Genomic DNA, 66,119 nt, shown 5'->3' with positions numbered 1-66,119 from the left:
AGGTGCGTGCAGTAGCGACAACATAATCACCCTTTTGCAAAACAACTTTGACGAACTCCTCGCCAAAGCCAGTGGAGCAGCCGGTGATGAGGAAAACGCGGGGCGCCATAGTGATATGATAAGGTGAGAAATTAAGAAGGGAGACTGTGAATGATATGAAAACGTTGCAACAAGCCTCCCAACTGTTGCAGTGGCCCTTCATATACTTTGAGGATAGACGACGTCAAGTGCGGCCAGCATCATTACGTCAGAATCCATCAAAGGTAAGCGTACGGTGTTAGCGGAGTTGAACCGACAGCGACTAAGGATGGGCGAGTCGCTTTAGATCTGCCCTACACCATGTTGGCAACATCTGCAGACCCGCGACGGTAGCTTGTTCGGGAACATAGTGGGTGACGTCGGCCTACATGGCAACGGTATCTCCGGCTAGGACCGTCGTGCATCTGATCCACATGCCGTATTCATGATGCTTCGAGATAGCGTTGCCGGGAGAAGATATTCAGAGCCTTGAAGAGCGCTGAAGAGAGTTCACGGAGGTGAAGCGGCGAAGTCGATGTGAAGCTGTTGTTGGCACGACCGTACCTTCTCACTGCGGGGCGTCCTGCATGAGGTGGCAAAACGCGCTCAACTCAAACAGACAGATAAGTGAGATGAGTCGCCAACATACAGTACAATTGAAATATCGAGCGCTCGCGCGTGGAGGTTGGAGATGACTGACTGGTGCCAGGCTGAAAGAGGATGTTTAATGGGAAGGAACGCGTGACGGAAGGAGACTAGCGCGACGCGAATTGGTGTCGCGAAACTGGTGCCCCTCGAAGCCCTCACGGCAGCAACAGCCCAAACAATACACCCTCCATATACCCACTTCGAATACCCCCTCTTACGCTGCATTGAAGTTCTTTTTGCAACGATTGGTCACTCTCTGCCCCGAGAGTCACATAATACAACATGGCCGAGGTCATCAGAGACGAGGAGGTGCGCAGGCGCGTGCGTCTTGCGCAAGAGTTTCTCGACCCAGGTAGGTCAAGCCCACTGTTGGTTAGATACGAATACTAATCATGGTGCAGATGATGTCTCCAGACGAAGGTATGCAGCAGCCATCCATCCCATAGAGCGCGCACTGACCGCTCCAGCTACCGCGCAGACATTCTGGTGATGCTCAACCGAGGACTACGAAGACTCACAGTAGGTGTTGTATGCTATAAGCATCGACGCATACTTACTATATTCAGGTCAGCATAGACGAGATCCGCTCACATAACCGCGAACTCGCCGACGGCCTCCTCAACTCGCCCTTCGAATTCACCGAAGCCTTCGACCGCGCCCTCAAAGACGTTGTCCGCACATTCACCGACCGACCCAAGTCCGAGACAAGCGACGATGTGGTATACTATTGCGCATACATCGGCAGCTTCGGCGAGTACTCGTGCAACCCGCGTACTCTGGGCTCAAACCAGCTGAACCACATGGTGTCGCTCGAGGGAATCGTCACCAAGACGTCTCTTGTGCGGCCCAAGGTGGTCAAGAGCGTACACTACAACGAGAACAAGCAAAAGTTCCATTCGCGAGAGTACAGAGATCAGACCATGACTACCGGCGCTGCGAGTACGAGCGTCTACCCGACGGACGATGGCGAGGGCAACCCACTCGTCACTGAGTACGGCTACTGCATCTACCGCGACCACCAGACCATTTCCATCCAAGAAATGCCTGAGCGTGCCCCTGCTGGTCAGCTACCGCGCTCCGTCGATGTCATCTTGGACGATGACTTGGTAGACCGTGTGAAACCGGGAGACCGCATACAGATGGTCGGCATATACCGCTCACTCGGTAATCGCAACGCTGGTGCCGGGAGCTCGACGTTCCGCACCCTGATTCTAGCGAACAACGTTATCCTCCTCTCTTCCAAGTCCGGCGGTGGCATTGCCCAGGTTTCTATCACCGATACCGATATTCGCAACATCAACAAAATATCCAAGAACAGACGCGTCTTCGAACTGCTATCGCAATCATTGGCTCCATCTATCTACGGACATGACTATATCAAGAAGGCGATTCTGCTGCTCCTCCTGGGAGGACAAGAGAAGAACCTCGAGAACGGCACTCATTTGAGGGGAGACATCAATATTCTCATGGTCGGTGATCCCTCAACTGCCAAGTCGCAACTGTTGCGTTTCGTTCTGAATACCGCCCCACTTGCCATTGCTACAACGGGTCGCGGTTCGTCTGGTGTCGGTCTCACGGCAGCTGTCACATCGGACAAGGAGACGGGCGAGCGACGTCTCGAGGCTGGTGCCATGGTTCTCGCTGACCGGGGTGTCGTCTGTATCGATGAATTTGACAAGATGTCCGATGTCGACCGTGTGGCTATCCACGAAGTCATGGAGCAACAGACCGTTACCATCGCCAAAGCCGGCATCCACACATCGCTCAATGCTCGTTGCAGTGTCATCGCAGCTGCCAACCCCATCTTTGGTCAGTACGATATCCACAAGGATCCGCATCGCAACATTGCTCTTCCGGATTCTCTGCTATCGCGTTTCGATTTGCTGTTCGTTGTAACAGACGACATCGAAGATGCACGCGACCGTCAAATCTCTGAGCATGTCCTACGCATGCACCGTTACCGCCAGCCTGGTACTGAGGAGGGTGCACCGGTCCGCGAGGAGGGATCTCAGCTGCTTGGTGTTGGTCTTGAGACCGACGCTGATGCAAATCGTCCGACGGAAGTCTACGAGAAATTCAACCCCATGTTACATTCCGGCGTTACAATCACCGTCGGACGTGGCGCAAACCGAAGGACCGAAGTCCTCAGCATACCCTTCATCAAGAAATACATTCAATATGCTAAGCGCGAGAAGCCAATCCTTACGAAAGGCGCTGCGGATCATATTGTGGCAACATACTCTGCACTACGAAACGACGAGCTAGACGCCGGTACCCGCCGTACTTCCCCCATCACCGCACGTACTCTCGAAACACTCATCCGTCTTTCCACCGCCCATGCAAAGGCACGTTTGTCGAAGCGGGTAGAGCAGAAAGATGCAGACGTCGCAGAGCAGATCCTCCGTTTTGCTTTGTTCAAAGAGGTCGTCGAGGACGACCGCCGCAAGCGAAGACGGACAGTCCGCGATCCAGACGCTATGTCTACAGACGGAGAATCGTCCGGCGGCGACGACGAAGACGGCGATGAGCAAGAAGCCACACAATCTCGCCGCACCGGTGGGCCATCGACCCGCAGCCAGCGTACAGAGACCACGCGCACTCCTGCAGCCGAGGAGGAAGGCGGCGAGGAAGAAGACAACGAGGACCTTTACAATGTCACGCCGAGGACCCAACGCACGACTGACCGTACACAGTCCTCTCGCGCCGGTCAATCGTCGCAGGTCAGCGCTGCTTCTTCACAACCCGAGTCGCAACTACCGGCTACACAAACCGAGTCGCAGGAATCACAAGGCATTACACCAGCACGTCTGCAGGTGTTCCAAACAGCACTTGGTCAGCTCATCGACGGTCCGCTATTTGCAAACGATGCTGCAGATGTCGAGCCGCTTGTCGCCGCTGTGAACGCAAGACTTGGTGGTGGTAATGGACGTGAAGCGTTTGACGAAGACGAGGCTGAGAAGGCACTTGAAGCTCTTAGCGAGAGGAACAAGATTATGTACTCTGGAGGTATTGTGTATAAGATTTAGAGAGCCTGGCTTGCGATTGGATACATGATCAAATGTGGACATGATGCGATGATCATTGGTTTCGTTGTCAGTCCGGAGTCTCCTGGCGTTTTTGATCGGAATTCGGATTCATTGGCGCGATTCAACGATTCGTTACTTCAAATTCGAAGAGTTCCTCGATATAAGCATGATCAAGTGTTGAGATTTGAAACTTGACCAACATGCCTAATCCCGTTTTCTCACGATGTTTACCGCTGGCCAGGCAAGACACATCTGGGAACTAGAACGCTCGGTTGCTGACCCCCAATAACCTTGGAAGGGTTCTAGCAAATAGGACCGGACTGATGGGGGGCCAAAATGGAATTAGACACCCCAGCCTTGTACACCCCGAATATAAAGGGATAATGATTTGTCAGTCCTTTAATATCTGGCTTGACCTCCGTCCTTGTGGGCTGACATATTTTCGTAAACAACTTCGCGGATCGGCGGATGTACCAACCATGCGCCTCACAAACCCCCTCTTGATCTTGTTCACATCCGCTACTATACGCGCCTCACCCGACACACGCGCATGCTACGACGTCTCCAACTCAATCGCACCAAACCACCACCCCTGCATCTCACCAACAACCCAATCCATCTCCCACTGCTGCTCAGCCACCGACACCTGCCTCGGCGACACCCTCTGCCTGAGCCAATTCGGCACCCTCTACGTCGGCAGCTGCACGATCAAAGACTGGAAGGACGGCGCGAACGGAAAAGGGTCGTGTCCCAAATACTGCGCCAATGAAGGAAACGATATCGGACTTTGCAGTTGGAACAATGGCTGAGAGTTTTGCTGCGGTTTGCTAGGGAAAGGGAGTGAGGAGTGTTGTAAGGGGGAGAGATTCAAGTTGGATGGGAATACGACGAGTGAGTTTGTGGTTCAGAGACCTTGGAGCGTGGATGCTGTGTCCGAGGGAAGCGCTTCTTCATCTTCGAATCCGAATTCGACCGCATCATCGGTCTCGTCGCAATGTCCTACTCTCCCCGCCAACGCAACCGATGACGGTACTAGCGAAGATGACAAGATCCCCGTCTCCCAGATTGGTCTGGGTGTTGGCCTCGGCATACCTCTGCTCATCGCGCTTGGTCTGCTTTCTTGGGAGAACAGGAAACGCCGGCTTGTGGAGGCGAGGTTAGTGATGTCTCGAGGTGAGTTGCTGGTCGGACATGCGGGTTTTGCAGCTTCGAATGAAGGCAAGCCTGGCGCGTATGTGGGCGTCGAGAGCCACGAGGTTGATGGTCTGGAACAAAGGAATGAGCTGTCGTCTGAAAGACCACTGCATGAGTTAGCGTATGGTGGCAGATAGCTTTCATGACACATAGTATATGATGCCTGCAAGCAAGGGTGGATATGTAACGAAAAGAGGTCGTCAATGTTTATTTCATTCATTGGTCGTATCATCGTCTCTTTGTATATCCCAACATGCCCTATTCCTTTATACAGGGGAGTCCTGCTTAGCGAACTGCCTCGCGAGCGCCTCAATGCTATCCACAATCCTTTTGAACTCATCCTTCTGCTCTCCAGCAAGCTCTCCGCCATCCATGGCAGCATCGTCGTCCTGGTTGCCCCACTGGATCTCCATTGTGTTGAAGTCGACCTTGGTGTCTAGGCCGTAGACGTCCTTGCTGGGGTGCGAAGGGAAGCCGCGGAGTGTGGAGATGAGAGACATGAGCTCCTTGACGTCGTCTCTGTAATGGGATTAGTAAAGGGACTTTGGGATGAAGGGGATTATGAGGGGCTTACTGTGGTACATCGCCCTTCTTCTCTGATGACTTGGAGTTGCCGTTGTAGTTGGACATGCGGATGCTGGCTGGGCGGTTGGGCTCGCCGATGACCTCGATCATGTGTGTGGGTGCGCCTACGTATCATATCAGTACGAAAGTTTTATTCATTGCAAGTCAATAAACTTACCGGAGAAGGGCTTGCTAAGCACAACCTGGAACTCTCCAGAAGGCGGGGGTGCGACCATGCGAGGCATCTTGGTATGTAGTTTGTGTGGTTTGGTCTAAAAAGTATCGAGAAGTTTGAAGCTTTCGAGTTACAAAGTGCGTAACTGGATGATTGTTTCAATTGCAGGTGGTAGATGAAGTTTCAAGCGGGGTACGAAAGCGTGGTGAGGGGAGGTTTTGTAGCAAATGCCATATGCCATCATCGCATGCAGGTACCCACACTAGTTTTGTTCTTGATGTCATGATGAATCGCGGCTGCCGATGTGGACCGCGAAAGTTTCCCTTTCTTTTCTCCACCTTTTGCGATGAGCCGTCTGCATCGCGATGCGATGGGAATGTTGGTGCTCAGATTCTGCAAGTGGTTTTGCTCGAGATCGTGTGTTGTCGCGTCGTCGCTTGACGCGTTACGCGTGAACACGGGGTATGACATCACCAGCGCTTCGCATGTCTATACCCAACTTCGACACGCACTTGCTCGTGTCAATGCCTATTTCTCGGTGGCGCCGTCTTGAAATCATGCAATAGCACCTTTTCAGGCCTGTTCTATCTGCATCAAAGCAGCTCGGTCCGACGCACCTCTACAGTCTCTCCGCATTGAATGACTGCTTTACCATCTCGATCAAATATCCCAGGCTCGTTTGGCTGACCTTGACTGGACAGCACAAACTCCAAGATTATATCAGCCAGCTCTTTCGGAAGTTTCTTACCCACAACTCGATACACGTTGAGCTTCGTCTCAGTGTACGCGTGTCTCTGTAGAAGATCAAGTACCATCGCAGTATTAACACGTACACATCCTCTGCCTCTTCCTATTCGAGCGCTTTCTCTAAATGTGGAATCATGACCGCAGAGGTGATAGTGATTGTAGAAGCGGCGAATAGACTGGCAAAGATAGGCTGCATCGGGCTGTCGTGCTTGCGCGTCACCATTGTCTCTGCCAGGAGCTTTGCGCTGTCGTTTTGTCGACTGCAGAATGTTTCTCACCATTCTATCGATTTGACGATTCGCGTTCTGATGAGCCTCGTTGGTGAAGAATGGAGCAGATCCATGCAGGCAGTCCAGTTTGGCATAGACGCAAAGGTCCAGTGCTGGTAGCTCGCCGTCCTCAGCGACAGCAATGCGTTCAATTATGGCCAGCATTCGCGGAAAGAAGACGGTTTTGAATGTATGCTGATGTTTCGTCAAGCGTTCAGGCTGGGGCCACATTGTACAGCGCTTCAACGCCCTGCGCATCCTGTCTTTAAGATAGCCAGCGCATGCTTTGGCGTTCTGTGGCGGATGTGCCTGAAGTAGCGCTAAGAAATCTTCATGTATGATGTCTGTGGTTGCGCGCAAAGAGTAAGCAGAGAATCGTGTGCGCAGGGAAGCATCACACCCACCGACGGAGAATGGAACTGCATTAGACCGGCCATCGCGAGGAGACAGCAGCAGTTGTTCGAGAGTTGGAGCATCGAGGGAGGCAGTCCCACGTAACTGTCTGAAAGGCTGCCATATCCTGAGATGGGAAGCACGATGGGCAACAGACTTTTGAGGGGTGTGAGGGATTCGCTGTTCGCTGACGTCTAGCTCTTTTTGCGCCGGGTGCAAGGTTCGCGTCATCGTCTCGACTAGCTGTTCTGGCTTATGGGTATGTATACATCCGTTGTTTTTGGGCGCGTGTTACATCGAGACCTCGACCAAAGTGTATGTAGCCAAGTATGAGTGGTGGTGAGATTTTAGCACGACCCTTGGTCGTTGGCGCTGACCGTGCCGCAATGCGGCACAGGGCAACTAAGCTGACTTGGGACTCCTTGATATTTCACCCCGCAAAGCCTTACATTTGTTGCAACGTCTTGTTGCTGGCCTGTCAAGGCTATGTTGAGAGCAGTGCTGCGTTGTCGATACAAACAGCGGGGTATGGGCTGTCGTGAAGCGCGCTAGCTTAAATGGCAGGCAGTAAAGTTAACATTACCAGACCATGAATACACGCGCAACTCGGGGTACCTAGTCCAAACGATAAACTTTGTGACCGCTGCAAGCCACCCAATGTTATCAGCAAATTACGGAACTGGTAGTCGATGACTATTGGGTATATTGAATTTGAACTGGACCTGTCTCACATTCGCTGCTTCCACCTTACCACCAACCTACAGCCAATCATAGTGAGCTCATCTCAAATGATTTTCGCCTTGCCAGTTGACGGTTCATCTTCCTGTGCTATCGCACCTTCATTCCCATCGCCCTCAACCTTCCCTGGCTTCGCAAAGGCAGCACCAAGCAGATGAATCGGGTTGTTCATCCTTGTCATCATAAGATAGAGCAGAGTAAGTCCTGTGACAACAACTTCGTCTCTCAGAGTCTCTGTAACCTTGTCTTCTGCATTCTCAAAGTAGAAGTTGCCGACTTGCTTCATCGCCCATAAATTGACGCTGAACTTGGCGATAGATTCCTGGGTCGCGGAGTTTATGCATACGAAATCCCAGACTTTCATGGTAGAGTTGGCTGTCCAGGTGATAGGAACGCCATCAAGCGCCTGTGAGAGATAGTTGTATTTGGTCTTCCAGCGTTTCAGTGGCTTCAGAATGACTTCTTGGCCATGAATGATGCAATCGCCACTGATGGAGAAGCTGTCTAAAGTCGGAGTACTGCGTTAGAGTGAGTCTTAGATGTACTATAGGCAGACTTACGGATGGTGCCTTTCGCGATGATGGTCTGATCTGACGCGCGCTCGAAGCGCAACTGCGGCTTTGCAGGGCGGAAATGCTGAACGTAGAGCGGTGTGAGCTGTTGGCCAGCGCCTTTTGAAGCTACTATGTTGCGGAACTTTGACCAGGCAAAATCGACTTGGAGAGTGAGACCGCTTGGGGAAAGAGGGCTCATGGAATCAACAGGCTCAACAGGCTTAGCAGGCTCAGCGGGCTCAGCGAGCTCTTGCGATGCCCTTTTTGGCGGTCGGGAAGTGTTGGGAGGGAGTTCAGTATGGGTTAACATGATGTGCTAGTAGATGCCTGCTTTTTCGATGTTGGAATATGGAAGACCAGCCGTAACCGCAACGGCTGTTATAAATTCGAAAACTGTCAGAGCGCGGTCACTCGGAGGTGGCCAAACGGTGAGGTGAAGGTGAAGACGCGCACTTTTGAGAAGGGAAATGCAAACGCGCACTAGAGGTGATTTCGATGTGCGTGATATATGTATTGGAGTTTTTGTAGTGTAAATGTCGTGCGTTTGTGTGCCTTGCTTAGCCACTCTTCTGGCTTTGGACGCCTTACCATGCCTCAATATTTCCTAGAACGGAATAGTGCTTAGCAGCACACGGCGATGTAGTACAGCGCAGCACATCTTCAATACCGATAAAAGTTATGGGTTGTCTTATGAAGACACAGCTAAGGTGGCACGGAATTTCGAAGGCTGATCTGAGTGTCGCCATAAACTATCTGTATGGACAGGTCGTGGGAAGAGGAAAGAGGCTGGGAGTGCAGCTGCAGTGCTGCACAGACCCTGCACAGTGGCAGGTGGGCCCACTTAAGTGAGATGTCGTCATAGCTCACGGCCACCACTCCGTCGACACCCACACCCCACTCAGCATGTCAGCATCTCCACGCTCGCAACGAGAAAAACGATTCTGAGTGTGCTGTAAGGCAGGTTGTGAAAGAGTTATGAAGATCGTGGGGCGCCTATCAGCCGTAACGTACACCGCTGGTCAAAGCAGCCCAAGCGCGGGGGATGCACTGCGGACAGGAATTACACTCCCCAGCACTTTCATCCGGCTACCAACCAGTATGGCACACTGACCTGCTTGCAGGTATCGCATCGGTTTCAATACACCTCGGGATCCTTCATACCAAGAAAGGAGCTTGTCCACTATGCTGCATGACACCGCCTCTTCCAGACTTCGACCGGCGTCATTACTCCACGCGAGGAAGATCTTCAGTAGGTATCGTGAGTAACTGAGTGGGATATCTTCCGCGGACGGCTCAGACAGCAGTTTCGAGGCGGCTTCGAAGCGGCTCGCTTCTAACGCTGCGCTGTTTGAGTGATTCGGCAATACGGCAACAGATGCCCTCTCGCAGTGCGAACCACAATTCTCGATCACTAAAACACACCAAACGATCGTGGTCTCACAGATTAATCAATGATGTTAGAGTACTTGGCTGTATCGCCGGGCGCACTGAGCCTCCATCCCGCGGATAGTTACCCGCATGATGTGCAGCGCGGCAACAGAGACCCAAGTATCGCCCAGTTCTGCCAACAAAGTTGAGTGCTTCTTTGAGCTGGGCCTATCGCGCGTCCAGAGAAAATCAAAATGCTGGGCGATACTCATAATCTCCCACGCCTGCAATGGGTGACGATTACTGATGATGCTCGTGCGGACGCGTCCCCAAGCCAAGTGTCGATCGGGATGCCACAGCTGCAGGACAAAGATCTGCAAAGGAGGCTCTGCTGTTGCGTTGTCGCAATGCACAACATCACTACTGGGTGTCGCGGTCCATTGCCTAGCAGGGTTTGTTCTGTATTTGGCACAGCGGACTTGGCGGGCTTGGCAGGGAAACTCTGTGCAGAGCCACTAATCTCCGCCAAATCGAGACGCCCATCGGCATTGTCATGTTGAGACGCTTGCCGAGCCGCAATGCTCACAGCCGGACAAAAGAACCTGCGCCGTTGTGTGTTCCTCATTTGCGCCAATCACCGCTTACAAGGTCAACCTGTCTCAACAGCTCCTGTGTCTCAACCTTGAATGTTTCCCCGACGTCCACAGGTGTAACATGACAGGGTCAAAGGGAGCCTTAAGGCGGAAAGTCCCACACGTCGCGTTCGAAGCTAGCGCTACAGGTGAGCTTGGCACCATCCGCCATAGCCCATTCACCGCTTGGCTCCGGTCGTAAGCCTCCTAATGGCGGGAGTGGCTGCTAAGCCAAGAATGTCCTGGCGGCTGCTGTTTCAAGTCAACGAAGTGCATTGTGTCCGTGACGCGTGTAAAGATATGAAGTAACAAGGCTCAGCACCCAAGAAATTGGAAATCGAGGCTGGCATTCCCTATCACTGCGCTCGCAATTCTCTCCGAACCAGTCCGGGAAATCCCTCGTTCTCCATCTTTTTGCACTTGCTTATATTGGTTTTAATCGACTTGTAAATACGGCTGGTCTGCTATTTACAGTTACTCGCTCCCGCTGGTCGTCTTCATTCCACACCCTTTCTTCTCAACCCTTACTGTTGTTCCTTCCGCGCATGAATCCTTGAACACACTCCTTCCGTCTTTTCCGCTTTTCGCCTACAGGGCTCTTCACCATGCCTTCCCTCGATGTTAGCGAGCTTAACATCGTCATCGCCGTTCTAGGTACGTCTGACAGACGAAAGTCGACAGGCAAACACTGACGTTCGACTGCAGGCGCTTTCATCATTCTATACGGCTTCATTTCAGTCAAGATCAAGCAAGTATGGTATCTTGGTGAAGCTTGTAAGTACACAACCGCCCGACGCAGCGCCGTCATTCTTCAAAGCAGTGAACTCATTCTTTACAGTACCTGCCGTTCTCATCGGTGTCATCCTAGGACCGATAGCTGCCAGATTCCTAGATGCGGAGAAATGGGGCTCAGCTGCCACCGGGCAGCAAGAAGCTATCACGCTGGTGAGCGCGAATTCACAAAACCCCAATATTGAACCCTGCTGAGCATCATATAGGGCATGTGCCGAATCGTCATTGGTGTGCAGCTGGTCATCGCTGGATTCCAACTCCCTGCCAAGTACCAACAAGCCCGGTGGAAGGAGATGGCGATCTGCCTCCTCCCTGTGATGACAATCATGTGGATCTGCACTAGCTTGTGCATTCTCGTCACAGTTCCCAAGCTTACCTTCTTGGCTGCGCTTGTTATCGGGTCTTGCGTTACTTGCACTGATCCTATCTTGTCGCAAGCCGTAGCCAAGGGTCCCTTTGCTGACAAGTTCGTTCCTCGCGCGCTGCGAGAAATCATCTCGTCGGAAGCTGGTGCTAACGATGGTTTCGGTTTCCCTTTCCTGCTGTAAGTCTCACAACCCTCCAACACAAGAAGCTTCTCTGACGAGTCGGACAGTTTGGCTACATACCTCATTCGCCATGCCGAACTCGATGGTGTCGAGTTTAAGACCGGCATAGAAGGTGCCAAGGAAATCGCTCATCGGGCAGTCAACATGCTCTCCAAGCGTAGCGAAGAGGGAGTTGGTCGTCTCGGTGGCGGTGTCCCGATGGCCATGGAACAGTGGATTGTTGAGGGATGGCTGTACATCATCGTCATGTCCGTTGCAATCGGTGTCATCCTCGGCGTCGCCAGTATGTTCGCCGTCAAGTTCGCCCTGCGCAAGAAGTGGATCGACTCTGAGAGTCTTCTGCTCTGGCCTATGGCTCTCGGTTTGTTCACCATTGGCGTTTGCGGTGCGCTCGGTACGGACGACCTCCTCGCTTGCTTCGTCGCCGGAAACGTCATGAACTGGAATGGAGTCTACCTCGAGGAAACCGAGAAGCGTCATGACGAGGTCAACAGCTGTTTCGATGTCATCCTCAACTTCGGTGGTTTCATGTACATCGGAACCATCATTCCATGGGCCGAGTTCCAGATGCCAGATGTCACCGGTATCACCATTGGAAGGCTCATGATTCTTGGCTTCCTCATCCTCGCTTTCCGTCGTATTCCAGCCATCTTCCTGATGTACAAGGTCATGCCCAACGTCGTCAAGGACTGGAAGGAGGCGCTGTTCATGGGTTATTTCGGACCCATTGGTAAGTTGTCTCGACCCTTTCAGATAGTAACATGAACTAACACTTGTCAGGCATCGGAGCCGTCTTCTACGTCGAGCACACTCGTCACCTTTTCCCCAAGCCAGGTGAGGCCGAGACTGAGGAAGAAGAGAACCTTGTCGCAGCCATGATCCCAGTCGTCTACTTCCTCGTCGTCTTCTCCATCGTCGTCCACGGCCTTTCCATCCCCGCCCTCGATGCTTTCTACCGTTACAAGAAGATCCCAGCGATCGAAGAGTCTGAGCCCGCGGAGATTCGCGTACGATCTATCCACGAGGCCCTTCCTAAGAACACCAGGATGGACTCCAAGCGCGGCTCGGTCTACCAGCACAACCGCTTCTCTCGCCCAGTTTCCATGGGTCCTGGCCCGGAGCTGTACAGGTGGAACAACCAAGTCAGGGATAGCGAGGCCACATTCAGGTCAAACTCCCAGGTCCAAGCTGTGGATTACGCAGAGAAGCTGCAAACTATCCGGTTCCAGGAAGACTATGCTCATGAGAAAGCAAACTTGGGCCGGTAGATTGGTGTAAGCTGGGACATTTGACATGTCGCACTCCCGAGTGGCTATCCCTATCTTTGGTAGAAGGCCTGTTGAGGGGCAATTAGAGAATCCGGTACGCGCCAAGGGTCAAGCAGAGGAAGCGCGCAGAAGGAAGGAGAGCCGTTAGAACAGTGTATTGGTTGGATCGCTCATTTTAGGATTGGAACACAATCAGGGTTGCTCCCTATCGTTTACCATGCTTTTTGTCACTCGTTTAGACCTGTACAACATAGACTGACGTTGAATTACGCGTATTTGTCCTCACGCCAGTCCCAGAACTACGCCTAATGCCCACCCTCACCATCAGCTCTCAAGTGCAAACTCCAAAGTCGTCACCACAATCCGCACGATAACATCAACGCAGGAATCCGACGAGACCCCCAGCTTCAAGACCCAGTTCCCCAGACCCAGATGTCAGGCCCATTCCCCTGTCGTTCACTGCCCAATCCGAAACAAGCCAAGAACGCCGCGGTGGAATCGCCAAGCCGTCATTGCCGTGTTACCCGTGCCGGTTTTCCGCTGTCCCTGTCACTTTCCTCCCCTTAACGCCCTCGCTCCCCGGAAAGGTTATCCATACAGTTTGAGTGTCAGGACTTCATTCTCAAACGTCTTGGGAGATTCAGTCTTTGTTCCCGATGAAAGAGGAGGTAATAATATGGAGATTATGTGAAGTTGCTAAATCGGGTATGGCGTGCGCTGCGCTCACATCGGTCCGACTCCAGGTTTCCGCTCCGCGACGAGTGTGCGGAGGTGGTGGGTGTGAAGGGGGGGTTAGGGAAGGCTGTCGGAGTGAATTGGGGATGATTTGGAAGATGGTAGGCCAATGGGACACCTTGTCTCGCCATTTTCATCTCTTTCCCATGTCCGGAACCTCGAGCTGCAGGGCTCGCTGATGCTGTGCTTTTCCAGCCAATGGCGACGAATGGCGATCTTTACCGCAATGGTCGGTGTCGCTTTATCATCACTTTGTTTGTCAGCTCTATCACCAACTCATCTGCGCTAGATTCTGCAAGTATCGAGAGAAGCGACGAGCTTTAGACAACAGTTTTGTCAGCTGTCGTCATGTTAGAGAGCTCATATCTATTGCGATTGGCCTGCTGCATTGGTAAGTGATGCAACCCATTAATGGTGCATCGGCTATACGAGGTAACACCATAAACATCGTGCTTAGGGTCTACGGGCAATACGCGGTGTATCATGAAGTCGACTTCGGCTATATCTGAAAGACATATAGCCCGTTGACGGTAGTTTATGAGAAATCCAGCAAAATCAACCAATTTCACACAATATGCCACCAATCCGCGTTGCTCTCGTTGGTCTATCGTCATCTGCAAAGGTTACCTGGGCCGCAGACGCTCATCTCCCATATCTCCTCTCTCACCGTGGCAAGCAGCACTACCAGCTTGTCGCTCTCCTCAACTCCTCTACTCAAGCCGCAGAAGCAGCAAAGAAGACATTCGCACTTCCCGAAGACGTAAAAGCATATGGCGACCCAAGCATCCTCGCAGAAGACCCAGAGATCGACCTCCTCGTTGTCTGCACCCGCGTCGACGTACATTCCTCTGTCGCCGAACCGAGCCTCAAAGCAGGGAAAGCAGTGTACATTGAATGGCCAGTGACGCAAGACCTTGCCAGCACAGTACACCTTGCAGAACTTATCCATGAACCGCGGAACAGTATCATCGGCCTCCAAGGACGGGTCGCCCCAATCACCCTTCGACTCAGAAACATTCTAGCCACAGATACCATAGGAAAGGTACTCAGCAGCCAAGTCCGCGCTTTTGGCAACTTGGTACAGCGGGACGCTCTCCCGGAGTCTCTAGAGTATTTTGCGGATAGAAAGGTGGGAGGACATCCCATCAACATCCATTATGGCCACATGATCGACTACGTGCATGAGGTACTCGGCGGATGGGAAGAATCTCATACGAAAATGCAAATCCAGCGACCGAATCTGAAGCTCCTGGGAGCTGACGGGAGTGTCAACAGGGCCGTAAAGACTGATGTACCCGATCTGATATCTGCACACGGTACTCTCAGTACCGTGAAAGGTGTCACAGTACCCGGAGCCACACTTGCAGCTTCTTTCCGCCTTGGCCAGTCGTTTAAAGGCGAACCTGGGTTCGTGTGGTACATCGCTGGCGAGACGGGAGAGTTGCGTGTTACTGCGCCAGGTCCTTATCTCATGTCTGGTGACTCTTATGATGGCCCTATTTCGATTCAGCACCACGATTACGCGACTGATGAGGTGCGCGGTTTGGGCTGGGACTGGCCGGAGTGGCAGAAAGAGTTAGGTCTTCGCGCGAGGAGCGTCGCGGAGGTGTATGAGCGGTACGCGGAATGGATTGAAGGCGGGATGGAGACGGTGGTCGAAGGGAGAGAGTGGCCGAACGTAATGGATGGGATTGAGTTGATGAAGGAGTTCAATGATATTTACAAAGAGTTTGATGGGGCGTGAGGCGAGTTAATTCATCAGGTCATATGTCGGGATCCAGACATGGTCTTAGCCAATTACAGTGTGTTAAATATTGCGCAACTGGATGTCATCAGAAGTGCTGAGTGACCTTTTGATGTTTGATCATGCACTGAGCGATCTGGCACGCTCAAATAACGACAACTGGTCGACTGACAGTTGTATAGCATGAGATTCACGTATGATCATAAATTCCAGACGGCATTAAGCGATTATATGCCCTGTTCTCCTTTCGCAACCACCACCGCATTTTAAGTTGTGTCGCTATCTATTGTGTGTCGTGCCAGCTGGTAGCTCTACCGGTGCCCTATCGGCCGGCACTTCCGATACAGGACTGACCGCATATCCGTATTTCTCAGTTGCCGGTCCCTGCGTATACGCCTGATTCGAGTCCATTTCGCTAGGAGAGCCGGCTGGGTACGTAGGCGCGGTGTGCGCATTTGCCGGCTCGTATGGATTCCGCTTGCCATTCTTCTTTCTGCGCCAGAAGAGAAATCCAGCCAGACCGAGTAGAGCGAGTCCACCGACTATCCCACCGACCAGGCCGCCTATTGCGCCGCCTGAGAGACCCGACGCTTTGTCCTTTGTCGCGATTGGCGAAGGGGGCGAGGCAGCTGTTGCTTGTGCTCCTCCAGACGGCGAGGTGGTAGCGATGGGTTGTCCTCCGGATACGCTCGGGGTTGCTGACGACGCAGCCGCGGTGGTCGACGAAAGTGCTTGTAGAGCAGACAAGCTGATCGCGTAGGCAGGGGCTGAAGGGCTAGCCGATATGAGAGACTGCGCTGTTTCGTTTACGGCGGTCGCGTTGAGGGAAATGAGGGGGTTGTCTAGTTTACTCCAGCAGATGTTCGTCTGGTCTGCTGTTTCCGTGCACGTTTCGCTAGGTCTTGTCAGCTACATGCGCAACATCGAGTAAGGCGGCGTTGAGAGGTTTGCTCACCTTGACTTTAAGCAGCAAAAGGCATTAATGCCAGTCGAGCAACCTTGTTGACTGCCCGAGGGTGTATTCTTGTCTCCTCCATCGCAGTCTGAACTAGGTCCCCAGCATACCGCATCTGGACTCCCTGGTATGCAGCAATAAAACTTCTGCGTCCGACCATCGAAGGCGCAGACCGATGGCGCGTCACATCCGAATGAAGACTTAGGACATGCCTTCAAATCCCCAATTCCTGTGTTGCCTGCGAAGAAAAACTCGGTGAAGGCGCCACGCACTGGCAGCGTGGTTGCGAGGAGCAGACAGACTGTCGACAACATGTCCCCGCGTGTTGGATTGAGCGGGTGTTGAGTATGGGAGTGATTTGTGGAGTGCGACCGCAGGCGTGGAAGTGATCGTCTACAGCATTATGAGAGAACGGTGAGCATTTCGGCGAATTTCCTTCGCTGTGGAGATGTTAGGCCACCCATCATCACAGTCGTGCCATAGCCACGATATGCCGTGCCCAAGAAGCCGGGGGCTGGCATCCAGACACGAATCACGTTGTGTTGGTGCCTTGGGTCGGCGACGTGAGAGGCAGTGTCGGCGTTATAGCCATAGCGCGACTTCACTGCTTATCGTTGCTGCATGTGGTCCATAGCTAGCGTTGAAGGCCCGGATCGCAAAATTCTACACGTAGGAAGAGGAACAAGGCGCATGCTTGGAGGTCGATGATCGAAGAAATGTACCAGTAACTCAGGTGATTGGCAGAGAAGCTCACATCGAGGATGTGTAGCTTGTGGAAGCCGGCGGTTGCGACGAAAAGGCGTCCAAGCTACGGCGCGTGCGAACCGCGTGGTAGGTAATCTCGGCATCTTCCGAGTCATCCCACATGCGTCGCGAGCGCGCATTCCCCATCTCTTTCCCCACGTACCAACACAAACTTTGCCCACAAGCCACGTTCTTAAGACCCAAAGGTTAGAAAAGGATGGGTTAGGCCTTGTACATCAAAATACATCTGTACAGTAGATTTGCAGCCAGAAATCACATATCTTGGGCTGCCTTGGGAAGTCGCACATGTGGACACCACCTCTAATGTCATCTTTGGACCCTCGCATGGTTCATACTAAGTTTCAATGACCGAAAATAAGAGAGTTGGGGTGGAATTCATTGCCATGGTCATCGAGCTCAACCCGCATGCTTGTCGGTTGGAACTGGTACCCAGGTACTTCAGGATGGTGCCACATCGCCGATACGTCACTCATGGCATTTCGCAAAATCAATATTCGCATGATGTCAACTTTGGGATTGTAACGCAAACAGAGTACGCAGGAAAGATAATGCCGTGCTACCTAGGCATCGAGCCACCATTTGTGGGAGGTCTCACGAGCCAGACTCCCGAAGTCTTGTGCATGAACAGGTGCCGCCTACCTAGGTACCCGTACGATTATCTCGCGGTTGTGCCAGCGCTGTACCCCTATCAAGAAGTATCAATAGGGCAATCATGTAAACACGACAAGGGTTTTCTTCTGGTAGCGTAGTCTGCGCGCGGTAGTCGCTACCAGCATGTACTAAGTTATGGATATGAAGGGCAATATCCGACTAGGCGGACCTCCGCGGAGCGGTTCCCTGAGGTCACCAGAACGAGAATTGCCTAGGTAACTCGATCGTCATACTATTACAAAAAGCCTGCATACCTAAATCCTTCTATAGATAGCTTTTTACTATCAATTCCACGTTGGGCCTTTCTCTCGAGGGCATATTGATCATCTCAATTCTGTATATGTTGCATATGCGTGTGATTTCGAGAAGATATGGTCATCAGAGTGAAGAACCGAAAGCCTTGATAGCGAACCTCGCAAGGCACCAAAAGCAAAGATTAGCAGAACATCGGTAGCTAGTGGCGTTGCTTTCGGACGATGTGGTCGGGGTCAAAGTGGTCGAGTGCTGAACAGGCTGCTCCTATATTCATTCTCCACACTGTGGTACTTCCAGACCAACACAAAGTGGAGATAAGCGCCAGTATGCCAATGTCCTGCTTCGCGCCACTGTCGCTTCAAAGAGGAAAGTAGAGTCGTCTGAGAACATCGCTAGACTCCTCCAAGATATGACTGATGCGAGACCCGCGCCTGTTTGGGATAATTATCGAGTGTGTTGGTCGGGTCAGACTCTGCTTTGCATATGACGGTCAAAATTTCTCTTTTTTGTGGATGTTTGGCCACGCCGCAGGAGAGGGTGGAGGGGCTGAGCGTGCAGTATTGATGAGTACACAACACATCCAATCCGGAGGTCTATGCCGCGGAACGACGCGATAGTGATCCTACCTGGCTTCTCGCGCCCGTTTTCGAACAGGCCGGTGTGGTATTCGATACATACCAGAAAGCCGATTTAGAGGATAGAACCGATTGTGTTACCATACGGCATACGCCCCACTGGGTATCGGATCATAATCTCGGCATTAGAGTGAGGGTTTTTCTAAACGAGCGCAGTCGCCGCGAAAGCGAGAAACACGCGATTGCCATTGCCATTGTTATTGCCTAGGCACAGGCTGACACTGGGAACTGTGGCTAAGGATTGAAATACCTCGTCAGTGTTATAGACCTTAGGGCCGGATGCGTACCCGATTCTGCTGTTTGATTGGCAGGTTTCGAAGAGAGCTAAATGCATGATGTGACTCGCAGACGGAGTGGCTCACCGACATCACGTTATTGATGTAGGATGGCGGAAAGTTCGATCTCTTGAACGATTTCGATGCCAAAACGCGCTAGCACGGCGACACGTGCTCGCGCTGCAGAGGATCGAAGATCCTGACGCGGCAAGTGATTGGCGGGACGGCAATAGCGCCGAAGTGGCGCCACGAAACCTCGATACGAAATTCCCCTTCGAGCCTTCCTCCACCCGCCAGATACCAGCTACTCGCGCTTCTTTCTGTGGCACTTTTCTGATACGCGTTTTTCACAGAGTCATGCAGAGGTCTATATAGACCGGAGCCTTGCAGTTGATCTTGCAGTAACAACGCGGCTGACGTCACGGTCTCAAAGGAATGGACCAAGGAGCTTCACGAAGTCCACCACCACTGCGTTCACTCCTACCTGCACCTGCCGGTGGAGTTCGCAGAGAATCTGTGGAGAGGCAAAAGGCTACACGTGTCAACGCTTGCGAGGCTTGCCGAGTTCGTAAGTCAAGAGCAAGTACATACATGCTGCGCCTTTGGTGCTTTTGCTGACCTACAAACAGTGCGACGGATTAAAGCCTAAATGCACTGCATGCGTGACGCGAGAGACTGAGTGTCGTCATGGCGAGACGGAATCACGGCAGTTCAAGCGTAGATACGAGCAGCTCAAAGAGAAGCGTACTGCCCAGGAAGAAGTATTCGATATGTTACAAAACCTACCGGAGAGGGACGCAGCCGGCATCTTTCGCCGCATTCGAGCCGGCGCAAATGCGGAGGCCGTGGTAAAGCATATTCAAGAAGGGAATATGGTCGCTGAGGCTTCTGATGTTCCGCAAGCGTCGTCGCGCTTTCACTTTCCGTTCCTGGATGAGATACCACCAAGCCTTCGGGACAGCGCTTACTTTCGATCACGGGTTTATGAAGTAATCGATGCATCTGACAGGGACATGGGTACTTCAGAGGCGCATCTTGCTCCGCAAGAGAGCAATTACTGGAGACCTTTGTCCTCGGCCAAGTTGGTTGACCCTCTACTTGAGGATGCACAACCGTCGCAATGGACTAGTGTTAGCTCCAACGATCGATTGCTGCGCAACATTCTCAAAAGTTACTTTGTCAATCAATATCCAAGACAGTTCTTCTTCGTCAAGAATTATCTACTAGAAGACATGGTATCGAGAAGAGCTGAGTTCTGCTCTCCTCTACTCGTCAATGCACTTTTGGCCAAATCTTGTGTGAGTAAGTGTACACCTGTATCATGGATGGGGGTTCACTAACGTGCCATAGGTTAGTTCTCGACTGTTTGCCAACCAGACCAAGTTTTGGAATCCAGATAGCCTGCCATATCGATTCTTGGCTGAAGCAAAACGACTATGGGAACTAGAGGAGGAGCAGCCAAAGCTTACAACGATTCAAGCTGGCTGCCTCATTAACGCCACGATGAACGACTTTGGTCATGACAGGGTCGGGTTCTCTTACATGTTCAAAGCGCTCAGCATGGCACATCGAATGAGTCTCTTCACGCCTCGGTCATATGACAATAAACTTGAACACGCGAAATCGTTCACTGCTTGGGCCCTTTCCGCGTGGCTGTCGTAAGTACACTTGTTCAATATCATTCCTCAGCTAACTTCTGTCAGATTACAGAGCTACTACTACTTCAAGCCACCGTGCCTCTTGGATATCCCGGCAGATCCGCTTCCTGACGTCGATGGTAGATCGGAGTGGTATGGTCAGATGTCATTGCGTTATCCACCGGACGAGCAGACCTACTCACCCGAATTCGCCCATAGTATGAAAGCACTGTGCGAGTTGCGGGTCATCCAGAATGAGATCGGTGTCATGTGCTTTAGTCGCTCCAAAGAGTCTAGGAAGATGCCTTGGGGTGCAGCTCTGCATATCCAGGCAAAGTTGGAAGCCTGGTATGGAGGTTTGCCTGCCCAACTGCAACCCCGCTGTATCGTGTACCCCGCTCATCTGATGCTACAGTAAGTGGCCACGCCAGATGATCATGATATGAAAGCTAAGATATTTGCAGTTGCGAGTACTATGCGGCTCTGGTAACTTTGTTCCGGTCGCAAATTTCGTCTGGGAATGATGGCGTCCAGCTGTTGACGCAGCATCAACGCAACGCAGCTGAGCAAATCGTTACCCATGCAAGCGTTCAACTCGAGAGTATCTTGCGCTTATACTACCTCCGCCATAGTTTCGAGGATTACGACTCCACGCTTACCATCTTCCTGGCCCAGCTCGCCAACCTAACATTGGAGCCTCTTGAACAACTCGAACGAGATCCGGGCAACGCTCCCCCGGAAGTCAGCGAATCTCTCCTTTCGACACTCGTCTTATGCTTCGGTGGCTTATATGAGCAATCCAAAAGCGCCTACATCGCCGGTATCATGCTCATGATCATGAGAAAAAGACTGAGTGCCGACGTTCGCAACGCTGTCGGGCGTTATGTCTCGATCGAAGAGACGGATAGCGATACTGATCCAATGGACGAAACGGACCTAGGGTTTTCACATCCAATTCTTTCGGAACTCATACTGCCGGGTACAAGCCTCAGCGACGATCCAAAGTCGTGGAGATTGAAGAATTTGGTGGATGATCCTAGGAGGTATTCGGGGTAGCAACAGAATGGGATGCGATTAACGCGATGATATTGATATGCAGATATAATAGACGAGTGAGGAACGAAGCAGGCACTCTCGATACGTTTTTCGGTCATATGACCACATTGTTCCCAGCAAAGCTCGACCTAAAAGCTGACCTCGGGAGTGTCCAGCCCTTTGACCACGTGATGTCTGTCTGGGGGTTCTTCGGTCCTGCACTTCAGGTAGAGTGCGCGATCAATGTTGTTAGGAAGATTCGACACGTCGAGGCCGCAGAGCAGCAAAAGTAAATGCTCGCCACACGGCCAGATCGAAAGGATCGATGACCCTTTCATTTCTCATGCCAGGAGACTACCGTATCTTCATAGTATATCGATATTGTGGCGCCGCGCTGTCATCGGGTTCAAACTCTCTGGTGTTCCATCGTTACCCGTAAGCAACACTACGGTATGATCTCCGGATGTTAAAGCGCCGTCGCGTTGCAGATGATGGACGCGACGCCGAAAGAAGATAAGGGAAGGTGCTGACACGGCAACTCCTCGCCTCAACCTCAGGTTTGGCGGTTTGAAGAACGCGAGTCAAGTTGTGCAATGCCTGCAAATGTCTCTCTTAGCAAGACTTGTTGGAATCCTTCGCTGTGTAGGACGCGATGCAGCCCTGGAGGCGTTCCAGAAGCGGGACAGAGAAGGATGCCAAGCCACTAACTAGTCAAGCGGGCCGCTGACGTGGTGAGACGCTCACGAGAAAACGACAGCTCGTTGACACGGCGATAGCCATACCTGGTGGACGAATTGTGAATTGCCACCACGGTAAAAAACGGAGATCAGATGAAAGCGATGGAGCTGCATCCTCGCTCGTGCAGATGTCACAACGAACGGCCCACAACCTCGTTGGTTCGGCAGAGCCCCGCATCCGCGGATCCATCTGCATCACGCGCACAGACATTCGATAGAACCCAGAATCAGGAGGCGGTGGAGAGTTTCAACGCGCGTCAAAAGCGCGAAGTTCCCGCCCCTCTTCCCGTTGCATTCCCGTTGGGCCCACGACTTCCATTCAGGTACCAACGCGCACGAACCGTGAAGAAGACAGCACTCGCAGCTTTGAACCTATCCAGACAGCATCATGCCAGTAGACGAGTGGACTCCTAGTAAAATCACGTACGACCCACCCGAGAAAGGTCGCTTGGGGTATTCCGATCCTGTCGAGTGAGCATCTTGCGAGTAGTTACAGGAGGTCTCCAGCTGATCTCTTTCTATAGATACCACGATGTGACCCCCGCAAAGCGCGCCTACCCTACGGAGCCGGAATTCTCCGTAACGAAGAAGCGATTTTTTAAAGATATACGACCTCTCCCAACCTCCCCGAACCAACACAAGTCCAAGAACAACTCCCGAAAAGCATCCTCCAGCAATTCGAAGTCGCGGTCGGCGTCCACCACCAAGCAGCGAGTGCACGTGGACCTTACCAATGATGTAGACATGGAAAGCGTTGATGGACGTGTACCAGAAAGCGTTGATGGCGGTGTTCCAGAAAGCGTTGATGGTGGTGTTGCATTGAGCAATGTAAGCGTTAATGGAGGCGTTTCAATCCCTCCCTCTGAAGCCGCTATGGACATCTCGTCTCCTGTGTCTTCGCGTGCGGCAATGCAATTCAGAGCCGAGCATACTGAACTTCCGGAAACACCACTACAATCGAGACAAGACAAGGGCAAAGGCAAGGTTACTGAGATGGCGCCACCTCCACGGTTGCCCACGCCGGACTCCGAGGAAACACATTCCCCACCTCATCAACCTACGGAAAGTGAAGTCGGAAGGATTGTCTACGCTTACCTTCGCGAACTTGGGCTGGATCTAATAAACCCGCAAAAGAGTTTGGCGAAAGCCTTCGATGCTCTAAGGAAAGAAATGGATGAGCCTCTAGACCTCAAGAAGTGGTGCTTGCCGGCAAGATTCGACAAAGAAGGGACAGAAGTTCCGTTCAGTGGCAAGCCATTCTTCCAAGTCCCCTTGAATATTGTCAATGAGCTTTCGGATGCGATTGCACAGGGAAATTTCCTGGATGGAGAGTGGGCGCCTTTATGGGACGCCTTCGAGGAATTCTATCCCGACAAGCTGCCCGGCGCCAGGATGAGGGCAGAACGGGAGGCTGCAAGTCAGAGTGCTTCTCAACAGGTGCCACCACCAACGCAACCGAGGGCAATGAGGGATACTGCGAATCATGGAGCGGGGCCTTCTCAGCAACCAACACCGTCAACGCGACCAAAGGCAAAGAAGCGTGCAAGAACTGCTCGACAGTCTCCTGAGCCGGAAGAACTTCCATACGGCCCCTGGCTCACCCGTTGGGCTATGAGTTTGGGCCCAGAAGACTTCACGTTCCCTGGAGATTGCCCATGGGCATATAAGAAAGTCGTTAATCTGACCCACGAGGAACGGGTGGACATTGCGATGAAGTACCACAGCAAAGAGCTGACCGACATTATCGGGAGAAGGCAGTTCAACTGGTGCAAAGCAGCGCTTAGATATCATGGCTTGATTCGCTAGGGGACATATCTGCGCCAGAGCACCTGGATGTATGTCAACATGCGAACCTCATATACGCAAAACTTGCTGGAAGCCTGGTCACCATCCTGGCAGTCCCCGAAGGCCGACTCCTTCGCCGAACAGCTTCACCGATGAGTCTGTGCTGGGTCGAGGTCGAACTAGTGGTTGTTGCAACGAGGCGGAGCTAGCGGTCAGGACCGTGCAGCGCCTGATTGTGGACTGAGGCCTAGTAGAGGCAGGCATGGTTGGAACAGTTCTCGATGTGAAGCCGACGGAGGCATTCTTGGCAGAGTTGCTGCGCGGATGAGCGGCAGCACGAAAGAGGCGGCGAGAGCTGGATATTGCTGTCGGAGAGGCATGACTGTGCCCAACAGGCGATAACGAATTTCATTGAATGATAATTTCTTGCTTTGGGATAGTCTTGTTCGTGTCTCGCTATCATTTACTAACTTGATAGATAGGCCGTCATCTTCTACTACATGTTCAAACTTGTCGGCAAAGTCTCCAGATTTCTTGTGTTGACTGAGTCCTGTGGAGAAGCGCCGCGCTACGCCATCAGCGAGCAGCTTCTGTAGTACTGAGCCCGCCTCCTATATCGTCGACCAAGCATTGTCTATCGGCATCATAATACCGCTGATCGTCTTTGCAGCATCAGACGCAAGGAATGCAATGCCCTGTGCGATATCGTTCGGGCCCACTGATCCGTATGGAAGATCGTCTCTTTTGAGACCTTGGCATAACATCTGCACGGGGCTGCGAGCTTGTCAGCAATGGCAGGATGCCAAGGGCTGTAAACCCTTACTTATAAGCTTCCATTGCAGCCTGATCGACGTCCTCTTTCACCAGCGACGAGCGGATGTTGGTCGGCACGGCTGAAACTCTTGTTAGAGCAACATCCTCTGAGTTCAAGGACTAGACGCGGTACTCACCGCCTGGGAGCACGGCATTACACCTAATACCGTCTTTGCGAAAGCGCCATGCGACGTTCTTGGTCGCACCGACAAGCCCATGCTTACTGGCTGTGTATGCGATGCCTGCCACTGCACCGGAAAGACTTGCATAACTACCAACATTGATGATGGCACCGCTTTTCTGGTCTTTCATACTGGGCAACACAGCCGCCATCAATCTGACCGGTACTGTGAGGTTGATGGTTAGGACGCGCTCCCATTCCGAGTCCTTGACTGTATCGGCGCTGCCAAAACCATCCATGATGCCTGCAACATTAGCCAGCACGTCGATCTTCGGTCCGTACTTTGCGATGCAAGCAGCTATGGCATCTTCTGCTGAGCCGGGTTTGCAAAGGTCGGTTTTGTGGAAGGTGAATAACGCTTTCTGGGTGACATCAAGGTCTTCGTCGAACGGCGACATATCGATGCCGAAGACTTGGGCTTTCTGTGATAGGAAGAGGAGGGTCGTCGCGAGGCCAATGCCGCTGCTGCATCCCGTGATGATGACAGTTTTGTTGTCGAAAGATGTCATTGCGATGAGTATCTTCTATGTACTATTTTGACTGCACATGCCGCTCGCAGCAACTGGCGTTTTATGCATGCCTTGGATCTGTTCTTATGGCTTTCGCGAACACGTAAACACCGTATCAGAAGTTCGTCCTGATTCATATGTCCCGCAATCTAAATGCACACGAGATCATATCGGGCTATTTGCGCGACCCAGCTGAACAGCTGGCCAACCAGAAGCTTAGCCGTTCGGGAACGATGAAAGCAGGTAGCATCGCCGAGCTTGGAGCGCGATCTATGGGGGCATTCAACCGACGTTGCTATTGCGTTCGCGCAACGACAGCAGAGATACTCAGTGAGTCCATCTTTGCATGAGGCAGAAGGCGATAGCCCAGCACTTTGCGATTGGCATACATCGCGAGCGTATCCAAGACCTCATCTGCATTTGCATGCAACGAGCAGGTAGAAGCGACTCATTAGAGTGGCGGCTGTATGCGGGAACAGCGAAACGAGTTATGCTTTTTCGACCTTTGGTGTGTTCCATGCCGACGGAGTTGTACCCGGGAGGATGCCCTCCGACAGCGACTGCTACGTACGCCAAGCTCCCCCAGGTCGCAACGCGTCTGCGCGCTCGAAGTCGCGTCACTTCCATAACTCCCACATCCTGCATTGTCCATAGTAACGATGGGAAATCTTGACAACTATCCTTTTAACTTCGAGTTCCCTGTAGGTCCGTACGTCGACAAAGGACGGCGTTTTCGGTCTTGGACGTTGTATGACGTCTTCTCAGCCGGTTCGTACATACCTTCCAATGTCTGCATCGCACTGACAAGCGAACTTAGACATGCCCGAAGAGGAATTCAAGGCTCTTGTAGACCTGCACTGTGCCGTCAGTCCGGATGTCTTTTACCTCATAGTCGACAATAGGTTCAGAAATACACTGCATTTCCTCAAGATGTGTTTGGCTCGCGATTTGGATTTCTACTGGGATATACGGCACCACACAACAAACCAGAAGCCACTGAAGAAATACTTCGACAAGATTTTCCTGCCACGTCTGCTTCACATGATGCGGAACTTGGCCACTGAAGCTGTCCGTTGCTGGGATATGGCAGTAGCGTGGTATATGACCATGAAATTGGAGTTGTTACACAGCGAAGACATATATCTCGACAGCAACGCTGATGAGGATCTCGATTGTTTCTTGCTTGAATCATTTTACGACTGGGACGGAAGAACACCCCGATATCGCCAGGAATCCTACTGCAGGCCGATACCGTTTGTCGGTGCCGCCCGGATGTGTGGATATATCCGAGAATGGGTAAGAGACATGCATGGTTGTCCCATTCACGACAAGTCCGAATGGAGCCCTGAGAAGTACGGACCTTCTGGGTATACCAAAGAGTCCTGTATGCAGTCTCAGTTCGTAGCAGCCTACAGCATCTTTGAACGCCAGGCTTATGCCGAAACCAGAAGAAAAGTGTATCACGTCATAGGGCTCAGGTTGCCGAGAGAGCTTACAGATATGGTGTTTGATTATGCTCTTGTGGCCGAAAGCATACCCAAGGATCTCCCGACATATGATGAGTTGGAACCCGACTTTGAAAAATGCGGAGAAGGTGCGTGAGCGACAACCAAGGAGTGGAATTGAGGAAAGCGAATCCAGTGGAGATGGTCGGCGACGTCACTTGGGAGATTGTTCGGCGATAAGCCGCAAAGCGAAGGGGTTGCGTTTTGATACTGTCTGGTGCTTGTATTGGAGGAATATCTGCGCTCCACCGTATCGAATGACAGTCTGCAACACAATCTTGCCGTCAATTGAGATGTTACCTGTCTTCAAGTTGCCCGGAGACGCCGAAGGTTGGCCAGCGCATGCTCCCAAATGAGATGTCCTGAACAAAAAGAGAAAGGCTGGATCTGACAACACGTCATCGTCGTCCAGATTCTACTCAAAACGTAAGCTGCACCGAGATTTGGGTGGGGAGTGGAGCAGCACGTCGCACAACAGCTGCCAGAGCTGGCCGATCACATGCTGGAGTATTTGTAAGTATCTTGTACTCGGCGAACAGGAAAGGTGAATTTTCAAGATGACGTCCCTGACGCTAACAGAAGGTGCCCTGCATAATCGGGCCTTTTCCATCGTAGCTACCCCGCATGTCGTCACATTGATCAAGGTACTCTCCAGTGGAAAGCTATCGAACTTTTCATAAAAGGTTTAAAGACAACGACTCTACACAACAGTTCACCATATCAAACACATCATACCTTCAAAATGTCCAAGCCCAACATTCTCTTCGTCCTCACCTCGCACAACAAGCTCGGCGACACCGGCAAGCCCACTGGCTGGTACCTCCCCGAGCTCGCCCACCCCTACCACGTCCTCCACAGCAAAGCCAACATCACGGTAGCATCGCCCAAGGGTGGTGAATCACCTCTCGACCCCGCATCCGTCGAAGCCGCGAAAGACGATGTATCCGTCAACTTCCTCAAGAACAACGAGCAGGTCTGGAAGACAACCCAGAAGCTGAGCGACTTCAAGGGCAAGGCGAAGGACTTCGACGCTATCTTCTACGTCGGCGGTCACGGACCCATGTTCGATCTTGTCGACGACGCGACCTCGCAACAACTCATCAGGGAATTCTGGGAGGCGGACAAGATCGTTTCGGCTGTGTGCCATGCGCCCGCTGTCTTCTACGATGCCAAGCTGAGCGACGGCAGTCTGCTTGTTGCTGGCAAGGAGGTTACCGCATTTACAAACGCTGAGGAGGAGCAGGTTGGCCTATCCAAGGTTGTACCCTTCCTGCCCGAGGATGCGCTGAACAAGGCGAGTGGAGGCAAGTTCGTCAAGGCAGCTGAGCCTTGGGGCGAGAAGGTCGCCATCTCTGGTCGCTTGATCACTGGGCAGAACCCTACCAGTGCCACAGCGGTCGGAGAGGCTATCGCAAAGGCATTGGGCATCTAAGGAGGAATCATCAAATGTAAATAAGGGCCATGTAGAACAATCTCTATCATGATTATACGAATGTTTTTCATTTACGAAGGGTGTTATATACATCCAATCTAACATGTTTCTCGTGATTCTCCCTTCAAACTACTTCTCCTAATCTAGGCCAGTTTATACGTACATGTACGTAACTTCTGTGACGGTCTCGTAGACGGTGGCTGGTGGGCAAGCAGCAGCAGGAGCGGAGTGCTCTGGTGCCATGGTGGTGACGGGAGCGGGAGCGGGAGCATGCGACTCTTCAACAGGCGCGTGAGAGGGCTCGACAGGCAGGTATGTAGTCTCGTAGGGCTTCTCAGAGGTCATGAGAGTGCTGGAGGCATGCATAGTAGAGTTGCCGTACGGGACGGTGGTGTTGAGGTGCTTGTGAGGGATGGTGATGGGGTATGCGGTAGCCGCCTCGGAAGTTGCGGTGGAAGTAGCGTTCGCAGTGGTGACAGGGATGTATGAAGAGATCATGGTAGATGGCTTCATCATGGTGGTGGTAACAGCTTCCTTGCTGACAGTCAAGGCCTCGGAGGAGGCTGGTACCACGACGGTGCTTGAGGTCTCGACCGGTGCGACAGTTGAGGAGACCTCAGGGGTAGGCGTAGGAGTAGCTGAGCTGACAGGCGCGGCCGATGAAGGCTTGACCAGGAGAGGTGTCAGCTTGCTCACGATCCAGTTTGATGCCTCCTCGGTGTAGAGCTCGAAGTAGTTCAGATGCTGAGCTACGTCATCTCCACCAGCGCAGACTGGGTCACCGCCGGCACAGTACGACCTCAAGACGGAGGAGTAAGTGTTCAAACGCTCAAGGTTAGAGCCGGTACGGCCCCAAGCTTGCTTGTCTGCTCCGTCGAGGACGTTGTAGACCTGGTTTGCAGTGTGCTTGACATCACCCCAGAGAAGGGCTGCCTTGACTGCCTGACCAGCTTGAGAGTTAGCATCGAGACCGGTGGTCTTGGTGTCAACGTCGCAGGCATCGGCGCCTCCGCCACTCAGAGTAGCACCGGCAACCATAGCACCTTGCGAGTAACCGTTGACGACGATTAAAGTATCCGGGCACTGGGCGTTGTACTCGGTGATTTGCCTGACCCCGTTGACGGCACCGTCCTGGATAGTAGGGCAGAACTCCACGCCGAGAGTGGCATCGAAGACGAGATCCATGTAATCGCAAGAGTTTCCTTGAGCCTCGAATTTTGCGCAGACGGTATCTCTGAAACCTGAGGTACGGCCATCGCTGTAAGGTGCGTCATTGCCGCGGGCCATGAAGATAGCGACATCGTTACAAGCTGCGGTAAGCTTAGGAGGAGTGGTGCCTTGGGCACGGGCAGCCAAAGGAAGAGCTGCAAGAACGGCAGTGGCGAGGCCCTGCTTCATGATGGTCGTGGAAGGCATATCGAAGTTCGTGAATAAGGCGTTGCGTGTTCGCTGTGACTCGCAGAATTTGATAGGCGAGTGGTATTAGAGATCGATAGATCTAGTAGCGAAGGTCGTGAGAGTGTGGAGTATTAATTATTAGAGAAGATATTATAGCATGGACTATATCCCTTTGATCTGATGTGTGGAGCGAGTGTCGATGGCCGAGCGAACGGACAAGTATTACACAAAGAGTAGAGCGTGATGGAGAGGGTGAAGAAAAGGCCTCAATCAACAGGAACATGCGACATGATATGCCGAACTGACTGTGGAGCCCCCCGTATCGAGAACCACCATCAGAGGCTCTGTGTAAGACCTTGGGGCGAACGGCCTCGTCGTGCAGGAGCGCATGCTTGCAAGCGCATGTATTCTGGAGGCTTCAATCGAACAGTCTGCGGCCCTAGCAACTTGGACTATTGTGTATCCACAGATCTCGTGTTCATTCCAGGTTAGCAGGGCGCCGCTAGCACAGGAGAGGCAATACAGTTCGCCCGCTATGACTCGTGCGGCATAGTCGGCATTACAACCACCGGCATTATCTCGTATCAGGTGTGAGAGATAGGATAAGGCTGCAACCGTTGACACCCCGTGTGCTGCAGATGTTATCCGGAGTGGAGAGTATGCAGTCGTTGAAGGTCTCATGTCCAACGCGCCCCTCTCTTAGGATCGTTGTGGCTGAGGAGAGAAAATTTGCATAGCTCAGTGTTGAGAAACTATGTTATGTTAGCTTTTGTGGTGGTCAGATCATTGTCCGTAGTGCGCGAAATCACAGGGTTCAATCGACACTACAATGATCTGAGACCCTGGCCTTTGCCAGATGCGCGCTATCATGCTCCTGAACCAGAAAACCGTTCTTCTGCCAACGCGCTGTTTCTGAACCGCCAAACCGGGCAGCCCCGGTTCTTTGGATCGCTGACAGGTGCGTCTACATCTCTCGGGCCTTCCAACAGAACAGAGGCGTGTGTTGTCTGTCTGACTGTGCTTGGGTGATGAGACCAAAGGTTAAAGATCAAAGATGACGTTGCCTTTTGCTCGGCGACGGATCGGCTTGAAAACACGAGCTCTGAGGCCACGAGACGTGTTGGTCATGGTTTACTGCGGGTTGCTGTATCGGTGGCGGAGGTGGAGATATGCCATGTGTATTTTGGGACGCTTGCACCTTCGCCGTGGGTCGAGATTCTCCCGAAAGTCGTGGATCGAGGAACTCGCTACTTGCGTTCGGCCTAGCGCCCGCTATTTTCAGCGATCCCACGCCTTGCGATGACGAAATGCGGCAGGGATGGCTGCGATGCGAGGTTCTGCGGAGCAAGAGTGATTTTCATGGCCGATGTGCCGCCCGTGTCGCGGTATCGTGGTTATCAGTGATGGAGGAGACTGGAGGGGCTCACTCGACGTCACGTGCCTGTCGGCCGAGAGGCTTCTTGGCTTCTTGGACACTTGAGGAACCTTGGCTCTAGCGAGACAGCAAAAGCCGGACATAAGCTGGTAGGTCATCTTCTACCTCGACTGCAACGCCTCTAAAGAAAAATATAAGGAGACCATTTTACTCGCAGCTTTGCAGAGTATACACAGTGTTTTTCCTAGAATTTATTTACCACGTTGTAGTGCAGAACGGTGGTGTTGCTCAAAATCCCTAGGTATTTGCAGGCTTTCGCTGTCCTCAGGCTGCAAGAGCTTGGAAGCCCGCAGCTACCACTTGCGCAACGAAATCATTCATCTCAACAATGGCATTGCTGTCAATCAGCTACCCCAGGTCGTACACCGGAGTACCGTAGCGCGCCATATAGGGTCGAGTAGAGAGTGCTACCAACCAATGAAGGATGAGACGGTGTAAGCACAATGTTAAAAGCGTGATATAGTGTTCAAACGGTCTTAGGATAGTGTCTGTGCTCTGTTGTAGCCTCCAACACCATCTCGTCCTCAATTACTTAGGCAGTTGGTAGTAATTCCTCCTCTACCCTCGTTTGGGCGGTGAGTAAGGGCGTACAGCCCTCAGAAGTATCTAGGTAGCCTGATGACCTCTTAAACAGTGACTTCATTGCATGGCGCGGCCCTCTACGCGTACATTCCACCATTGCCCATTCCGTCTCGAACCTTATTTTACTGTTCGCCCATTCCGCTCCGAACTTTATTCTGCTGTTAGCTTGGTCATACAACAACGTAGGCGTATACCCAAGATCATCCTCGTTGTCGGTGATACCAAGGTCATCTTCACTCCGCATGGAAGTATTGGTCAAAGAAAACCATCAAAACCGAGCTGAGGGGGCCAAAATCGCTACAGCCTGCCCATATGGGTGCACACAGCGACTTGAAACGGGTGATTGGGCACGTCCTGGCTCGCGAACCATCTAAATGAGGTCGAAGATGAGCGTGTATCAACTGAAGAGAGAGAGTCGGTGAAGCATGGACAACCTCAGACCGTCGACCCTAGCCAATACTACCTCACCGGTCGCGAAGACCACGAAAGCAAGAAGGCAGTGTCACACCGAGTAATTAAAGTGAAGCTGAAAGAAAGTTCAGCGGTTGGAATATATAATCCCTTCTTCCGCTGGTAATCTTGTATCGTCCACCAACTCGAACAGTTCCTTCAAGGGCATCTACCATCTTCAAGACTACCTTCGCACTCCGCAAACTTCCACCCTCATCCAAAATGCGTTTCTCCATCGCATCCACCACTGCCATCATGGCCGCCCTCGCTGCCAGTGGAACCGCCTTCGTCATCGATACCTTCGGTGACCGTCACTGCGGCGGCAATGTCCAGCAAACTGTCAACATCTGGGACGACACCTGTGCAGCCTGGCCACAAGGCTTTGGATCCTTCAGGATCACGACCTGGGGAGGAAACCACCAATTCGCATACTTCTTCGCGCCCGACAGCTGCGGCAACCCTTCCGGAGCCATCGGATCGGGCTACGTAGACTCTACGACGTTCGATTACGCCCAGGGAAGGTGCTACAATTTCAACGGGGCTAGTGCCAATGCGATTGCTTCGTACTACAAGGCCTAGAGAGATGTACACGATAGTAAGCTTCCAAAATATAAGCGCTAAAGTAGGGCTGACTAACTCGCGGCAGTATGGGAAGTGATGAGAAATGGTAGAAAGATCAGCTCTCTTGTTCTCAAGCAGATGTTAAACTCTCATACACTCTTTGAACAAGCTTTTGTGTGTTTGTCGAATAGAGTCTATCATGTAATAGCGATGTAATCAATCTCGATCCTATTACCTCTCCAAAATATGCTCTACACTTTGCGTGACATCAGTTACCAACACATCAGCGTTACATCACATGAACCAGAAAAAAACACATTGTACATACTATACCTAACATCCCTCACCACAGTGAAAGTCTCCCTTCCCAAACTCGTCGCCCAACAACCCAGAAAGCTTACACCTCACTCGCGCCCACAGTCGGCACCATAACCGCCGTACTTCTTATCATAGAACAAACTCGTTGGTCCAGCCAAAAGCACTGGAGAGCCACATGATAACCAGAATGTGCAGTCTGAGTCGGGTGCACAGCATTGAGCCAAGGTGTGAGAGTTTGAGAAGGTGGCTGTGTAGTCGCAGGAGCGGAATTTGGAGACTGCGTTGTAGTTGGGTTAGTGGAAGCGGGTTACTAGATGAGGAAGTTGCGGATCTGCTGAAGGACGAGGCCAAGCTTACACTGTCCATCCGTCGCGTCGATCCAACCAACTAGCGCCGGATCACTTCCGGATGATGTCTGCTGGGCCGCGAGCTCCGCGTGTGGGGTAATAAGTGGATTGGATGGGTTCGTGAACGCTGTGATGAGGAATTTGATGGCCATTGCTGTGATTGTCTTCATGTTGAATGCGTGCATATTGCTGAGTTTGGGCTGGACGCTCAAAACTTATGTGGTCGACGGCGTAGCGGCATGCGAGAGTAACGCGGTGTTGGATACATCGGCACAGATGAAGCCACTCAGTAAGGTCCGCCAGAAGGGTGATTAGACGTCCAAGAAGCGAGGTGGCGACACCCGAATTACCCGAATTGAGGTTGAGAAGAGGACAAGAACAGCAAGAATGGTGAAATGGTAAGCAGACAAATGTTGGTATCTCGATTGCAGAACAAGAAGCAGAAAGACAACGTCAAAAGCTGAAACATATATGAAGAAAAGAGGACGAGTCTACAGCGCCGTACCCAATCGCGAAGCGTACAATCGACGGGGAAGACATGAGGAAACATCGATGTGTTGCCGAACCATCCGAGCGGCGCAGAACAGCATCGCCAGGCGCGCTCGCCTCAATCCCGTTTCTCCGTTGCAACGGGCACATCCTGATGGCTCTCAGACCCACTCGCAACTTGCGATGCCGCTCGGCCCGGCGTCGTAGGACCATATCCAGTCAGGACCTCCATATCACCATCTGCATCGCTGAAATACTTGTAGTCCAAACCCCTCAGCTCATCATCCTCAGTCGCGCGGATATGGCAACCAGGAATTCTGTTGATGATGAAGAGTAAGATGACGGAGACGACAAAAGACCATGCGGCGCATGTAGTCGCAGCAGCCAGCTGGTAACCCATCTGCTTCCAGTTCCGGGCCCACCAGCCGCCTTCGTAGGTGTTGCTTACGCCGTCCATGGCGGGTACGTATGGTGCGGCGAAGAAACCGGTCATGATGTCGCCGACGTAACCGCCGACGCCGTGGATGGCGAAGATGTCGAGGCCTTCGTCGATGCCGAGGAGGTATTTGTAGCGGACTGTAAAGAAGGATGCGCAAGAGGTGAGGGCTCCGATCAGGGCTGCGGTCTGCACAGGCACGAAGCCACAGGCGGGTGTGATACCGACAAGACCGGAGATGATTCCAGAACAAAAGCCGATGATCGAGAATCTGCGCGTAAACATGTACTCCAGAAGGACCCAGGCTATTCCGCCACCAGAGGCGGCGAGGTTGGTGTTGCAGACGATGTAGATGGAGCGAAGGGATAGGTTGGCCGTCGAAGCGCCTACAGACTGTCAGTACACTGCCTCAACATCTTGACATACAGCCTTCACTCACCATTGAAAGCAAACCATCCAAACCAGATCAATATCGTGCCAAGTCCAACAAGGAAAGGGCTGTGAGGCTTAAAGTGCGGTATCCTAGGGTGATGCGACTCCTTGTGCGGATCAACGCGCGGCCCCAGCATAACAGCCCAAGCCAGAGCAGAGAAACCAGACGCGATGTGTACAGGACCAGAGCCGGCGAAGTCAAGAACACCAAGCTTGTAAAGCCAACCACTAGGATTCCACTCCGCATGTGCTAGCACGTAGTATACAAACGTAGTCCAGCAAAGCAGGAAGAGCATCGAAGGAAATAAGCGTCCTCGCTCAAGCATCGCTCCTGCCAAGATCATCGCGGTGCAGGTGACGAAAGTGAACCCAAATGCAGCATAGAGTATATCAGGGATATCGGCGTTCGCGAGCGATGGTGAAGCGAGTGTGTTGTGTAGACCTGCTTTTGACAAATCTCCAAGGAAAGGGTTGGTTGTATGCGACTGGTAGAGAGAGTAGCCGTATACCCAGAATTGGATGCCAACTGCGCAGGCGCAGAACAGAGATTGGAAAATCATGGTCAGCGCTGCCTTTCGGCGATGCATGCCTGCGTAGAGGAAGCCGATGGCCGGTGTTATTTGCCTATCACCATCAGTATGTTTCGATTCCAACATGTATGGAAGTGTCACATACCAACATAGTACTGTGCTGACCAGCATCCAACACAGATCGCCCTTGTCGTAGAGCGCATTGAGATCAGTTGTCATGACGTCTCCTCCATTGGGATCGACAGCATAGTCCGGCCATTCTGTGATGGGTGTCGGGGCTGGAATAGCCGCCATATTGACAATATGTTGTACGGTAAAGCACCAAAAGTCGTACACTCGGAGCAATTCACAGTACCAAACCCTCGGGGATCTACCACGTTTATATCCAGCGATCTCTTCCCTACGCACGTCTCGGTTGCACGAGCGCACCATCTCTTTCCCAGGATAACATGATATGCAACGCCTCGTTTCCAGCCAACCAAACCCCCGCTAGCAGAACCACAGCCATGGGAAGGAATTATTCGCCGTGATCGGTATAGTGAGAGACATCCAGAGTTCCTTATCGTTCCACTTCCCCAGGACACTAAGGAGGAGTGGAGATGGCCAAGGAGGCGGAAAGCGGAAGCCAGCCATGTGTATCGCTTGGCGGAAGATAACGGGACGTGGGGTACCGCGCACGTGGAATGCATCACAACTCGCCCATCGCAAGTGCCTCACGACGACATAGTCAAAGGCTTTCGGAAACGAGGTCCCAGCACTTGCGCATTCCAGTAGACAAAGTCTCGTTGTCCATGGCTTTGCTGTCTACCCACTTGCGGGTGGGCGGGCCCTTGCATGTAAGCTCGATATCTCCGGCCTTATCGGCGTCGATCCTGTACTGATAGGTATGCATGGTCAGCCTCAAATGGCTAAACACATGAACCAATGGCGGAAAGCTGGCAACAAAACGCGCTTTGCTCATGTCAGCGGCGCCGGCATCGAGGTCAGAGATGTATTGCTGCGCCGACGTCTTGCGCTGCTGAGGCGTCTTGTGTGATGCAGTCAGCGTGTTCTGCGGAAATTGCCTGTATCACGGTCAGCGTACGCCCCAGCACTAGATAAGAAAAGCCGAGCAATGGGCCTATCATGAGACATGATATGATGCTGGACGGCAATGGGCGTTAGGCAGTACCCGAGCAGCCACCCAGCAGTGGCGCCATGATAGCATGCGTTTATTACGTACCACAGTGATGCGAGGAGACCTTCACGCAACCGTCAGCAGTGCTTTAGTATCGTAGTGCAAAGCTTACCTTTGGCGGGCCTCTGCTCTATCAGCCATTTACTGCTGCCGTCATTCGAGCGCAACTCTACCATGCATACCACACAGTCTTCTTCGGCTGCCTTCTTCTTCGCCACTTTCTTCGGGAACAGTGAGCAGTAAGTGGATATAGATTTCGACTCCCTAGTAGGTGCCGGCAGCTTCCGCTTTTTGGAATCATCGACAAGTGGGCTATCAAGATCCTCCTCGTCGTCTTCCGTTTCTACGTTTGACTTGGGCGTTCCAACGGAGAAGTACTGCGAGATAGTGTTTGTTTGTTTTGTGGCGGCTTTTCTCTTCTTGTTCGCTCGTGGCGGCTCATCGTTCGTTGCGTCTTCAGAAACCGCAACCAAGTCTTCGGTATCCAACGACGCACAAAGAGAGCATGCATCCTCTATGTCAGGCACTACAACCGCCGACTGGCGCTTGTCAGATAACGCCTTTCCTTCGCTATAGGCCCTGCATGTCGACTGAATAGGACACTCGTCACACCTGGGTCGCGGCGTACACAGTGTGGATCCGAGTTCCATAAGCGCTTGATTCCACAGCCCGGGCACCTCACTCGTCCGCGTTTCCGGAAAGTTAGAAGCATGTTTGATTAGTCGATCGGCCATATCCCAAAGAACGTCTGTGGCCTTCTTGTCCTTAACATCCATGTACAAACCCAGCTGTCGACTGAGCACGCGCGCCACGTTCCCGTCGAGGACAGGCTCTGCTTCACCGAATGCGATACTAGACACCGCGCCTGCGGTATACCTTCCAATGCCGGGAAACTCCTGTAGCTCCGTAGCACCACTGGGAAGAGCACACGAGGCACCAGCAGATTTGGCAATCATAGCCTTCGCACCTTCATGAAGGCGTGTTGCACGTGAGTAGTAACCCAGACCCTTCCATACGGAAAGAACATCATCATGGTTCGCTTCGGCAAGATCTTGAACTGTGGGCCACTTTTCGACCCAGTTGTTGAAGTACGGTATCACTGTCGACACGCGAGTCTGTTGGAGCACTATGCAATTGTCAGCCAACGGTTCCTCAAACCTCCAGAGACGCGATTGCGAACAGAGCACGTGACACCGCGTTCACGCGTCCAATCGCAAAAACTCCACCACAAAGAAAATGATATACTCACTAACTTCCGAAACCCAAACCTCATACGCCCTCTTCGACAAAACGCGTCCCAGCTCTTCCTTATCTTCGTACTCTTCCGGATCAATCCATTTCTTCCTCCACGGCATACTACGCGTCTCCGCAACGCCATGGAACCAACTCAACAACGCGTCGCAACCAGATCGACCGTCCAAAAGAAGCGGGTAGTGGTACGACGCATCGTGTGCGCGTGCAGGTGGTATTGCTGGCGTTAGAGGTGTTGCGGGAGGTGCAATGATGGATTTGCTGGGTTTGCTAGGTTTGCTACTGGGCTTGGCGACCGTGGTAGCCTTCTTGCGCGGGGCCATGGCGCGTTGGATACGTGTGTAGATAATTGTAGAGGGTTGGCAGTCCAATGGCGAATTGATGTTGCTGGTTGCAATGCTTCGTGATGCAGGTTAGGTGTAAGGGGAGGGATTTGTGGAGATGCGATCGCGCTAAGCTTTGCTAGTGCTCCGATCGAGCTTACTGCTTCATCTCCTGAGCGCAACATGACGCATATTCATGACTTCTCAGCCAGTACTCGGAGTCGTTTGCTTGGAATTTAGATAATTAGATGGCACCATCTTTGTACATGTGCGTAGTGGAGTGCATCGTACTTCTAATGGTGCCGATTCTGTTGTCAGGCGAAAGAAACATCCGTGAGCTGCTTAATGAAACCCAAGTTCAGAACACGTTCAGATCGAGTGCGAATAAAGAAGACGGAGACAACTGGTGGATAGTATTCAGCTCCGTCACGGTGCCATGCAAGTCATCCAACGCCCAAGAAAATGCTGTTCCAGAAAGCGACAGAAGCTATCTACTTCGCGCGCATATGATGAAGGTTGCCACATAAGCTAGTTAAACATCCGTAAATATCCAATCCAAATCAATATGGGGTATAGGAACAAAGAAGAACAACAACAACAACAACGAAAGTAAGTGCTCGCTAAATCCAAGGGCCCCATGGCGTATGCCGACAGAGTCTAACCCAGATATGTGTGATGCTCGCCGCAAACAAAAACAGCTATGCCGGCGGTCTAAATGAATGATAAAAGTCGATCGCTAAGCGCGCGGAGATGGTTCATGTTGCAACCAAATGTCGCCACCTTCTCCCTTCTCCCATTTCTTCCATGCTATCTCATAAGCATCTTCCAAGTCTCTGACCCAGCGTCTGGTGTCGAAAAGCGGGCTTGACCATCGTGATTCGTAAAGCATGCGGCGAAGCTCACTTAAACGGCCTTGCGCTCGGTAGCCGTTATACGTGCAGTTGCGTGCGAGACGTACGGCCATGGCTTCGTAGTCGTCGTCGTTGCTCGCAATGAGCTCTTTCGCAGCTTGAGCACCTGCTGGTGTCTTGGGTAACGCGCCCTTGAGAATTGATGCTGCCATGCGAGAGCACATCTTGTACTTGTAGCGAGGTAAAGTCAGTAGTGGTGTTCCAGACCAGAGGACGTCGGCGGCGGTTGTGTGTGCATTGCACTCCGGTGTATCAAGGAACAGATCGCAGACACGAGCCCTAGAAATGTGCTGATGCTTCTGTGCAACATCGGTGAACATGATGCGGCTTGCCACATCTGCACCTGCCCAGGCAAGAGCCGTCTGCTTGAGGTTGGTCTCGCCAAGATCGGGGAAACGCAAGAGCCAGAGAACGGCATTGGGAACCTTTTCAAGAATGCGTAACCAGGTACGGAACGTCGTGGGCTCGATCTGATGATAACGTTAGTAAGCGATCAAACACATGGAAGAGGCGCAATTCAACTTACTTTGTACAGCTGGTTGAAGTTTGCAAGGATGATCGCATTATCTGAGAGGTTCGGAAAGATCTCTTTACGCATGGCCCACCTCCGCTGTTGCTCTTCTTCCCAATTGGGCTGTCGTCCTTGCGAGTCTGGAGCACTTTGTCGATGGTCACAGCAGAAGAAAGTGTCCCGGCAGAAGACAATGTTCTCTCCGTAGATCCATTCTTCGTCTGAACCACCGCTGTTGTCGTCTACAAGAGCGTCTTCCAGGTCAATGTTACGGCGCCATTGTCGGAGTGTATCTGGAGGAACAGCGGTATCATCGGCAAGAAGATAGTCACACCACTCGGCGCCGAGAGTACCCGCGAAACCCATGAACGCCATCTGAATAGGGGCGGGACGGGCAGCGAAGACTTCATTCCGCGCACCTCTTGTGTAGCCGTTCAAGTTGACAAGAACATGGATGCCATCTTGAGTTATCTGGTGAACAAGTTTTTCCGCTGACCAGCTGCTGGCATCGTAGAAGACAGGCGATTCCCTCTCAATCTGCTTGCGATGCTCTGATCCGTCACTCGCTGTGGTGGCATAACAGTATGCCCTCACTCTACCTGGATTATGGAAACCGAATACCGACTGCATCAAGTGGGCCAACGGATGGTTGTTGAAATCCGATGATACGTAGCCGACCCTCAAGTATGGTTTCGGTGGCGCAGGAGGCTGGTAGACGGACGCAGGTAACCAAGGGACTCTTAACGTCGAGGTCGAGATGCGGAGGCCATTACGTTGCGAGATAAGACGTATCTGTTTAGCCGACATGGGGCAGGTGAATGTGTGGAACGGTAGGACAGTAGGCGCCGCAGGTACCGTCAAAGCTGCTGGCAATTGAGGTCTCTTGTAGGAGGCCGGTGGTCGCTGTGTTCCAGTGACGTAGCGATCCTGGTACCATTGCCAAGTCATCCATCGTATAGCACGCTCAACGAGTCGTACGATGCGAGCACCCTCCCACTTTTGACCCTTCCATTGCTGCAACACTGACACCATGCTATTTTCCTTCTCTTTTACATTGTGCGCGCTCCCCGTAAGAGCCAGGGGACGGACGACATCTCGTATGAATTGTTCATTCATCATGCCTCGACCCCAGTCCTCCCCATCGGCAAGCTGTTTCTCGACCAATTTCACGACTTTGTGGATCCAACCTGAGCTCGACGCACCGGGTATCTTGGCGTCTAGAAGCATGCCACTATCGTTGACATGCCAGCGGTCTCTTGATCCGCCGTGCTCGGCAATACCACCTCTGCCAGCCCAGTTGCAAACAGAGTTAAGGGCATTAGCAAGCCCGCAGACAGCTTCGGCAAAGTCCGGACTGGACTTTACTGCTTTTCTGTAGTAGTAAATGGCATCAGCTATCCGGCCTTTGTCTTTGACGGCGTTGGCGAGGTTGGCGAGAGCAATGTCGAAGTTCGGATCACACTTGACTGCCTGTGTGTACATGTTTATAGCAGAATCTAGTTGGCCAATATCTTTCAAGAGGCTTCCAAGGTTTGTATAGAGATGCGCATGGGATGAATCGAGCTGGAGTCCGTAGTGGTAGTACGCAAGCGCAAGAGCTACTCCACTACCGGGCATCAGCCCAGGGATGTGGGGTCCGGCAAAAGCATGCGACATTGGATTGGCTTTGGAAGGGGCAGATTGCTGTACGCTAGCGAGAAGAATGCCTACGTTGTTTGCTGTCGATGGGCTGGGCTGCAGGGAAAGCGACAGGTAGTATAGAGCCAAAATCTCTCGTACACCATAGTTGCTTTGGTAAACGGTATTCTTGGGTGAATTGGTTGCCATGCCGTCCTGGAAAATCTTTGCTAGCGAAAGCAGAGAGTTGCTTGTAGTCGAGATAGCCGCTTTCCTAGAGAGACCTTCGCTAGGAACGTATTTCAGGCCTGGAAGTTGGCCGTGCGGCGCAAAGCAGAGCAAAGCCGTTCTGGTCGCTGCGTCCGGCGGTAGCAGTATAGGATCAGACGATGGGGGCATACGTCGGCCTCCTGGAGAGCGTTCCGCTACATTGTATCCAACGACGCCAAGAATGCGCCTGATGAGGCCATCGATGCCATGAGGATGAGGACCAGATGCGATGAGGACCGCGTTCTCGAAAGCCCTGGCGGCACCGGCATTGTCGCCGAGTGCGTACAGCATGTTGCCCTTGGCATGTACCAGAGCTAGAACGCGACCGTTGTCGCAACCAGCAATGGCATATCCGCTTGAACCAAAGCCTGGCTGGTCCGAGCCAGGGAGCTCGTCTAGATCCTTGAAAACGGCTTCGTCCTCTCCCTCGAACTCAAACACGGGCCGATCAGACGCTTCCGACAGACTTGACTCGCTTATTTCAGAGGCAGAACGTTCGCTCTCAACTTCGAGGCTCCGAAGAGCGTCGGCCCTTTTGGCAAATCTCAAATGGCGTTCAACTTCTTCGATGACCTGAACAGCTTCACGACCTTTGTGGTCACTGCAGAGTAATCCAATCAGGTGCTCGACAGCTTCGAAGTAACTGGGGCGAAGTTTCACTGCGCGTCTCCAGTAGTTTTCGGCTTCACGCTTCTGCTGAAGAGCAAGCATTGTGGCTGCAAGGTTCGAGATAGCTTCAACATGACTGATGTGCGTTAGTATGACTCGGGGATAGAAAGTGGGGTGCTTACTCTTTGTCTAAGGTAAGGATGTGTTTGTACCAGTCCTGAGCCTTTTGATAGTCACCTAGTGCATACGCGAGACAACCCCCTAAAAGTATGCCATCTATCCAGCTCCATTTACTCTCTTCACAATGTTTCGTGATCGCTTCGAGCGCTGAGGCAGCGGTCATACTCGGAGGCAGGCCCTGGCGAAGATTCTGATGGGCGCTTGCGACTGAGCCAGAGGTCCGCCGCAAGGTACGTGGTGGATCCATGCCTGGCATTGGGGGCAGCATGGATTGTTGCGGTGGCATGCCCTGCCATGATTGGCCATTTGCATCCGAGCTGCCTACGGACCACGCGGACAGGGAGCGCGAGTGTGGCATTGCGGGTCTCCTAGATCCGAAATCTGCCCTCGAGTGAGAGGCATACTGAGTGGGAATAGGATATGAGACACGTCGCTCCAGAGATGGAACGTTGTTGGTGGAGGAACTCGACAGACTGAGTCCAGGCTGCCGTGGCGGTTTAGGATAGATGTGTGGTCTATGGTGTGTACGTCCATGAGCATTTTGCGAAGTGGCTTTACGTGTCGATTGAAGGTACTTGAGTAGGTCCACATATACTGCATGAGCCCAAGCAAACACCTTTTCACGACTTTGCCCGTTGGGTGACTCTGGCCCGTACTCGTCGGTCGGCATGGTGGGGGTATACTCCGCGACTGGCGTCGTCTGACCAGAGTGCAGGTACTCTTGAGGACGCTGTGTGAGAGGTGGAGGCAGCGATTGATTCTGATAGTCTAACGCGACATGGTTTTGAGGATGTGCATAGGGGGATAAGTCTATTGACGGCCTCGCTGGATGATTGTAGGCGCCTTGGGTGTAATCCAGGTGGACAGGATTTTGCGGATAATGAGCATAGTTGGGCACGACATTGTAAGGGTGACTGATAAAGGCGTTACTATGCGGGTGACTCCAATTGTGACTCGGGTGGTGTAGGAAACGAGGATCCCGCATAGCAGCAGGCCGATATGGGATGTAAGTACCGTCGTGCCAGTAGGGTCCGAATGGTCCTTGGTCATTGGAGACAGTCGGATTCAAAGGCGCCTGGAAGGGCGGGCCCATAGGCCCGCAGAAGGGATGACCATACATCTGATATGGAAGAAGAGGTTGTAATGTGGGTATTTGATTCAGCATAGAATCAATCTGGGGCAGGTGCTGGCCTGTAAGACCCGACCCGGTCTCGAAGTAACGACTGGGACTCCATTCTGGCGTATTCTGTTGACCGTGTCCGAAACCACTGTTGACACCTGGCGAGCGAAGAGGGAGATCCTGCTTGACACCGTATGGTGGTTTTGATTCAGCTGTCACGGGAAGGAGGATGTGTTTGGTTGCATGCGGCTCCCCGTTCTTCTCGACGGATGTGCCGTCATACGCAGCTGCCAGAATTCCGTTGGGGGTCTTGCGGCGAAGCATGTGTTCTGCGGGTTTGGGTGTCCGGCCAGACTCGGAGGGCTGGGAGCCGTACGAGTTGTGTCTGGAGAGCGGGTGGGCGTACTGCTGCGGTCGCGCTTGCTGGGCGAGACTGTGTCCCTCGAGGTTGGCGGCATTGCGCAGGAACGGGGCGTGGGCGGGGGCAGGAGCGATGTTGTTGTAGGCCACGGAGGAGGGAAGCTGCGACGGCGGCTGCGGGGGGTACTGCCGAACCATAGTCATGGTGAGATATCAGACAAGTCGTGGGAGTGGTGTTCAGAGGGTCGACACAGCCTCACCAGGAGCGACTGGTGCCGATGCCTTCGCGAAATCGTCGCCTGTCTGCTACGACTGACATGTCTTTTGGGGCGTGGCTCGGATTCCTCAGCACCGGGCGTCCCCGTACTGGCACGTCACCAGCAGAGACCCCGGCAGTAGCGGGAGAACAGGTGGTCGCAGATGCTGTCGGCAGCAGGTAGGCGTCTATTTACGGCGCCGGTAATGACGGGTGTGTGTCGCGGGGTTGGATGGGAGCGGAGTGTGGCGGTGGCCCCAGGCGTCAGCGCGCGATGGATGAAGATGTGCAGCGAGGAGCGGTGGCCGGTGGTGTAGGTATGTAAGGGCGGGTCCCTAGACGTGTCTGTCTGGAATGTACCCACTCGCATGCACCAGAGCCGCCGGTCTGGCTGCGCACTCGCGGGCGGATAGTTTGCGCGTTCGTGGGACGCGGTCGGGCGTCGTGTCGCGGAACGGGAGTCGTCTGCGCGGAGGGCGCACAGCAGCGGGCTTGGGGCACAGGATAAGCGTGGTACGGGCGGCGACCTGGGGCGCAGCAGCGGTCCGTCACGTCGTCTCTGCCTGGCTGCGTGTCTGCAGCGGTCCAGCGCCCGAGTCGGAGGGCGAGAATGTCAGCGCTCAGCAGGTGCGGCGATGCCTGCTTTTTCTCACTGTCGGCGGATAGGCGGGCGCGAGAGATGACGAGGTGTGGTGCGGCGGAGACCAAGCAGCGGCAGGCCTATCCACTTCCGTATGCACTCAGTCGTTCGAGTGGTGGCTTGGAGCGATCCCTGCTGCAACACGACAGGCCGTCTGGGGGTTTCCGGAGATGATCGATGATCGATGATCGCGCTCTACGCAAGACGTGTCAGGCGCCGGATGTCAATACACGTGAAGACCGAAAGACTGAGTGCCGCTCGCTGCTACACCGACTCGATGAAAAGAAAAGTCGGTCCTGATGCTCTCCGCATCGCGCGTCGCCAACTCCACCTGGGCGGGCTGCAGAGCCATCAAGCCGCCAGAGACGGCGGCTTACCAGGGCCCTAGTCCCATCCAACGTTCACGGCGATCTCCAGCGCCAATCAGCCTTCTAATCCACCAGCGCGTCCATCAATGCAGGTGCCGCAATATCCACTGGGCCACCACCATGCATCCAGCGTCCAACAGCCCGCCGTGCCCGTTCTTTGTCACCTAGTCAGGCCGGCCCTTTTGCTCGAGCTCTGATGATGTAGCCTGGGGCGCCCGAAACGCCCTTTGTATTTAGGCGAGACTACCGCCGCATATACGGCTGCAGCTGCTTGTCTGACTGAGACGGCTGCATATCTGTCTTCACATGTCGAACCACGATTATAGTAACTCATCACTGATGCCATGTTTCATGTGCCAGGTGCATGTCGATCCGCATAGCGTACCAAGAATGCGGCACCGGACGGAGCGGAAGCTGTGTATTCGACAGCACATGACCATGAGCAGGAACTCAATGTGCATGTATGTTGACCTCGAAAAAGGACCACTGGAGCCAAACCAAAAGGCAAGACAACGCGGTGAGTAATGGGTCATTTCTCTTCTTCACACCAAAATAGGCCTATACAGTAAGGGAAGTAAGGGCCAGAGTGTTGGTGAAGTGAACATCACGAGCATAATGTCGCCGCCAGAACCATGCCAGCATACATGGTTCGGAGCATATCCAGGGAGCGACGTAGTGAGCTGGCTTGATTCTGATATCCAAGTTTGCTTGTCGGGACTGTACGTGGAAGCACCGCATGCGCCCAGGCGACACGAAGCGGCGCTGTTCCAGGCGAGCATCAACGCCTTGCCGCAATGGCCAGACGTGCGCCTCATCGCCAAAGGCGTAGAGTAGATGCAGGTACTCAGGAAAGAGCGGTGGTTAGTATGAAATGTAGTTCGATGGGTCCCTGACTGTATACTGTGCGCCCAGCCACTGCTCATTGGCAAGTTTGCATGCGGATGCAATAGCGATGATGGCTGAGAGTAACAAACAGTAGAGTGCAGACCAGTGCGTGCAGCCGTGAATGCGACGAGAAAGAACTGTGGTAAAAGTTGGTGTTTGCGATGTCGAGAACTGGAGTTGCAGCTCGCAGAGATTTTATTGTGTCGGGGGTGGCTTAGTCATGCCGCGCTCGGCCCTACCATTCGCAATGTGGCATCATTACGAATGTTCCACGGTGGTCAGACGCTGAGCCTATATTCCTCCGGACGCCCTCCACAACAAAGGATTCTCGCACAGGCACCGCTGCACTCACCTCACCGAACGTCACGAGTCTCCCTTTCACCATGGAAGAGCAAGGTCCCCCACCGCAGCAGGGTCCCCCTCAAGGCGGGCCACCACCAGGCTCGTTTTCTATTCCCATTCCCCTCGGACCCAATGGCGAAAAGCCTACGCCAGAGCAAATACAACAGATCAAAATGCAACTAGAGGCCGAGGCAGCGAAACACGGTATCACGGTTCAAGAATACGTCGGAAGATTGCGCCAGCAAGCCATGGCCCAGCAACAGGCGCAAATGCAGGCGCAACAGCGTGCTCAGCAGCAGCAACAACAGCCCATCCAGCCCGGTCCTCCCAAGCCAGAAGCCATTGCTGTCGCCAACTGGCTGAAGTCGCAGGACCTGAAACCTAGGACAGTCGTACATGATGAAAAGAGGAAGGACATGTTCAAAGGTGGGCATTGCACACACCTCAGTTAGACGTTATACTCACCCCCAACAGTCAAGCGAGCAATCCGTGCCCTCCAGTCTCCCGCATATCAAAAAGCCCGAGCAAAGAACCCTCTCCTCCCCGAAGTCATCGATCGTGCCTCCGCCGAGAACTGCTTCAAGCTGCTACCCCTCTCTCTCCTCGCGCTGCGAGTCACAAAGGTCGACGACCATGCGCACGATGGCCACAACCACGCCAAGCCTAAGCGCGTCAAGGGTCTGTGGACAGTCAAGATCGAGCAGCACCAAGACGCGAACGACGACAACTACTACATCTGGCTGTACGAGGGGTCGCAATGGAAGCAGAAGCTGTATGCTGTTGGCGCACTGCTTCTCGTCATCACGATAGTGCTCTTCCCTCTATGGCCGCTTTTCTTGCGACAGGGCGTGTGGTACTTGAGTATGGGCATGCTTGGTCTTATCGGATTGTTCTTCGCCATGGCGATTGTTCGTCTCATTATCTTCATCATCACCGTCTTCACGATACCACCTGGCTTCTGGCTCTACCCTAATCTGTTTGAGGATGTTGGTTTCTTCGACTCGTTCCGGCCTGTCTACGCATGGCAAGAGGTATGTTTCCTTTGCTGAAGCTTGTAGACTCAAAGCTAATGTTTCCAGACCCCCGAAGACATCAAGGCGAAGAAGGCTGCAAAGAAGGAGAAGAAGGCTGCCAAACTCGCCGCAAAGGCCGCCGGTGGAAAACCCAAGAAGGGCGCCATCGACGCTGCCCCCGTTCAAACTGCACCAGCGCCCGCTACTACCCCCGCCTCCGAGCCCGTCAACTCTGCACCACAGCCCACCGGTTCAGAGGCCGCACCAGAGGGTGCTGTCACACAACGGGCGCCGCGCGCAACGGTGGAGGAGGTAGAGGAGGAGTAGAAATCCTTCTTAGAAGAGGATTGCACGTACTCTGATGAAGAGGTAGAGGACGCGTACTCATCGGACTGACAGCGGTTTGACACTTTGCATGGGTTAGCTGGACGGAGCAATAGGCGTTTATGAGAACGGTTCACATCCATCCACATCTATGCACGCAGCAGAGACTTGGAAACGGATTATAGGGCATGGGGTGTCTGGCGGATACCAGGGTGTTTGTGCATGTACATGTTTAGTGTAGCGATTCTTTCTTGCTACATACTCCAATTCGATCACTCGACATATCTTCAACTTGTATACTTGATACCCACGGGACGTATACCGGGTAACACCATGCCAGATGCCTACTACGCCACCTTTTAAACTTACACTTTATTGCCCCAACAACTTTCTGACAACTGTCTACCAACGAACCAGAAAACTCTGCTTGAGCACTGTCCCATCACCAACAAGCCCTCCACCCAAACACCGTCTCCCAACCACCAACAAAGCCACGTACACAACGCGGGGTACGCATCCAATCAATCCGAAGTGGGGTTCCCTGTCATGCCTACTCATTTTTTTCTTGACTCTATCCGCTATCGATTGATTGCGCGCGGGCGTAAAGGCAAACGCTTAATGTACATCAAACAAGGTCGATTCATGTCCCGCGAAAAACGAAAAACTCTACACGTGGGTGATTACGGTAGTTCGCTTACGCCGAGGTGGGGAAGGGACGGGATGAACGGTTGTTGCATTCGGTTCGGGGGTTGGTAGCTGGGATGGCCTTGGTGTTGGGATGGGTGTGGTAAAGTTGGGTGGAGGGGGTTCGTACGAGGGTTTGTTGGTGAGAACACTAGGATGGTATGGAAATCAGCATGTTGGCATGGTGGGTTTCGTGCATTCAAATTGGGAGAGCAAATCGTGGGTAGACGTGGAGACTAAGCTGGGAAGGAAGTGGAGAATTGCGGTTTCATGCGTGCAAATGAAGAAACGAGTCGGGATAACAGGTATCTTCACTACATCCAGCAAATGTGCTGGAGGAAAACTCGTCCTTCTCGTACCGGAGAATTATCCTAAACGCCATTCAACCATGCAGCATAATCATTTTTTCCTGCGCCAGCACGCTTCGTCAATGTCATATGATGAGGCGCCCGAACCAAACGCCCTTGAAACACAGTCTAGCGAGAATTCCTACTCCGCTGATCCAGGTGGCTGACCGCCCTCGATACCTTGGTCTGTGTTTTCATGAGTCGAGGCAGGAGCGAGGCCAGAGTGGACGGTGGGGGAGTGGGTGACTTGGCTGGTGGGGTTTTGGTCTGCTAGTTGGCGCTCTGGGTTCGAAATGTTAGCACCGCGCTTCAATGTAGTGGCTGGGAAATGACATACCAAGTTCTCTTATCCTTAGCTTCAGCATCTGGTTCTCGCGGGTCAGGTTCTGGGTTTCGGCTTGGTAGAAAGCACTCTCGTCTCTTGAAGTCGCGGGGCTGGGAAGCATATCGTGGGGGTCGTAGGGTCCTGCTTGGCCTGATATAGGACGCAGGGCTGGAGATCCGGCATGGCTGCTGTGTCGCGAACGGTCGGCAAAGGATGACTGGCGACTGATGGTACCGAAGCCGAATGGAGAGCGGGACCGAGGGTGAGTTGCAGATGGCAAGGGTGAGACGATAGGTGGTGAGATGTGTGTGGACTGTGTGAGGGAGGGAGGTATAGACATGGAACGCTCTGAGGTCGGGGTGCTGTCGTCGACGGCGGAAGCAGAGGGCTGCTGCTGGTTTGCTTGGAGGGTGTTGATCTGGGTTTGTTGGGAACGGATCATGTTGAGTAGTCGGTTCTACAGATGTCAGTATAAAGATACTTGCTAGACAGAAAAGCAGTAAAAGCAGTGGTTTGCTCTACACTCTGCCATCATAATAGGAACTCACCACCTGTCCTTCCTGCTCATACTCCAGCTCTTGGTGCAGCTCTCCCAAACTAGGCGCACGCTCATGGTGCGGGCTATGCGGCCATGGACCCCTGCTACGGGAGGATGGGCTCTGCTGCATTTCTCCAGGTGCCGGGATAGCTGGGTCGTTCAAGTTGAGGTTCATGCGAATGCTGGACCGGCGACGCGCACGCTCGACATCCCTGCGCATACTACCCGAAGAAGGTCGACGCGTCTCTTCATTGTGAATACCTGCATTCATCGCGGCAGTGGCAGCGAGAGAGTGCGGTGAAGTAGCCATGGAGCGTGAGTTTGTGGGTGACTGGTTGCGGGGTGAGGGAGATGCATGGGGAGACGCGGGCAGGGTGTTCAGATCGGGCGCCATGGTACTTGGGACTCTTAGGTGGTGGTGTGATGTGCCGTCCTAAGAATGAGGCGCGGGCATAGGATGAAGTCACCAGCGACGCGTGACCTGGTGCTGAGCTCCCGTTCGATGAGGTTGGTGGGGTGAGCGGGGCTAAGCGTGACACCTGGGCGGCCCTGAGCACGGCCAGCGCTACTGCAAGGTACACCTGCGCCCACGCCGCATCCTCCCCAGGTCAGCCTCATTTCCTTTTGCTGTCTGTTTCCTCGCTCCAGCCCTGCGAAATCTCGCGCCGCAATAAGATTCGCACTATTCCCACTGTGCATGCCACCCTTGTGCAGCGGCGGGCATCTTCGCTCGACAATCGATACGTGCATGCACCTCGCCGTCTGCGTCACACCTGAGACGACCTCACCACTATGCAAAACGCCCCGAGTTGTGTCGCTCTACATAGAGCACTCCCCGGGTACTTCTGCCGCAGTGCCAGCGCTGCTTTTTCGCGCCCTCACCACATGTTCTCAGATGCGTGTTTGGCGGGAAGGGGCCATGGGTTCCGCAATAAGGAATATCGAGCTTGCGAACCCCATCCAATATCTCCGAGTATTGACTGTCGGCGATCATTCATGCCGACGTGTCGTAGATCGTGCAGGCCTCGACTCCAGTCACGACGCGGTGCAATCAAATCTCCACGTTGGGCCAGCACGCCAGCAAGCTTCAGCGACGGCCTTGGGCACAGTGGCCCGAGGCTGCCGCTGAAACATCGTGGCTGCACGTCGACAATCTTCATCGTCGTCGGCGCCTGATGAGATCCCGCTGCGTCCGGGCAGCACACCTTCGCCAGCTGGCGTCGAGTCTATTATGTAGCTTGCGAGCACTGTCAAAAGACGTTGTGCCGACACTTCACCGGCTAGCCAGGTCAAACACGCCAATTTTGGCCAGGCGAGCGCTAGCGTGCGGCGCCATCGCATCCCTCCCAACTTTCTTCTGAATATGACCGTAAAGGGGCCTTCGTGCAGCCCCTGCGTCCTCGCATCACACACGACGGAACCTGGGAACAGCTCCCCCTGTACGCTACCATGATTAGGGAGCATTCATCTGCGGCAACTAACGCTTGCCACTTTTCCTCTCCACGACTCAACTCAACGTTGACAAGTCGTTTCAGTCCCGTCTGCTTTCCTCTGCTTCCGTCATATCTGCAGCTCGTTCTGCTTCTCTAGGGGCTCATGTCCTGTCCTCTCGTTTGATCTCTCCTCTCCTAGTATTATACTCCTGCCACCTATACCACGCTCCTTCTACCCCCAACCTGGCAATCTCCACACTCTCTACCGGCGCACTGTTCTCGCCATACTGCAGCACTACACTATTACTCCCACGACAAACTACTTTCTACTGACTCCATACTTTGACTCGGTCCGACGGTTTGCTTACGCTGAATGCAAGCCTACCCTGTCAGGGTCTTGAGGAACGCTTGGATTGCCCGTGCAACCAATTTGCACGACCTGGATTGCCCGCCCACATCTACCGTTTGAGCCAACGTTGCTCTGGTATCGACCGTACTTCGCCGGCTTCATAAGCCAAGGTCGCCCACCATGTCCGCCCTTTCTGGCCAAATCTTTGCTGCTTCGTCCAATCCTGTCGGCAACATGCGGAACAAGACACACAGCTCATCGATGTCGTCTCGATGGCGCTTCAATCGATCCACCGCGACTCTGCAGGAACCGGAACGGTCACCATCCGTCGCATCACAAACACCGTCGATAGCGAAGAAACAGGCCCCGTTGCCAGCACCTCCTAAGAAAGTGGAACGCGTTGCCTCCAAGATGTCGTTGTTCAGCCTCTTCAGTAAACCCAAAGTAGAGAAAGCTCGCGGGCACACCGAGGTTGGCCTTGCCGTACCAATGCGACCGCAGACGCCACCTAAACCCAGCCCACCGATCTCCATACCGAAGTCTTCTCTCCGACAGAACCCTTCTCCGCCCGCCCAGCAGACGATTCGCGCACGCTCAAGCCAGATCTTCCGACCCGTTTCGATGCGACCAGCTGCATTACACCACGAGTTCGGAAACTGGGATCCACCTCCGCTGTTCCAGGCTTTCCCGCAGTCTTTGAAGCATGCTACCGTACAGGCATGTGTGTTCGCCCCGGAGATCCTGATGAGGACACAAAGTCAGAGACAACAGGCTGAATCGCTGCGCGAGAAGTTAGACATCCAGCGCGACTTGTCTACCATCGCAGAGAACGGCGCAGAGACTAAGAAACTAGAAAAGAACCACAAGCGCCTCATGTCCAACTCGGTGCTGAACCCACAACCTCCGGAGCTTGTCAACAAGATATACATTCTGGTCACGGCCGGCTTTGTGCTACAGTATGCCGGTGATGGCGCGTTCGATCGCTTGCCTGAAAAGGTGCTCAAACTCGGCAAGGAATCAGCGGCATTTGCGTGCGATCTCATACCTGGCAAGCACTGGGTGCTACAGATATCCAGCCACGCAAGCGACGACGGAACATTCGAATCGGGACCAAAGAACTCTCTTCTCGCTCGGTTACGAACACAAAATGCCACCATGCGCAAGACAGCCACAAGCTTTCTCCTCGTTCTTGAGAGTGCGGAAGAGATGGACGAGTGGATGACCAGTGTGCGTAAGGAGATCGACAGCCTCGGCGGCATGAAGGCAAAGGATGACTACGCGCGAGCGTCCTCTTCTACAGATGACTCCGCTGGCAAGAACTCCTCAGAAACAACTAGTCACCGGTACAGGGTCAACCGCGACCCAAATGCTGTCAGCAGGATCGTGTCCACGGAGCCGCAGCTTTCAACGTCGCCGAAGATCGTGGCCTCTGAATGGGACGCCAGTGAAAAGGACCAGACCAAGATTAGCATCGACTCTTCTAGTGGACAGTCGGCTCGGTATAACAACAACAATAACAGCCGCATCTCGATCGAAATGTCATCCGTTGCTTCGACGCCTGTCTCTCAGCATCAAGTACAGCTTGACCAGCTTCGCGGACGGTCCCGATACTCGTTCATGTCGACAGCGACGTCAGCTTCAGGCGCAGGCACCCGCAACACATCGCGGGAGTCGTCTCCAGCACCACACTCCCCTCTCAAAGACGAGTTCACCACTGGAGAGAGTGAGCCCATGCGAAGTGCCATGTCGCTGCGGTCATTCCACATGAACCCCAGTAACTCTATGTCGTCTCGCCGCAGGTCAATGCAGCCGTTGCCAATCACCAATGAGCACTTGATTCAGACCACGACTGTGCCCTCTACAATCAAGCGACATTCTTTGTACAGCCCGGTCTCTCCGACAGTGCCAGAACTAGGGAAGCCGTTCGTCGCGGGCCCGGTCGTACCAGTGAAGGAGGAGGCAGCTCCCGGCACGGTCGACAACGCGCCAGCCCGCTCGTCTCCCTCTCAGCCGAAAATCGATACTTCCGTTCAGGCCGCTAGCGATGACGTTGTACCCACTCGTGAGGATAGCCCAGTACGGTTCAACGCGCACATCTACAGCGCTACACCTCGACGGGACACCATTTCACCTCCTCCCAAAGACCCTGCTCCTTTACCCCCGCCACCCGCCCAGCGTCAGTCAATGATGGGCCCAGCACCAATGTATGCTTCTACTGCCAGTGCTGGTGATGGCAAGACTCGTCGCCGGATCTCGCCAAAGCCCTTCTTACGCCCATTTCCAGTTCGTCCTCAAGCACAGCATGGCGACTCGTCCACGATCCTGCCAAGGCGGCAGTCTTCTCTTACGCCTTCGCCAACGCCTTCGCCACTGCCATCTGGTATGGTCATGAATCGATCGGTCACTGCCCCTGTAAGGCCGCCGTCGGCAGCTTCGAACATGACGCCCACCACCAACCCACACAGTCTGCATTCCGCGCAAGCATCGCAACAACTGCGCCGTCCTGCTTCGGTACAAGTACGCTCAGCCGACCACGCGCCTTTCCTGTCAAACCGCCCAATTCGCGCCATCGCATCCACACCGTCCTTTGTTCCCGGCCGAAGAATGTCCAACGCACTTGCTCCATCATCAGACACCAGATCTCACAAGCCAACACCCAGTGTCGAAGCACTCCGACAGCAAGCTTTCGCGCAGCAAAAGACCATTACACCCCGACGAAGCCTTGCATCCATGGGCCTACCGCCACCCGCCCCACCACCAACCATGCCACTACCGACACTACCGACCCCACCGCGCAACCTAACTTCACCCACACCACCACCCAACATGCCGCTCCCTCCACCACCACCATCGAGCATGGGTCTCCCCGCTCCGCCACCCACCATGCCATTGCCTCCCACACCACCCGAGGCCGCGTTACGTGCTTCGGCAGTCTAAAACAAATCTGTTACAACCCCGATATTGATATTGTCTATACCCGCTGGCGTTTGGATCCCAAGCGACCAGGATGTGGTCGTTACGTCGTCATGTCTTTTCTTACGTCCCTGTTATGCCGACCGATACAAAATCTTGTTATTTGCTTGTCGCGCGATACCAGTCTGCTTATTTACCGTCGTCCTCGCTACTGCCATCATTTTCCTTTATGCTTGTCACCTGCTTCGCTTCGTTGTGTATCCTTAAAAGTTTACGCTTCATGTATTTTGCCCTTACACCACTCCTTTCATCTTCTTCGATTCGTTTTCCTTCGGGAAGGGGGGGCTGTGCCCGTTTTAGTGCTTTGGGTCGCTTTTTTCTTTTCGTGGTAATGAATTAGGGCTTGGGTGGCTGCTCTTTTTGGATTTCTATACCACATTGGGATGGAGGGATATGGGATATTGGGGACACGAACACAGACTGGAAGTTCGTTCATCGGCGCTTTTTTGCTTGGATAGGGAAAAGCGTTGGTGTGGTTATATAGTATGGATCAGACAGAATGATATATTCTACATACTACTATCGTTCCTTTTGCATGTGTGATGAACATGTTGAGATTACTTGGCCTGTGTCGTCTGAACCAAACAATCAGTGTGGCGAGCAACAATATGCGAAGCTCCAGGAGAGTCCTCGCGGACCAGGATATCGAATCCCTAGAAACCAAGCGTGGGGAGTGGTCCTGTATCGTCGCGAAAGCTAAGTTCTGGCACGGTGCCGTACAACACGTTTCGTAAGCTAAAGAGATGATAACACGGGTATTCTTAGCAAGCGGAAATATATCTAGTATTGATCATTCTAGTACAAAGGATATCTGCAGTACATTTGACTTTCGAAAACAAGACTAGGGGGGTCCTAGTGTCCCGTGGTAAGACTTGCTGTCTATCGTGCTGTTGCTGCGCCTAGGAATTGTTCACCCGATGCTAGGTAGGAAGCGCGCCCATGTGTCGATGTAAAGCCGTTCGTCTTGCTTTCGGAAAGCCGCGAAGGCTAGAGCGAGTAGAGTTAGACGGGCTGTAGCGTAGAGAAACCCTGTGAGCAATGCGAATATGATGGACATGCTGTCTACCTTGTTCACTAAGAGTATCCACTGTCTATGGAAGTTTACCATTGTCCCACGTGAATTGTTGACGATTCCGAGAACCTGCGGTATCGTATCTTTCAACAGATTTGACTCATCGACTGATGCATTGGTACGTAACGGCAACGACACGTGACTGCGGACATCCTCTGGAGGATTGTCAAGTTGAAGTTCGTATACAACGTCGTGCGTGAAGTAGTGGAATTGTGTTAGATGCGACTCACACCAGAGCCGGGACATTTGGCCCTTTTCCACGCCATTCTTCACCTCAATGAGAGGTCCAATACATCGGAGAATAGCCTGAAAGAGCGTCAGTCATTCCTCGCAATTCGGATCGATTTGTGGGTTGATAAATTACGTAGAAGACGACGTACCCAGCACACTTGCTCGTAGGATTTACCTTCCACATAAAAATGGTCATCTTTCAACCAGACCTTGATAGGTATCGAGTTTGTGCGCCGATCAGACTCGGAAGTTGGTCCGCTAGGAGTTACCATGAGAGACTTTATGGCGGTTATGACTTTGTGAGCTTTCCTCCCCATTATGACGTTGGACGCAAATAAGGCAAGCAAATTAGTCAGAGGTAATGTAGACGACAACACACTTGAAACTTGCCAAAGTCTCCTCTCGACCTGACTTTGGAAGTAAGTTTCCCAGGCAGCGCAGTGAATGGCACCAAAACATATTGTAGAGACTGCCAGTGCATACGTCAATGTAAGATGTTGCGTTCCGTGAGCCTGGAGTCTCAGCATGTCGTTTCTTATGCGCGCCATTCCATCTGTGGGGCCATGCTGACCAGTCGGTACGACTGTTCGTGCGAAAAAGGACTCGCCGCACAGGTCGAGTAGATCCTTATTGCCGATGTCTGCATAGTTTCCGTGTAAGAGGGCGGGGACGTCAACATCTTTCGGTTTCTCGAGATTCGCTACGTAAGTAGCTACAGAAAGGGTAGCAAATGCTACAGTGCAGACTTCCAAGAGGCTGATTGGTAGGCCATATATCTTTCGTGTTATGACGGATAAGATCAGCCACAAGATCTGAAGCGCTGCGACCGCCTTCAAAAGATTATCTGCCTTGGACTTGTCCAGAATCTCTTCTTGAGTGGGCCAGGTTTCATTGAGAAGGTTTTCATCGAGAAGGTTTTGTGTGTTTGGAACACAGAACATTACCAAGGCATGCGCCGTGACTGGCAAGTACTGATCGTTATCATCGGAGGACGCTTTAAAAACCATACCGCCCATGTTGGCGAAATAGCAATGGGTCAGAGTCCACCTCTTTCTCAAATTACTGGTTCCTGGAGCGGTAACGGCAGGTGGTGGTCTCGACGATGATGTTCTGTGGGGATGAAATAGCCAATAGAGTATCTGACAACCGCGACCGTATTCCACCTCCCATCCGAGAAGCCCTTCGTGGTTCTTGAGTTCACGTAGGTCCTCGACGGCCATTTGTAGCTCACAAACTGCTTTCGCGAATATGAACTCGGGGAAGATGATTGTAACTGCCATCCATTTGGTCTTCCGCAAGATCTTCCTCCATTTACCGTCCTCAATATAGGGAACATTGAGGTGAAGAATGGTCCAAGTACAGGCGAAAACGGTGGTCAAGCAGCTCCAAAGGATCGTCAAAGTACCGCGCTCTGCTGGACCTTCGTGCCATCCCGTGAATGTCGTGGTCCCGTATTCTGAGATTGTAGTATTGTTCGAACCTTCGACCAGGCTGAGCAAGAAGATGAGTGCGCAAACGACGCGCAAGGCTGAAGGAAGTGGCGTCTTCATCTCGAAGTCCCGAGGTCGCAAAGACACACAAGTGACGAGGGAGACTAGAAATCGCTAGGGCAGAAACTGCGCTAAGTATCAAAGAGTGGTAATTTGTGAGGGGAAATGGAGAATCAGGCAGAGACGAAAGAACGGGGAGAGTGCGCTTATCACCATGCTGCGGCCTTCCAGCTGAACTGCAAGATACAAGGCTGAGCGAACGCCATCTTTTGATACTCTGGCCCATATGCGGTGAGAAAGGCAACCATTGGCTCAGACATACTCCCACGAAGCCAATTACAGTCAAGAATCATCCGAGGTTGTGCTCCTCGAATGCGTGGCTGCTTGATGATCTAAGTAATGATTCGAACGGTGAAGATGCAGCCTTCTAGAGTGAGCCCATGCCTACCTAGGTAGGTATGTACCCCTCCTGCGAAGCATAGAGCGCGCCTTCGACTCAAACTGGGGCCTGGTCTTGTCTCGGGCTGAGTGTTAAGCTGTACTTAGTATATGGTACGAGTGCGATAGCTTTGAGGTTGCTCCAGATGTCGTTTCCGAGGTCATCCTTGATCCGATTTCTGCCCAGGTGGGGTGCCTACCTAGACCCCACATCATCACGAGGGCATGACAGGCTCTGTTCCGCTTGCCGCCCGCACAGATGGATACTTTCTCCTGTGGATGAGTGATGGGAATTATCTCACCCTCGAGTGCCAACAAAAAATGACTTCAGTATATATATAGTGGTTTTCAACATTTTCGCATAACCAAGCACGACTTCGATCCGAAGTATTCTCCCCGTAGCTCAGTTGGTTTAGAGCGTCTGACTGTAATATCTGCTGTTATCAGAAGGTCCCTTGTTCGACTCATGGTGGGGAGATCAGACATCTTTTTTTTTGCTCCTTTGTGGGCATCTTCGCGTTGCCTCTCAGTGTCGCGATGGCCCGGCTTACGTCACTAGCTTGACTCGCAAACCTGGGCTTCAATACGGCACACCTCAGATTGCCAGAACGTGAAGCATCATGTGGCCCAAACGCCCTGGGCCATGCATTCGAAATGGCTTCGAAAGCCCCACGTCGAACCACCACTCGCGACCTTTTTTGTCCCTCCTTGCCAGCTGAGGTGTGGATCAACGTCTTTCGCTATCACACCGACCTCGCGCACCTCTGGAATGTCGTGCGACGCGTCTCCCCCACCCTCCGCGCCTGCGTCGAGCACGCATTCGGCGAGCACTTCCTCAAAGACATACACATAGACTTTCAGCTCGAGAAATACAACCTGGGCGGGAAGAGCAAGAGGCCAGAGGTGTCCACGCGGCTCGCGCGACGCGGCAAAGGCAAAGACAAGCTCACAGCCTGGTTCAAAGATGAGCGACCAGATCCTGGCTCAGACAAAGCATCGGGGAAGAAGGAACGCGAGCATTACCACAAAGTAACGCGCCGCTGGGAAGAAAACGTCAAGAACTGGAAAGCCGAAATGCCAAACTACACAATCAGCATCGGAGACCTAGTAAACGACACCGAACTACCCGACCTCACGATCGACGTCGCAGCGCGCGAAATAAACTTCGACTGGAAGAACATGCTCCAGCTCTTCTTCCGCGAACAAGAACGCCTCCGCGTCCTCAAAGACGAATGGCACATCAAAACAGCCAAGAAGATCCAAGCGAACAACGCGCGCCTCAAGAAGGGCGAGAAGCTCATGCCTTCGGATTACCCGCCGCCGTGGTCGACTGCCGAAGCAGAGATAAGGAAGGATATCAGGCGCGCGAGGTTGAAGGAACATTATCGCGACGATGAGCAGATGGTGTGGGCGATCGACTCGTTGAAGCATTTTGAACAATACGGGGCGGCGGCTGGTAGTGCAAAGGCGCTCAAGCTTAACCCCGATCTGCCGGGTGCTGGGCTGGGTGAGAAGTGGTTTGGTAGTGTGAATCTGGTGCAGGAACTCTATCTCGATGAGTGGAGTTGTATGCATCGGATTGATACCAAGGTCGAACATATTCGGAATGGGACATGAGGGACGGCGATACAGTCTCCTTGTGAGGAGCATTGGTACATCGGTACATCGGGTTGGAACGATCAACAGCTCGATGACCGTCCTCCGGGGCAGCCGAAATAGGCGTCACTGTTACGATACGATTGAGCCACTTGCGAGACCGCAGGATGTCCGGGGTGTTGTGACATGACCGATTTGCGACTGCTCAATGAATTTGGTCAAATACACGATACTTTCGTTGTGGCACTCGCAAGTCCGTCACCCCGGACATTCTGAGGACATCTACAAGTTCACGCATGCACCGGCATGGTATACTCGACAAAGATGCAATACCACGCTGGCACAATGTCTTTGCGACTGAAGACCTCGCCGTGTCCGGTGTGAACTGGCGAGTCTGTCGACTGTCCATACATCTACTAGAGACCCATACGCATACGTGTCTCAAACCACAGTAGCATTCGTAACCCGCTAGACATAATTTTTCCATGGAGTTGTCGAAAAAAGCTCTTTAGGTAGGGTGCTTCGAGGATCAAGAGATCATAGGCTCAGTATAGTCGCTATGCTATGGTAACAATACTAAGCATATAATCTCTTTCAAACCTCAAAGCAAATCATCTAAAGATGGTTCTTTTGATAATCACATGAGCATTCTGTTGATACGCAAGCGTATTCATGATCTACGATCACGGTGACAGGAGTTGTTCATAACATATTGAAATCGACAAACGCCAGCCATGGCACCTTGCCGTTCCTCGACTGCGCCCAGCATCTCATAATCCCAAAAGCATAAGATCACCACACACTTCAACATCCAACATCTCAAGGGCACCGCCCTAGAAAGCCATCTCGATAACAACACCTCAGCAATCTACACGCCGTCATCAGCAAACACTCGCACCACATCCTAAGACAGAGCACATACCAATCCGCCCATTCTACTTCGCCTCCGCATCCACATGCGCATCCGCGCCAGCACTAGCGACAGAAGCAGTAGGAACAGCAGTAGCAGTAGCGCTAGCCTTAGCCAGCAACGACGCCCTGATACTCTCCATAGCCTGTGCGCGCTTACAGAAAGGAGCGCCACAGTTAGGGTCCGGCGCGCCGCCTTCTCCGGCCATGGTGAGGGAGGCGAGGGCGCCTAGGGTGATGAGGAGGGGGGTGGTGATGTGCATCGTTTTCTTTGTGGGGATGTGAGGTTCGAGGTAGTAATATGGGTTGGTTGTGAGGTCCGAGGTAGTGGGTATTGGCCAGTTGTCTGAGGTTGGTCAGATGGAGTTGGTTAAAGGGGGTTGGATATGTCAGAGTTATTGTGCAGGTGTAGAGTGGAGGGAGAGAGAAGAGGTTAGGGGAGGTTTTGTACATATATATATATATATAACGAGTGCGTCACGACGGGAGAGCGGATTTAGCTGCGTCACTAAGTGAGTTGTAACCTGTGATGCGTACAGCAACCCATCTATTCGAAGCTATGGGCAGTCACAGCTGCGGTGGAGGTTCGCTGCGTGGCAAATTGGAAGCATTTGACCCATGAAGCCAGGAATGTGACGTGCCGTGACGCATAACTTGCTCAGGTCCTTTTGGCTGGGTCTCGCAGTCCACTATAACTCGCTGACATTGCAGTGGAATTCACAGAGCCGTATGACGTGCTTTCATTCGAGTGGGTGAGAAGGCACGACGAGTATGGGGGTCGGGCGCTTCGACAGGCTGGTTGAGGTGAGCGTTTGCTGCGAGTACGTAGCCCATCACGTTGACAAATTCGACAGTGAGAGGCCGAAAGCTCTGATGATTACTGTTATGGTTATTGCTTACGTAGAATGCGACAAGAAAACGCATGTGATATACTACTAATGGATAAAGCTCTCCCAATCCATCTCTTTCGGCTCGTCGTCTGAATCCGGCGCAGGAACTCGAGTGCTACGAGGCTCAACGGACCGCACAGGCTGATCCATTTCTATGTCGGTGCTTACTTCGCTCGATCCTACGCTAGGAGTCGGTTTCCTGTTGTCTTCAATAGACTGCGCCGGCCGTTGCGACCCCGAATCACTGCTATCACTCGAATCATCGCTTGATTCTGAGGTGGGAACTTCCACCCTAGTATCGTCGATGGGGGGTCGAGGTAGACCATGGTCTTGTGCATTGTCATCACTTGTATCCTCGTCTTGGGAGCTAAATTCGCTTGGAGACCCAACAGGCTTTGAGCTTTGACCTTGAAGCGCAGCATAAGCGTGGGTACCGCGGGTCTGTAGCTCAACCGTTTGCTGCATAGACGGCTTGCTCCGATGCCCCGGCTTTTGCGTTGGTGCCTCGGTATCATCTTCGGAACTAGACTCGGCAGTGTCTGAGCTGTGCCCTTGAAGGATGGGTGGCACATCAAGAGGCTTCTGGTTTGCAAGAAAGGCAGTCTCAGGCGGTGGAGTGTCGAGCTCCTCCCATTCGGTACGCCAGGGTGTCCAGGAGCGCCAACCGTCGGGGAGTGTTGTAATCTTTTCGCCTTCTTCTGGATCATCCTCGTCGCTCTCTTCGCCGATATTGGCTTCTTCAAGTTTGACGGTTGGCTCAAGATCCAGCATATCCCAAAGGGCATGCTCCTCCCTTCGACTGAACTCTCGATCGAACTCACCCAGGGTTAACTTGCGGGGTCCAGGCTTCTCAGGTACGATGTCAGCAGGTGGATTCGTGGGCTGATCCGCAATATCCCTCCACTGAGACGCACTTCGCGAAGGGTGTTCGCTTTCTCCTACAAGTGATTCTTCATCTGAATCCGACAGAGCGAGTTGATCAAAGGGAAGTGGCGTCCCGCTCCGCTTGGCTCTTGCACTGAAATCGGGAGTCTCGTTGCCAGATGTTTCTGCGTCTGTCGTTTGAGGCTCTATCGATGGCTCCGCTGGGGTCATAATTTGCTCGACCTCATCCCAGGGCACCTCTCGTTTGGTATTGTTGCGTCGGTAACGGGACCATTTGCCTTCGTATACTCTCAGCGCACATCGTCGGGCTACTCCCTTCCATCTCTCTTGACCGTTCTGCTGCATCCCCACGATATCGATGGCGGTCAGAACATCCCTTTTCTTTACTAGAGGAATACCGCCTTTCACACGGTGCCTTTGTGATCGAAGACGCGAAGTAGCCTGTATGAGAGCCGTCTGGACGAGTCGCTTGGTGACGGAGAGAACAAGTGTGTGGAAGTCGTTGAAGGCGGTCCGGTATATGCTTGGTTCTCGAGCCAGCTCCGAGGTGTATTCGGACCAATGTGGCCAAGGGGATGGTATCGTAGGCGAGCGGTTCATGAAGACGGTCTTGGAGAGAGTGAGCATGACCTGTGGGTGTAATAGAGTGGCTTCTGGAATATCTTCGAGGATGCCGTGCTTTCTCTTGGGCGCTTTCTTGTCAGATTGTTCGCCTGCCTCTGGTTTGAGAGATTGTTCGGGATAGATGCATTCGCCCGTATTTCGTCGAACGCAGTTGGCGCATGGTGTTGCTCGATCGCACTTTTGCTTGAACTTCTTGCATGAAATACATGCTCTGTGATATGTCAGCATGTTGTTGCTTAGTGTTGGTAGGCCTTGCATACCCTACGACAACTCTTCCGCCTCTTCGTGACGGTTCCGGCTCGCTGGCGGGCGGTGATGTGGTCGCTCGGTCACGACCAGTGTCGTGCGCGCTCTCAATCTTGTCAGCTACAGCAGGCGTGATCAGCCAGTAGTCGCCGAATCTCTCTCGCTCCTGGCTAGCCTCAAAGACGTCCTGCATCCACGCCAGGGCTTCACCCGCAAGATCCAGCTGCTCGTTGCACTCGTCGCCCACGTCGATGGCAGCAGGGACGTCGCGGAGTGTCACCTTAGCATCGCCCTGCCTAGTAGCAGCATCTTGAAGTAACAATAGCAGCTCCTGCGTCTCTGGTATGCTCTTGGTGCCGATCGCTCTTGCTATGCCGGGGATGTCGTCCCTTCCCAATCGCTCAAGCGCCGCGAAGAAGACAGCCTGTTCCTGTGCTGACCAATATGAAGCGCCGATTTGTCTGTTGTAGTACTGGAAGCTCTCGGCATCCGTCTCGAAGCGCGCAGCAGCCCGAGTCACGTCCTCGTTGAAGAGCACGCGGTAGGCGTCGTTGTACTTTCCCTCAAGGTAGTATTTGCGCACGCGGGCAGGATCGATCGACTCTAGACGACGGCGCTTGCGTGGCGTGTGCGACGTAGACGACTGGCGGCGCGATGTTGGTCGTGTAGGCGGTCGCGAACTCTCATCGCTGGAATCCTCTGACGGTTCGGAATGCTTGTAGTCGGATGCGGAACTCATGGCGGATGCGAGAGGGCAGGCGCGACCTCAGTATCGCCGTGGAAGATATGCTGAGTCACGTCATGTGGTTGTGCGCGTATAGCGGCCATGGTGGGCGGTGATGGTCGCAGTGTCCCAAGGTTGGTGAAGAGCGCGGAAACATTTTGGTGGGGCCAGGCCTCGGCGTACCGCGTCTTGGTAGCATGGACCTGCGTCATGCATCGTGACTTGGCGACATCTTCGCTCCCACTTTGTCCTGGCACGTGTCTTGATGTTCCGCTTCGCCCAGCATGCGCTGAGGAACTGCACGCGAATGGGCTACCAGCCTGTTTGCGCAACCACGAGATATGCTTCAAGAAGGGCCAAGAGCCCCAGGGCCGTGGTCCCCAGTCCGCCCCCAGCTCCTCCGCCTCCACCGCCGCTGAAGATCCAGCTGCGCGAGTACCAGGAAGACTGCATACAAGCTGTGCTGTCCTACCTCGATGCCGGCCACAAACGCCTCGGGGTCTCTCTGGCGACGGGTTCCGGCAAGACTGTCATCTTCACCCACCTCATCGACCGCATAGCCGCCACTGGCGACGCTTCCCAGACGCTCATCCTCGCCCACCGCCGCGAACTCGTTGAACAAGCTGCACGCCACTGCAGCCTTGCATACCCCGATAAACATGTAGACATCGAGATGGGCAACAACCAGGCCTCTGGTGCTGCCGACATCACTGTCGCCTCTATACAGAGCATCACGTCGGGTGGGCGGTTGGACAAGTTCGACCCTTCGCGCTATAAGCTTGTACTGGTGGACGAGGCACATCACATTGTCAGCCAGACATACCTGGACGTCTTGGAGCATTTCGGTCTGAGACATGCGACTGACTGGACCAAGTCAAACGCTCCTGCCCTCGTCGGCGTGTCGGCCACCTTTTCGCGCTTCGACGGAAGGAAGCTGGGAGCTGTCATTGACCACATCGTCTATCATCGGTATGGCATCAGCTTTCCTGATTATAGACCCATACTGACATATCTAGTGACTATGTAGATATGATCGATGAGAACTGGCTTTCCGATGTCATCTTTACAACAGTCGAGATCAAGGCCGATTTGACCAAAGTGGGCACTGGCGCTGGCGGCGACTTCCAAACCGGCGCACTCTCTACAGTCATCAACACTGCGGAGACTAACGAGCTCGTCGTCAAAACCTGGCTAGCAAAGGCAAGGGACCGACACTCGACCCTCATATTCTGCGTCGACCTCAGCCATGTCACCGACTTGACCGCTAGGTTCCGGACGTCCGGAATCGATGCCCAATATGTCACCGGTGACACACCTCCCAAAATCCGCAGTGCACGTATAGACGCTTTCAGGAATGGCGATCTTCCGGTGCTGCTAAACTGCGGTGTCTTCACTGAGGGGACGGATATTCCAAATATCGACTGCGTGCTGCTAGCTCGCCCCACCAAGTCTCGTAATCTCCTCGTCCAGATGATCGGACGTGGCATGCGGTTACATAAGGACAAGCAGAATTGTCACATCATCGACATGGTTGCGGCACTTAGCACCGGAGTAGTGTCAACGCCTACGTTGTTCGGCCTCGACCCAGGCGAGATCGTCGAACAAGCAGACACTAAAAGCTTGACGAAGCTTAAAGAAAAGAAGCTTTCCGACAAGCAACGCGAACAGGAAGCTTCCGAGCTTAGGAAGAAAACTGTCGCTAAGAAGTTACCCGGAACCGTCTCCTTCACTGAGTACGACTCCGTGCATGATCTTATAGCCGATACGTCCGCCGATCAATACATACGCAATATTAGCCAGAACGTTTGGGTTGCCGTTGGCGACGGAAAATACGTTCTCAGTGGCAATACTGGCAACTACTTAGTAATTGAACCATCCGGAGATGTCGAAGGTCGTTTTATCGCCAAGTACCACTGGAAGTTGCCGGCTGATAAAATCGTCAACAGTCCCTGGGGTAGAGCGCGTGTCATCGCCGAAGGTGACTCATTCGACCATGTTGTTCACGCGGCAGACACATATGCCATTGACGCTTTCCAACACTTCTACATCTCAAAGCATCAAGCATGGCGTAAGGGTCGTGCGTCGCAAGCTCAGGTCGACTTTCTAAACAAATTCCGCCCCAAAGAAGATCACTTGAAGCCGGAAGACGTGAGCAAGGGCAAGGCGGGTGATATGATCACCCGCCTCAAACATGGAATGAAAAGTCGATATGACAAAGCGGGCGTGAAAGAAAGGACTGAACAGCGCAAGAAAGCTCGCGCGGAGACCATAGAGCAACGACTCCAAGGACAAGTACGAGTCGGGCCTTTGGAGCAAGGCTCAACACTCAAAGAGAAGCTGCTTGAGTAAGGCATCGCGATCTTTGCATATATCTCGCATGAGAATGTCTTCGCAGACACGATCTAGTGTCGCGGAAATAATGTTGGCTTGCAGCTCCTAGCGATAACCTCGCACTACGCTGAGTCGCTAGCCTCGGCAAGTGCGCAGCCGCGGAGAAATACAAATTCGAGCACGAAGACCTACCAGACCATTCATGGTATCTCCGACGCGTGGTTTCCTGCTCGTTTTACGACTTGGGGCCATGGTTGGAGTGTGCTGTCTGAGAAGAAGATTTAAAAAAAACTAAAATCTTCTTCTCAGACAGCAC

At 53.0% G+C, this 66,119-nt stretch overlaps 23 protein-coding genes and 1 non-coding gene across 24 annotated transcripts in view; 12 read left to right on the top strand and 12 right to left on the bottom strand.

Annotated features, from left to right (window-relative positions):
* J4E78_009853 (uncharacterized protein) overlaps positions 1-109 on the bottom strand; it is a gene marked incomplete at both ends in the record, with an annotated part of 953 nt that extends 844 nt beyond the window's left edge. Inside the window, one exon of the mRNA XM_049370438.1 lies at positions 1-109. This exon is cut by the window's left edge and continues 315 nt beyond it. Coding sequence (XP_049217784.1) covers positions 1-109 — 109 coding nt within the window.
* An 839-nt stretch (positions 110-948) lies between these two features.
* Positions 949-3,692, top strand: J4E78_009852 (uncharacterized protein; the record flags this gene model as incomplete). The annotated part of the gene is made up of 4 exons (XM_049370437.1): positions 949-1,018; positions 1,068-1,086; positions 1,134-1,185; positions 1,233-3,692. The coding sequence occupies 4 exons, from the start codon at positions 949-951 to the stop codon at positions 3,690-3,692; spliced, it is 2,601 nt and encodes an 866-aa protein (XP_049217783.1).
* A 1,460-nt stretch (positions 3,693-5,152) lies between these two features.
* J4E78_009851 (uncharacterized protein) lies at positions 5,153-5,695 on the bottom strand (the record flags this gene model as incomplete). Its single annotated transcript, XM_049370436.1, has 3 exons — positions 5,153-5,405; positions 5,461-5,575; positions 5,629-5,695. The coding sequence occupies 3 exons, from the start codon at positions 5,693-5,695 to the stop codon at positions 5,153-5,155; spliced, it is 435 nt and encodes a 144-aa protein (XP_049217782.1).
* Positions 5,696-7,818: 2,123 nt separating this feature from the next.
* On the bottom strand, positions 7,819-8,636 carry J4E78_009850 (uncharacterized protein; the record flags this gene model as incomplete). The annotated part of the gene is made up of 2 exons (XM_049370435.1): positions 7,819-8,276; positions 8,333-8,636. 2 exons carry the CDS (start codon positions 8,634-8,636, stop codon positions 7,819-7,821), a joined length of 762 nt encoding a protein of 253 aa, XP_049217781.1.
* A 2,295-nt stretch (positions 8,637-10,931) lies between these two features.
* J4E78_009849 (uncharacterized protein) lies at positions 10,932-12,934 on the top strand (the record flags this gene model as incomplete). Its single annotated transcript, XM_049370434.1, has 6 exons — positions 10,932-10,980; positions 11,032-11,100; positions 11,165-11,271; positions 11,325-11,662; positions 11,714-12,396; positions 12,447-12,934. 6 exons carry the CDS (start codon positions 10,932-10,934, stop codon positions 12,932-12,934), a joined length of 1,734 nt encoding a protein of 577 aa, XP_049217780.1.
* A 1,309-nt stretch (positions 12,935-14,243) lies between these two features.
* On the top strand, positions 14,244-15,413 carry J4E78_009848 (uncharacterized protein; the record flags this gene model as incomplete). The annotated part of the gene is made up of 1 exon (XM_049370433.1): positions 14,244-15,413. One exon carries the CDS (start codon positions 14,244-14,246, stop codon positions 15,411-15,413), a length of 1,170 nt encoding a protein of 389 aa, XP_049217779.1.
* Positions 15,414-15,692: 279 nt separating this feature from the next.
* J4E78_009847 (uncharacterized protein) lies at positions 15,693-16,483 on the bottom strand (the record flags this gene model as incomplete). The annotated part of the gene is made up of 2 exons (XM_049370432.1): positions 15,693-16,308; positions 16,479-16,483. 2 exons carry the CDS (start codon positions 16,481-16,483, stop codon positions 15,693-15,695), a joined length of 621 nt encoding a protein of 206 aa, XP_049217778.1.
* Positions 16,484-20,224: 3,741 nt separating this feature from the next.
* J4E78_009846 (uncharacterized protein) lies at positions 20,225-21,642 on the top strand (the record flags this gene model as incomplete). Its single annotated transcript, XM_049370431.1, has 4 exons — positions 20,225-20,247; positions 20,305-20,607; positions 20,653-21,000; positions 21,051-21,642. The coding sequence occupies 4 exons, from the start codon at positions 20,225-20,227 to the stop codon at positions 21,640-21,642; spliced, it is 1,266 nt and encodes a 421-aa protein (XP_049217777.1).
* Positions 21,643-22,746: 1,104 nt separating this feature from the next.
* J4E78_009845 (uncharacterized protein) lies at positions 22,747-24,164 on the top strand (the record flags this gene model as incomplete). The annotated part of the gene is made up of 2 exons (XM_049370430.1): positions 22,747-22,829; positions 22,883-24,164. 2 exons carry the CDS (start codon positions 22,747-22,749, stop codon positions 24,162-24,164), a joined length of 1,365 nt encoding a protein of 454 aa, XP_049217776.1.
* A 590-nt stretch (positions 24,165-24,754) lies between these two features.
* J4E78_009844 (uncharacterized protein) lies at positions 24,755-25,646 on the bottom strand (the record flags this gene model as incomplete). The annotated part of the gene is made up of 3 exons (XM_049370429.1): positions 24,755-24,917; positions 24,967-25,036; positions 25,094-25,646. 3 exons carry the CDS (start codon positions 25,644-25,646, stop codon positions 24,755-24,757), a joined length of 786 nt encoding a protein of 261 aa, XP_049217775.1.
* A 2,247-nt stretch (positions 25,647-27,893) lies between these two features.
* J4E78_009843 (uncharacterized protein) lies at positions 27,894-28,583 on the top strand (the record flags this gene model as incomplete). The annotated part of the gene is made up of 1 exon (XM_049370428.1): positions 27,894-28,583. One exon carries the CDS (start codon positions 27,894-27,896, stop codon positions 28,581-28,583), a length of 690 nt encoding a protein of 229 aa, XP_049217774.1.
* Positions 28,584-28,736: 153 nt separating this feature from the next.
* J4E78_009842 (uncharacterized protein) lies at positions 28,737-29,981 on the bottom strand (the record flags this gene model as incomplete). The annotated part of the gene is made up of 1 exon (XM_049370427.1): positions 28,737-29,981. The coding sequence occupies one exon, from the start codon at positions 29,979-29,981 to the stop codon at positions 28,737-28,739; it is 1,245 nt and encodes a 414-aa protein (XP_049217773.1).
* Positions 29,982-32,703: 2,722 nt separating this feature from the next.
* On the top strand, positions 32,704-33,027 carry J4E78_009841 (uncharacterized protein; the record flags this gene model as incomplete). The annotated part of the gene is made up of 1 exon (XM_049370426.1): positions 32,704-33,027. The coding sequence occupies one exon, from the start codon at positions 32,704-32,706 to the stop codon at positions 33,025-33,027; it is 324 nt and encodes a 107-aa protein (XP_049217772.1).
* A 1,254-nt stretch (positions 33,028-34,281) lies between these two features.
* Positions 34,282-35,855, bottom strand: J4E78_009840 (uncharacterized protein; the record flags this gene model as incomplete). Its single annotated transcript, XM_049370425.1, has 3 exons — positions 34,282-34,985; positions 35,039-35,655; positions 35,707-35,855. 3 exons carry the CDS (start codon positions 35,853-35,855, stop codon positions 34,282-34,284), a joined length of 1,470 nt encoding a protein of 489 aa, XP_049217771.1.
* A 433-nt stretch (positions 35,856-36,288) lies between these two features.
* J4E78_009839 (uncharacterized protein) lies at positions 36,289-38,312 on the bottom strand (the record flags this gene model as incomplete). The annotated part of the gene is made up of 4 exons (XM_049370424.1): positions 36,289-36,625; positions 36,784-36,802; positions 36,851-37,864; positions 37,988-38,312. 4 exons carry the CDS (start codon positions 38,310-38,312, stop codon positions 36,289-36,291), a joined length of 1,695 nt encoding a protein of 564 aa, XP_049217770.1.
* Positions 38,313-39,048: 736 nt separating this feature from the next.
* J4E78_009838 (uncharacterized protein) lies at positions 39,049-44,094 on the bottom strand (the record flags this gene model as incomplete). Its single annotated transcript, XM_049370423.1, has 3 exons — positions 39,049-39,693; positions 39,750-42,366; positions 42,413-44,094. The coding sequence occupies 3 exons, from the start codon at positions 44,092-44,094 to the stop codon at positions 39,049-39,051; spliced, it is 4,944 nt and encodes a 1,647-aa protein (XP_049217769.1).
* A 2,328-nt stretch (positions 44,095-46,422) lies between these two features.
* Positions 46,423-47,721, top strand: J4E78_009837 (uncharacterized protein; the record flags this gene model as incomplete). Its single annotated transcript, XM_049370422.1, has 3 exons — positions 46,423-46,807; positions 46,856-47,412; positions 47,461-47,721. The coding sequence occupies 3 exons, from the start codon at positions 46,423-46,425 to the stop codon at positions 47,719-47,721; spliced, it is 1,203 nt and encodes a 400-aa protein (XP_049217768.1).
* Positions 47,722-48,891: 1,170 nt separating this feature from the next.
* Positions 48,892-49,787, bottom strand: J4E78_009836 (uncharacterized protein; the record flags this gene model as incomplete). Its single annotated transcript, XM_049370421.1, has 3 exons — positions 48,892-49,031; positions 49,087-49,531; positions 49,623-49,787. The coding sequence occupies 3 exons, from the start codon at positions 49,785-49,787 to the stop codon at positions 48,892-48,894; spliced, it is 750 nt and encodes a 249-aa protein (XP_049217767.1).
* A 1,787-nt stretch (positions 49,788-51,574) lies between these two features.
* Positions 51,575-54,331, top strand: J4E78_009835 (uncharacterized protein; the record flags this gene model as incomplete). The annotated part of the gene is made up of 1 exon (XM_049370420.1): positions 51,575-54,331. The coding sequence occupies one exon, from the start codon at positions 51,575-51,577 to the stop codon at positions 54,329-54,331; it is 2,757 nt and encodes a 918-aa protein (XP_049217766.1).
* A 3,659-nt stretch (positions 54,332-57,990) lies between these two features.
* J4E78_009834 lies at positions 57,991-58,076 on the top strand. Its single transcript has one exon. It is a non-coding gene; the product is annotated as a tRNA-Tyr (tRNA).
* A 176-nt stretch (positions 58,077-58,252) lies between these two features.
* On the top strand, positions 58,253-59,215 carry J4E78_009833 (uncharacterized protein; the record flags this gene model as incomplete). Its single annotated transcript, XM_049370419.1, has 1 exon — positions 58,253-59,215. One exon carries the CDS (start codon positions 58,253-58,255, stop codon positions 59,213-59,215), a length of 963 nt encoding a protein of 320 aa, XP_049217765.1.
* A 914-nt stretch (positions 59,216-60,129) lies between these two features.
* Positions 60,130-60,723, bottom strand: J4E78_009832 (uncharacterized protein; the record flags this gene model as incomplete). Its single annotated transcript, XM_049370418.1, has 2 exons — positions 60,130-60,449; positions 60,720-60,723. 2 exons carry the CDS (start codon positions 60,721-60,723, stop codon positions 60,130-60,132), a joined length of 324 nt encoding a protein of 107 aa, XP_049217764.1.
* A 315-nt stretch (positions 60,724-61,038) lies between these two features.
* On the bottom strand, positions 61,039-63,487 carry J4E78_009831 (uncharacterized protein; the record flags this gene model as incomplete). Its single annotated transcript, XM_049370417.1, has 2 exons — positions 61,039-62,713; positions 62,763-63,487. The coding sequence occupies 2 exons, from the start codon at positions 63,485-63,487 to the stop codon at positions 61,039-61,041; spliced, it is 2,400 nt and encodes a 799-aa protein (XP_049217763.1).
* Positions 63,488-63,737: 250 nt separating this feature from the next.
* On the top strand, positions 63,738-65,821 carry J4E78_009830 (uncharacterized protein; the record flags this gene model as incomplete). The annotated part of the gene is made up of 2 exons (XM_049370416.1): positions 63,738-64,441; positions 64,489-65,821. 2 exons carry the CDS (start codon positions 63,738-63,740, stop codon positions 65,819-65,821), a joined length of 2,037 nt encoding a protein of 678 aa, XP_049217762.1.
* Between the last annotated feature and the right edge of the window lie 298 nt (positions 65,822-66,119).

This window comes from Alternaria triticimaculans, assembly GCF_023758025.1.
Source record: "Alternaria triticimaculans strain BMP 0046 chromosome Unknown scaffold_24, whole genome shotgun sequence".
Classification (NCBI taxonomy): Eukaryota; Fungi; Ascomycota; class Dothideomycetes; order Pleosporales; family Pleosporaceae; genus Alternaria; species Alternaria triticimaculans.
This window is presented reverse-complemented; position numbering and strand designations above follow the sequence as displayed.